General features: G+C 44.1%; 1 long non-coding RNA gene across 1 annotated transcript; it reads left to right on the forward strand.

Moving 5' to 3' along the window:
- Positions 1–33,778: 33,778 nt before the first annotated feature.
- On the forward strand, positions 33,779–41,236 carry LOC116973686. The gene is made up of 3 exons (XR_004412111.1): positions 33,779–33,801; positions 33,876–33,880; positions 41,224–41,236. It is a non-coding gene; the product is annotated as an uncharacterized LOC116973686 (long non-coding RNA).
- The last annotated feature ends 30,853 nt before the right edge of the window (positions 41,237–72,089 follow it).

Genomic DNA, 72,089 nt, shown 5'->3' on the forward strand with positions numbered 1-72,089 from the left:
CGTAAACACATGGTCATGGCATATTTAGACTCATTGTGGGCAAAACTTTGGAATTGGCCAAACAAACTGTAACAGCCACAAAACAGTTATTTGAAAAATTGGGATTTATTATCCATCCAGTTAAATCTAAACTAACGCCTTCCACTACTATGGACTATTTGGGGGTTTCACCATTGACTCAGTTCACATGTCGGTGACTCTGCCTAAGGGAAAGGCTAGAGATTTAATAGAGGCTTGCATAACCTCATTGACATCAGCAAACCATCCATCAGATTGGTAGCAAAAGTAATTGGCAAATGATGGCTGCCTTTCCAGCCACACAATTTAGACCTCTACATTACCAAAACTTACAGAGAGCAAAAATACAAGCACTCTAAATTAATGCAGGTCACTTTGACAGACCTATGAAACTACCAATCAAGCTAAAATGGAATTAAAAGGTGGATAGGTAACATCTGGCTTTGTTCCAATCCAATCATTGTCAGTAACCTTTCCATGGTACTACAAACTGATGCCAGTGCACTTGGGTGGGGAGCCACCAATACCATCACCAGCTGTGGAGGTAGATGGACTGCTCAGGAGGCATCATTATTACTCACACTGGGCATAAACTACCTGGAAATGTTGGGTGCATTCCATGGCCTAAAGTCATATTGTACTGGATCATATCACCAGCATGTTAGACTACAGATAGACAATACCACCGTGGTAGCATACATTAACCACATGGGTGGAAACAAATCGACATCATGTGACAATCTGGCTAATACAATTTGGCAATGGTGTATCCAGAGAGATATTTGGATATCAGCCACTTACCTACCAGGAAGACTAAATTTAGTGGCAGACACCAGGTCATGCAAATTTAATGAAAACACCGAATGGATGTTGAATAAAAAAGTATTTGCTGATATTACAGCAAAATATGGAACACCAGATATCGATCTAATCGCATCCAGACTTAACCACCAGTTATCAAATTATGTTTCATGGGAACCAGACCCTGGGGCAGCGGTGACAGATGCATTTTCGCTGCATTGGGGGGGAAATTGTTCATTTACGCATTCCCTCCTTCCTGCCTCATCAGTCGGGTATTAAGGAAAATACAACAAGACTCTGCGTCTGGTATTGGTAGTACCCGATTGGCCTACTCAACCATGGTTCCCAGTGGTATTAAACATGGTATTAGAACCATGTATCACCATCCCACATAGACCAGATTTATTGCTACATCCCGTAACAAGGTATAGCCACCCATGCCATAAACATTTGAACTTATTAATTTGTAGAGTTTTAAAAACACCTCTACTACAACTGGGACTGATGGACCGAACAGTGAACATGATCTCGGCGGCCCAAAGACAGTCAACCAAAAAACAGTATCTGGTCTATATCAGGAAGTGGGCGATGCACTGCCATAAAAACAACATCACCTACAGAGACATGAACATCCCGTCTGTTCTGGAATATCTGGCAGGCCTCCACTATGATGAGGGGCTCAGTTACAGTGCCATCAACTGCGCCAGAAGTGCCCTATTGACTTACCTATGGCAGGGGACAGAGCGTTAATCTGTTTTCTGACTCACCCACTGGTAACAAAACTTATGAGGGGAATTTTTAATACTAATCCCCCAAGAACCAGGTACTCCCAAATATGGGATGTAAGTTTTATCCTGAAGATGCTCAGGAATTTGTCTCCAGCAACAGCTCTGTCCCTACACAGACTGACATTAAAAACAGTCATGCTAATGGCATTGGTCACGGCACAGAGGGTACAGTCACTGCATAAACTAAGACTGGACAACATGACTTCCTCAACAGAAAATATTACGTTTCATATCTATGAGTTAGTAAGCTGAACAGACAGGGATCAGCAGGCCTCAATATACAATTTAGGTCATACCCAAACAGATGACCGTCTGTGTATAATAAGACATCTGTCATTATACATTGAGAAAACGAAAATCCTAAGAGGCAATGAGAAGGCACTTTTTGGTCAGCCACTAGCAACCACACAAAAGAGTGACGGTCCAGACCATCTCAAGATGGCTGAAACAGGTGCTAACACAGGATGGGGTGGATACTAATATTTTTAAATCTCATTTCACCAGGGCTGCAGCTACATCGGCAGCGATACAGTTGGATGTACCAATGGACCAAATCCTCAAGGCAGCAGGATGGTCTGGGGGAAAAAACATTCCAATTATTTTACAATAAACCAGTAATGAAACCTGGAACGTTTGCAGAAACAAATTTAAATTCTGTAAATTAATTTAAACCCATAAAACGGGGTTATAAATTTGTGTTAATAAATTTTATGATTTCAATGTCGAATTCATGTCCAAATTATGTTAACACAATTCCTCCTACAGTCATCAAGACAGACGTGATGCATGGACTCGTTTCCACGGCATGAAATCACAGAGCTTTAAAATCTTCATGTAGTGACTCCGAAGTAATATAGTAAGATTAAACGAGAACTTACCAGTTTGAAGTTTGATCTGTATTTTATGAGGAGTTACGATGAGGGAATACGTGCCCTCCGCTCCCACCCTTGATCATATACTTAACTGGTATCTCTTCTCTAATCTTACTATGTTTAGTCATTACAGTTATCTGTGATTTCACACCACTGCTTTGAAGAATGACACGCATGCGTCGTGGCGGGGTTCTTCACGTAATCCCTCATCGTAACTCCTCATAAAATACAGATCAAACTTCAAACTGGTAAGTTCTCGTTTAATCTTACTATTGAATGGCACAGTATATTTGATGGGCCGAATGGCCTAATTCTACTCCTGTTCCTTATGACCTTATGAACTCCAACTGAACATCTGCAGATTCACTTCCATTTGGCACACCAACCAGACTTGGAAATACATTGCCATTGCATCTACATGTTTTATTTCCTCCCTAACACCACTGCAGGTCAACTTTCACCAGAAGGGCTTCAATGTTTCAAGATGATGGCTCACCATCAGGCTTCACAAGGTGAATTAGAGATGGGCAATAAATGCCAATAATGCCCAGAAACCAAACAAAGGAACAAATAGAAAAACAATTAAAGCAATTTGAAGGTTGTTGCACTATCAACAGCCCACCCTCACTGAGAGAAAAATAAATCCCAGTGTTTCTTGCATGCAGAGCAGTGAAAAGAAGCATTATGATAAATTACACTTTTGCATAAACTCTTTGTGTTTCACCACAAAAATCAGCATGTGGAGGAAAACCAGGTTTAATTTTTTTTGGTACCTTTTGTCCATGAATATGTGAAGCTCAAAGCTCGAAATTGAGTTGAGAAAAAAAATCAATTGGGAGGCAAAAAATAAAAGATAAAATTGAAATACTAGTGTAGCAAGAAATATATACTCTAGATGAAAACTATGGGAATATGTCATGAACTGAGTGGCTAAACAACCAGTTGAAAATGACTCTATGGTCAAGCTAAATTGTTTTTAAAAGCACAAGCAAACCGAGAATAATGAGAACTGACAACCACACAGAAAGTAGCTGTACATAATCAAAATAAGTAATTGAAGAGATATAAGGTCAAAAGAAGATGGCTGAAGTGAGTCAACATTTTTATTTATCGAAATGCAAGAATTGGATTCAATGTTAAAAACACAAATCAGTCAAAGGAACATCAGAAAATCATTGTGACCTTTAGTTCCAACAACACTGTTCCTTCCACAGCCCTTGAGGCAATAGTCATTGAGAGATATAGGTGGGAAACATGTATTTCCGCCCACTAAATGTGCACCAACTACCAACCACCCATTTTATATTAAACCCATATTAATTCCACTTTCTCTTCATGTCCTCCCAGATTCTGGAATTTACATACACCCAAGGGGCAATGTGCAGACTCTAATAACTTCCCAGCCTGCATGTCTGTGTATACAAACTTCATGGAGATAGGCAAGGCAAGGCAAGGCAAGGCAAGGCAAGGCAAGGCAAGGCAAGGCAAGGCAAGGCAAGGCAAGGCAAGGCAAGGCAAGGCAAGGCAAGGCAAGGCAAGGCAAGGCAAAGCAAGGCAAGGCAAGGCAAGGCAAGGCAAGGCAAGGCAAGTTTATTTGTATAGCACCTTTCAACAACAAGGTAATTCAAAGTGCTTTACATAAAACACTAAAAGCATTAAAAGATAGCACCAAAGGTCAGAATTGAAGTTGGGTTTCTGGCACTTGGAGGAAGCTTTTCTGACAGCTTCGAAGCTATCAATTCATTCCCACTTCCTTCTTCTCTCATTAGTCAAATTGACAATTCAATGGTGGAAAGGAAGGGAAAAATATCCTCCACAGAAGATTCATTCTCTGGACACAGAAATGTGTTAAAAAATGAAACCACAAATGTCCAGGCCTATTTTTAACCCCCACAGCGTATCACTGTCTATAAACTGAAACAAATTTACAACCGTGCTCAGAAGGTCCACAGGAAAACTTGCTTGGAAAATAAAAAATGACAGTCACAATAAAGAATGTATTTTTGAGATTAAAACTGAAAAATATAAGTGACAAAATAGGGCCAGCTTTATACTACATGTGATAATTCTGAATTTGAGTGGAAGAGTTTGATACCATCACTGAGTTCTTGAAATCTGAAGGTTTCTGAAGGTTTCTATTCTACAACATTAAAATCTCTCACTTTATTTAACATGAGGTGATCATTCAATGAACACGAGAACATCCTCTATGAATCCAGATTGTGGAACTCCCTCCCCAACCACACTGGGAAGTGCCGCCAACTGTTGTAGTTCAAGATGCTGGCTCACTATCACCTTCTCAAAAATATTCAGGATTGGCAACATGTTTATGTTCCAAAAAGGAATAAAACAAACAATTGGAACCAAGACAAAACAAAATATTTTTTTTCTAGTTACTTGATATATGACCCCATAAAGTGGCTTTGCATTCATGCAAGGAACAACTATTCAATGTTTTATTGGTGGTTTTATTGGCACATGTCCCCTCAGTAAAGTGACATTCTTTTTTTTTGCATACAGTTCAGTGACAATCTTACTGTACATTAGGCACAATCATACATAAGAGTGTAGGATAGTAGATTACTTTGAGGCAGCTTACAAGAGTCAGCGTGTTTCCAGCATCTACTTCCACCATTCAAGTTCAATGTTGTTAAAAATGCTAGGGTCTTAACTTGGCCATAAAGGTCCAATGTCTAGATGGCAGCTCTGGGTTGAAGTTACAAGGGTTGGTCTGGCCAGGCTATTTGTCAATGTCCTCTACCTCTCTGTGTCGCTGCAGGCTTAGTCTGATCCACGCATGCTCGGCCATTTCGAGCTGCGTCCAATCTAATCAAGCCACCGGCTGCTGCAAGGCTTCCAGCAGTCAACTCCATCAACACATTGATCTGGACACATTTACTCATAAAAATGCTATTCCTCACCTCACATGGCCACCGCTCAGCTACCTGTGCTCCAGTGCACTCTCTCAGCCAATCTTAGAACACCCAGTGTGTGTCTCCAAGGGGCTGGGAGGTTCAACCCCAGCCCGCTCACTGGCACCATTGTTTTCCAGAGTAGTATTTATGGATCACAGGGCCTGCTGAGGACACTGTTCATTATTCCAGAAGAAATAATGTTTTCTCTGCCACACCTGTAGCTCACCAGATCTGCATCAACCAGACATCAGTTTTTGAGAGCCTTTAAAAACCATCGCACTACAAGCTCATTCTTTCACTGCTCTTATTGAAGATGCTGTGGTCTTCATCCTTAGGTAATGACTCTTTGCAAGAAGGCTTTTTGTGCCTTCTGACGATGGAAATAGGTTTGAACTTTCAATATTGGACAACGTTAGGTCTTACTATCCTGGGCAGGCCTGGTACTTGTGGCACTTCTCCAACTCTGACTCCAACATGTCCAAGCTGTGCATTCCCAAATTCCCATCGCTATGTGTTTTCAGCAGCAAATGTTTTCAAATAATAATTTCATTGTTTCAGACCGATTGAAATAATTGTTTTTAGAACACGTACTGTAAAATCACATCAATCGTAAGACGGAGAAAGGAACTCAATCATTAATTGACATCATCAAGGACTAACATACCTTGCCGCAGAGTTCCTTGCCCAGGGATGGGGAATCAAGAACCAGCGGACATAGATTTGGACATCAAGCTAGGAAGCGGCCGTTCCAGGTAGCCCAGCCACCGAGAGGACTCTCCCGACGCCGGGGCAAGACCACCCGGTGAGAACGGCCAGGAACATCGGGCCTCCGTAGAGGCAACTGCGGTGGCCTCAATAGGCCTGACTTTGGGGTGAACTGGGGATGGGGACTGGACATTGTGCCTTCCCCCACAGTGGTATCCACTGTGGGGGGATGATTTTTTAGTCTAATGTAATCCTGTAAGTCTGTGTCCAAGATGGCTGCCGTGAAGAGAGAGTGGACGCTGGCGCGCTTTGGTTGCCGCTGCTCCCTCTTCACACTGTGTTTTTGATTTTCTGTTTTTGGATTGAATTCTGTTTTTAATTTGTGTCTCTGTGATGTCTTTATTACTTATTTTATTCTGATTATATGTTTAAAATGTAAGGTGTCCTTGAGATTTTGTATGAAAGGCGCCCATTAAATATAAAATTTATTATTATTATTATAGATTTAAGGTGAAGGGGAAATATTTAATAGGGGCAACAAAAGGTGGTGCATATATGGAACAAGCTGCCAGAGGAGGTAGTTAAACAGGTACTTGGATAGGGCAGGTTTAGAGGGATATGTGCCAAATGCAGTAGGTGGAACGAGTGCAGGTGGGACACGTAGGTCGATGTGGGCAAGTTGGGCCAAAAGGCCTGTGTCTAGGCTGTAAGACTCTATGCCTCTCTATGTAGCAATGTTACAAAATTTTGAGATTTTAAAAATCAAGTCTGTAATTTATCCCATCAGATAAAGCATAAAAATAAGTTTAATTTGACACCTAATTCACTTTCATATCTCAAGTATTTAAAAGGTTATGGCCATTTTCATACTGGGAAATTAGCATCTTGTTCCCTATTGATTTTCTATGGACATAACAAAAAAGCTGTGATCGTGAACAGTCAAAAGCCCATAACTTTCTTAAAAATTAAGAGAACTGAATGAAATTTTTAGTTATCATAGATTGAAGCATTCTGAAACAAATATAAAATAATCTTACTTGGATGACCTGAAATTAAAGCATATAATTAGTTAGTTACCTAATTGTAGCTAATTTCAGACTTCAATTACTAGATCTAAACATCTATCCATTTCTTAATAAATGATTAACATTTTTAAATAGCCTAAATGTCCAAATAATATTCACAAATAATTCACAATAAAACATGATTTTTAAATCTCATTTACATTAATTTATAGGCCAAATGGAAGGAATTTAGTGTTTAATTGCTGTAAATAAATGCCCATTTAAATCAGCTTTCCAGTGGGTCCCCGTGGAACGCGCTGGTTTAGAACGTTCACATTGCGGTAGATTTGTGCCCCCAAATGCCGAGAAAAATACTGCGGGATATAATGGGCCCAAATTGAGCTACTCGCAATATTAAACTTTGTATAAAGGGATCTTTAGAAGCCCTTTTTAATGTAAAAATATACAACCTAACTTCTGCTATTTGCTTTATGAGACCCTGCGGTTGCTGGCGGTCGCGGGTTTAGAGATTGATTTTTAAACTACTATAACTATTATTCAAGGCCTTTAAACCTAATAATAGCTTTTGCGACGGGGTCTTCCAGCGATTTTTCGTTAATAATTAACTAGGCTGAACATTTTCGATTGGAACAGCTTAGAGAAAATCGCGTTTTAAACCCGCCCCCTCTAAACGGCGCCAGAATCGCGCACACCCGCAGCGACAGATTTTCAAGGACGCTTCAGGTAGGCTTTGCAACATACCTACTCTATGACAGAAGCAATTGCAAACACCCAAGACAGAAAAAAGATATTGCTGTAAAGTAACACTACAAGTCGGAAAACTAAATCTTGAGCATACTGACACTACAGCAGTGCTAGATTGAGAACCTCTGTTGATTTTTATCCAATGGACATTTTGAAGTTGCATCTATATTGACTTAAGTTATTCATGGTCTGCCAAATTGGATAAAATGTTTACTTTATAACCTATTGCCGGAATTACAACAGGTCATTCAGCCCCTTGTCTCCGTTCCAACTTTCTGTTAGATTTTGAATGATATGCAGCTCAACTCCATTTTCAGCGTTGATAATTGCAATACATTATAAGCCTTCTACGTATTTCAGGTGTATATTAAGTCTATGTAACGATTTATTTCTGGCATTTTTCCAAGATAATGTTGCAGTTTGCATTTACAAATCACCACATAGTAACTAAAACCATTTTTATGAGGAGGGTCAATGTTTCAGGGGTGATCTGTGGATCACTACTAAAATGCAATATCTTTAACATTATGATTCTTTGATAGAAAGATGTTGATAAAATTAAAGTTGTGCTGCAGCATCTCTTAGTGAAATCCAGTCTGCTAGGAATTGAAGCATGGGATCTTTTGAATCCACATCAAGTAATCCACATGGCCCAATTATTTACATTAGATCATGATGGCCATTTCATGATATGTCTACTTAACAAGATTGATTATAAAATACCTGAATCAATTGACTGTTGGAAACTCCTTCATAAATGCACAGCTACATTACTTGTATAGTCCTTTTGCACCCATCTGAAAATTAATTCCATCACTATTCAGTTATTCCTAAGGCCTCTAACCTCTAAGCTAATTTCTAATGGTCCTGTTCCACTCATGCAATTTTTCAGCGGACTGCCAGCGACCATCACATTGCCGGCAGTCGCCTGAAAAACCAGCAACTGGAACAGCGACTGTCAGAATGGAACACACACACAAACACATCGTTTCCTTCACCAGCCTGTTATGCAGGTGGGGAACAGGGCAAGTGGGGGGAACGCTGTCAAAAAATGTACATGGTGCAAAGCCAAGGTGATACAGACACACACCACGATGAACAGGAAGGTTGGCGCTGTAATTAAGATGGCTAGCTCAGTGTACAGTAAGTCCTTTAAAAGAGGGGAGGAAGAGGGGGAGAGGGGGGCAAGAAGGGGGGAGAAGGAGTGGAGACAACTTTAAATAAGCCAGAGATACACGGCTGTGAAGCTCGGCGGACATTTAACATTATTGGTTGGTTTTCCTTGGTTCTGAAAATTACTTCTTCCCTTTATTTTCCCAATGAGCTAATGAAATTTACTGATCACCACCGGCTACGACCTATAAGAACCAATGAGAACCATCAACCTCCTGGCAACCCACTAGGACCTCCTGGTGACCCACTTACGGCACAAGAATTCTCGCTACTCTCCATCGCAGCTTCATTCTAGTCGCCGGTAATTTTTCAACATGTTGAAAAATGTGCGCCGACAGTAATGAGGCCACGACTAGTTCCCAGAATGTGGGAACTCCTCACGACCATGAAGGCAACTCCCCGGCAACCACTGGCGAACATGTGGTGACCATGTGGCGACTGCATAGTCTCCTGCAGTCGCCTAAAAAGTTGCTTAAGTGGGACAGGCCCATTAATCTTCAAGAAGTATGATAGAAAAGAGAGTAACAACATCAAGTAAGGACCCCATGGGGCACAGACAGAAATTGACTGATTAATTGATTGAAAGGTACAGCATGGAAACAGACTCAATGGCCCACTGAGTCCACACTGACTATTGGCCACCCATTCACATCATTTCCATGTTATTCCATGTTTGCCGCCAAACACTAGGTACAATTTGCAGAGGCTAATTAACCAACATACTTGTATGACTTTGGGATGTGGAAAGAAACTGGAGCATCTGGAAGAAATCCACACAGGAAGCACTCAAAGTCAGGATCGAACCCGGGACTCTGGTACTGTAAGGTAGCATCTCTACCAGCTACACCACTGTGCCTCCCAGAAGTAGAAATAATAATGTTAAACAAATATAATGTAATTACCTTCACAGCAAAATACACAATAAGTATATCAATGGAGGAATTCATAAACATAACAAAAGTAGTGGGCAATCAGGAGTCTAGTAGAAGGGAAGAACTTAAATAAATAAATGTACCCAAGATGTTGTGGAAGTCATACTCACTACATATCAGCAAATCCCATGACTGCATGATCTATACCCAAGAGTTTTGAAAGAGGTGATTAGTGGTTGTGCTAATGATAATCTATCAAATTCCCTGGACTCTGGAACATTGCAAGTGGATAACAAGATAATAAATTGTAAGTAGTCTCTCTGCACCTGTTTTGAGATTGTCCAGATGGGGAAAACTCGGCAAAGCTTAAGAAATAACACATCCCAGAACACTTTTAAAAAGTTAATTACAGATAACCCAAATAGAACAAAAAAACAATGTAAATACAGACATTACAATTTACATAACATACGTTGTTGCTTGGGCAGTGGGCAGGTGCTATAGACCTGCATGGGAAGGTAGACGCTCCTGCCCCCACGAGTCTAGGGCAGATGGGGCTCATCCGCCTGGGAAGGCAGTCCATCGAGGAGAGGGAAAACTCTGATTTTAAACCTCCACTGCCTTGTGGCAATATCCTGTCATGAAAAAGGCTCCAGGAGTAAACCTCAAGAAAAGCCGGAGCCCCTACGGCAGTTTGTCGTTGTCTACAACCTCGCTCTGGCAGCTCCTGCCATGGCACTGGTGCCAAATTGTAACGGCCCTGCTGTTCCTTTGGTTCGATCAGCGACGTGGAGAGGGGGGACGTGCTGCATGGGCAACAGCCTGTCCCCCATAGGACATCGCCCAGGCTTGCATCCGACCAGGATGCATTACCTATGGCCAGTCATGACCGAGAGGGGCCTACGACTACTAAGTTGTTGCTTGAAATTACTGAAGATATATTGTAAAATCTAACTTATTATTATTGTGATATATCAGTTCTATATTACACAGCTTTAACCAAGAACTCTACCTATGGCATATACATTCACAGATTCCCCCTCTCTCCAGGTGGCCAATTCTGTCTGCAGTTTTCTGATACATTATTCCTTAACTTTATAAATACCTCACTTTTTAACTCTCAATGATTTTAAACAAAACTTACCCGAGTGATCACTCAGAATGTAGAACAGTTATATCCACAGCTCCTTGGAAGATTCACAAGTTTTTTCATGAGCTCTGCTTACTTAATAATTTAAAATTATATCCACAACAATTTCATTGATACTAACTTCCATTTTGAAGATACAATTTTAATCCAATTTGCCTGCTACAAGACCATGAACTGTCCAGCATAGGATTATTTGATGTGCAATCATTGGCAAAGATGTACTGATGAAGGAAAATGTTTGTGTTCATCAGTAATCTAAAACAAATTGTTCATGGGTACTTTCCCATGATATTTGCCTTCAGACATGTTTTTGGCTCCAAGTTGGACATCCGGAAGTTATACTGGTACTTGTGCATCACACATAACTTTTAATGTAATTCCCACAAAATCTTATGTTGGTATCAGCAAATTCCACAGGATGTTCTTTCCAGTTTCTAGCCTATTTGAAACATTTACTGGGGTCCCACAACATTTTGTGATAGGAATTATGATCAATGAGGGGAAAATAGGTGTGTTGCCTCTATTACATCCATGATTAAACTCGATTCGATTGGGAGATTCTGCTCCTATTCAGCTCCTTTGTCTTATGGTCTTATGGTGTGAAGTAAAAAATGTAACATGACTGCAGGAGGACAGAAAGGAATGGGCATGCCTGGCAAATTGGCCTGACTTCAATATATTGGGAAAACACTGGCATCCATTATGAAGGACATGAGGAGATATCTTACTATGAATGGGAAGAGTCAAAAGATTTTGTTAATGTGTATTCTGTTTATCAAATGGAATGTTCATCAAATTTGGAGCATTGTGGTTAAGTGGCACAGTGATGTTCAGAAGACAAGATTCAATGATAAGAATTTGAATGGTAATGTAGTTAATACATCAGGAACATTAAGGCAAGGAAATATGTACTATCAATATAGATGGCCATGCAACTACGTGATTGTCATAAAAATCCTACCTTCATTAAATCTGCCTCTATTACAGAACAGCCTAAATCTGCCTCTATGGACAATATGTTACCTGGCATTATAGTTGATTCTTAAATTACCTCTGAATAGGGTTGCAAGACATTCAATTACAAATGGCTAATATGGAAACACAAAGCAATGGAGATGCTGGAATCTTGAGCAAAACACAGTACTGGAGCAACTCAGCAGATCAGGCTGCATCTATGGAGTGAATAGATAAGCAACCTTTCAGGTTGGGACCTTTCTACAGACTGAATCTGTGGGTACGAGAAAGTTGGAAAAGAGGTTGGGGAAGGATTGGGGGCTGTATGAAGCCTGGCACATTGTGGGTGGACACAGGTGAGGGGGGGTTGATTGCCAGATGGGTAATATAAGTGACAAAGACTAGAGATGGAAAGGAGGCAAAAGGGTGTCAGGTAAGGAGAGAATGGGAGTGAAATCTAAAGCCAGATGGAGGGTTATAAGTGGAAGAGGACATATTGTAGGGGAGGGCGATAGAGGGCTGGGATTGTGAGAGAAATGCATTGGGCAGGGGTGGGGAGCAGAGGAAAGAGAGAGGAGGTGGGATGGATATTACATAAAATTGAAGAATTCATTATTCAAACTGCTGGGTTGTAAGCTACCAAAATGGAATATGAAGTGCTGTTCCTCCAATTTGCATGTGGCCTTACTCTGGCAATGGAGCAAAACTAAATGGGCAAAACTGGGTTAGTCAGCAACTCTCTCTTGCCTTAAACAAGTAAGTGGTGAAGTGAACAATGATGAGAATGCAATAGATCAGGAAAGGGACACAGACAGAGAAAATGAGCAGGAAAATAGATGGTAAATGGACAATAAAGTGAGAACATGTGAACTTGGTAAATCTGAGAATATGCCAATATATTAGACTGCACATATTTGTAATGAATATTTTTGACATTTGGGTGTAGCTGACAAGGCCAGCCTTCATTATACATGATAAATGTCCTGGAATGAATGACTTGGGTTAGTTTAGTTTAGTTTAGAGATACTGCGCGGAAACAGGCTCTTCGGCTCACTGAGTCCACGCCAACCAACGATGCCCGTACACTTACACTATCCCCCACACTAAGGACAATTTACAATTATACCAAGCCAATTAACCTACATCCTGTACGTCTTTGGAATGTGGAGGAAACCAGAGCTCCCGGGGAAAACCCACACAGTTCACGGGGAGAACTTACAAACCCCGTACAGACAAGCAACCGTAGTCAGGATCGAACCAGGGTCTCTGGCGCTGTTAGGCAGCAACTTTACTGCTGCGCCACCGTGACACCCTCTTGTGGTGCATAATAAGGCCAGGAGATTATTAATTTAAAAAAAAATCAGTCACCCTTTTGGTTTGATATCAAGGTATTAAGTTTGGTTTGATATTAGGACGCTACAGTGTATTGTTTCTACTTTGGGGATAATAGAAACATTATACATGAATGATACTCCCAAAATTATTATTGTTAGACTTTAGTTCCAGTCTCTGATAAATAATCATTTACATAATCATAATGATAGAATCAAGCATGCACTCAGGCAAATAGGTGATATAGTGGGATGCAATTGTTTATTTTTCCATTCTAATGATATATTTAAGATATCCAGCCTTATAAATGCAGCTGAAATTGGATTAATTACAAAGTTAACCACTTTAAACAAAAGTGCCAGTAGTAGAGCTAGAAATATTGAGTTAAAACAAATAAAAATGGTTTAACATGTCATAATGCACCATTATGACATGTTATAATGTCTCTCTCCATCTCCTCTCCATCCACAAGTCCAACCGCTGCAGTTTTGGGGACAGAGCCTTCTCCAGGGCAGCTCCCAGGCTCTGGAACTCCCTCCCCCAACTGATCCGCAATTCCGTGTCCCTCACCATCTTCCAATCCCGCTTCAAGACCCATCTCTTCACCTCTGCCTAACCTTAGCCCCACGTCCCCTCCCTTTTCATCTGTGCTTGAATTGCCTCATATTGTGTTTTGAACTGCATTCTGTCTTTAATTTGTGTACTAGTCATGTCTACTATTTATTTCATTCCGCTTACATGTTTTTCCTCTACTTGCTAAATTTTTGTAAGGTGTCCTTGAGACTCTTGAAAGGCGCCCATAAATAAAATGTATTATTATTATTATTATTATTATTATTATTATTATTATTATTATTATTATTATTATTATTATTATTATTATTATTATTATTATTATTATTATTATTATTATTATTATTATTATTTGCTGTGTCTTTTTCATTCTGCAGAAGAGTTTGCAATATACAATATAATTCTTGCTCAGATTTTTTCTTTCTCAGCTGGTTTTTTTCATCTTATCAAACTATTCCATCGAAGAAAAAGACAAATATATGTTTTGTTTGTAGTCTTACATAACTTACGTCACCGGTCTTAATAAAAAATGTTGTGAAACTTGTAACGTTTAATACAGTCCCAAAGGCAGCTAGTCCAGCCTAGTGGAAATCTAATGCACAAAATGGGAATTGCTTTTATCATGTTGGTCATCCACTATTGCCATAACATGTGGAATGGATTCTATGAAACAAGTCCTTTAAATTGATTCACAAATTAAACTGCCGCCAACTACTCTTTTTTCATAGTGGTCTGACACAATAGTGGATACATCAACCAGTCGTATAACACGTTTAACATCTCCAATTTTATCTTTGGCTTTTCCTAGTTTCTGGAGAGTATCAGAGTGCCAGTTTTAGATGATGTATGAATGAGTACTTGAGCTTCTTAACCCGTTCTCACTTTCTCTCTTTTCTCTCTCCCTCTTGTATTTCCACAGATCCTGCACCTTGGAGCACCTGCTTCATTCACCGCTATCAATATATGAAGCAAATTTGTCTGCTGAATCCTGATGTGAGCTGCTCACCATTTCATTAAAAGCCTAGCTACAGTGCAAAGCATCCACTGTCTGCTAAAAATTTGACTCTCACCCTTACTACTGCAATGCTGCGCATGCTACAAAGCAAGAGTTTATTTTTGTCTATCCTGAGTGTATTAGGTAAAACCTGCATCGAATCAAACCAAACATCTGTTGTACGGCAACACCTCACAATTTATCCAGAAGATGGTCTACAGATTGACTAGTTAATATCATGGTCCTATTAACATGGGCAGACAACAGAGGCTAGCAAGAATAATGATGTCAATGAATGCAAGTAAAAAGTTGCATGTAGTGAAATCATTACTTGCTAAGCCAATTTCCTGATTCATGCAATGGATTTGTTTTCTCCTGTAAGTTCTTTAAAGTAGCTTAAGCTCACTAATATCTTGTGGCTTATTGGCATTTTCACATATTATTTTGAAGCACAAGAATAAGAAATTAAATAACCAAAAATCAGCCAACTAAATGACAAATCATTTTGAGAATAATATTAAACTTTATATCTATATATTTAGATTTACTAGAATGTTGCCTGGGTTTCAACGACTAAGTTACAGAGATAGGTTGAATAAGTTAGGTCTTTATTCTCTGGAGCGCAGAAGGTTAAGGGGGGACTTGATAGAGGTCTTTAAAATGATGAGAGGGATAAACAGAGTTGATGTGGACAAGCTTTTCCCTTTGAGAATAGGGAAGATTCAAACAAGAGGACATGACTTCAGAATTAAGGGACAGAAGTTTAGGGGTAACATGAGGGGGAACTTCTTTACTCAGAGAGTGGTAGCGGTGTGGAATGAGCTTCCAGTGGAAGTGGTGGCGGCAGGTTCGTTGGTATCATTTAAAAATAAATTGGATAGGCATATGGATGAGAAGGGAATGGAGGGTTATGGTATGTGTGCAGGCAGGTGGGACTAAGGGAAAAAAGTTGTTCGGCACGGACTTGTAGAGCCGAGATGGCCTGTTTCCGTGCTGTAATTGTTATATGGTTATATGGTTATATCTGCATGTGTTGACTAAACACTAAAAATTACTCTTGGTTGTCAGCACTGGTGTGGAATGTGGCAGTGGATGTGCTTTGTTCTCCACTCCTAAAACTCAAATTCTACTTGAAGTAAGTGAGACTGAATTTCTGAACCATTACCCCACAGATGCCCATGAATTTTATGTCACTCTTGAAGCAGTCTGATACCACAGTGGTAATGTCATTGTTGCCTTTGGAAATTTGTGGGGCTTTTGGTTTGTCATTATTCAAGAATTCAATAATATTTATTTATCAGGGGGATAGGCAGCATCGCTGGAGAGAAGGAATGGATAATGTTTCGGGTCAAGTCCCTTTTTCAGGGGTCATCCTGAAGAAGGGTCTCGACCCGAAACATCACCCATGCCTTCTCTCCAGAGATGCTGCCTGTCCTGCTGAATTACTCCAGCTTTATGTGTCTATCTTCAGTTTAAACCAGCATCTGCAGTTCCTTCCTAATTTGTATTTGTCAAACGCACTGGGTGTCAGGGGTAATGGGGAGAAGGCAGGAGAATGGGGTTAAGAGCGAGAGATAGATCAGCCATGATTGAATGGCAGATTAGACTTGATGGGCTGAATGGCCTAATTTTGCTCCTTTCACTTATGACCTTATGACAGGAACAGGAACAATGAAAGTCCACTTGCTTGCACTTTACAGGCACATTAGGGCCTGTTTCTGTACTGTGCGATTCTATAACATTTTCTGCAATTTTCTGCAGTTTCTTTTTTGCTGAGATGTAAATCAAAAGGGTAACTCTATAACATTTATTGCATGGTACTAGCCCACAATTAATGAAGGGGGGCTGCCTGGTGGACCTCCAACTGGGATTCAGTATTTCAAGTGGAACCTATTCTTATCCCTTTTGCCCCCATTGTCAATCAAGAGATTTCAAGCAGAGAGGTTATATGAGCTCTATGCAGCAGTCATCACCAGGACCGCACAGCTGGGAATTTACAAGCGTGGCAATACATTTGACATTTGTGTGGTGGCAAAGTGGACCACCTGTCTTTAGCTGTGGCTTCAAATTCCATTATGAACAAACTGTGAAATTGAATCCAGTGAACAGGTAATGTCTTGACTGGCACCAAGAAAACAGATTGGATCATAACAGAAATCCAACTGAATCATTTAAGCCCCTCAGGGAAAGAAAGCTTGTTGCCCTTTAACAGCCTGACCCACGTATCACTTCAGTGACTTGGTTTTTAGAGCCTCCACAGTAAATGAGGCCTTAACATTAGAACTCAGATTCTGTGAAGCTGGGCAGAACTCTGACCTTGCCCTTACTGCTCTCATTTTCTTGGCAGATGGAACGAGGTATCATGTTAAGGAAAGCCATGGTGTATGACAGGCTCATGTGGTTAGTTTAGTTCTGGGATTCAGAGTAACTATGAAATGTCAGCGTCTTCTGGTTAGTTGCAATGTTAATTAATATACTGCAGTGTTTTTGTTTCCAATTCACAAACACAGATGCTACAATGTTTTATCCAATTATATAATGGTTCAAAAACTTGAAATGTAATCTTTGTGATTTTAAATAAAATCTTTCATCTGCTATCAATATTCACCATTGGGTCATAAAAAGAGTGCAAGGTCCCTCTGGGCTCTGAATGACTTCTTGGTTTAGGAAATGTGGACTTCAAACAAATGTTCCTGTATATTTAAAAAATATTTTTAAGCTGGTATTCATAATAATAATACATTCTGGACAGCGCATTTTCCGTTAGTTTAATTTGTGTTGTGCCAGGGTGATTATGCAGTGAAATTAAAGAATATAGCAAGTCTAGATAGAGCATACAGATAAATTGGTTTATGGACAGTTCTTCGGAATGTAAAGGCAAAGATGAGTGTCCCCCCCCCCCCCCCCCCCCCCCCCATGATTCTATGATTGATTCATGATTAGAGCTAAGTCATCACGTCAAAGATCAAATTCTCCTGAGACAATTTCTTCAACAGTTTGTGAAGTATGAATGGTGATGTTTTCCCAATCCATTTCCACTCTTCTTTCCTGATCTGGCATCCTTTTGGTTCGTTTTCACCTCCAGCACTTGTCAATTATTCTACTCGCCTGCCATTCAAACTCCCCCTCACCTGAATCCACCTATAATTTGCTAGGCGTTGTCCTGCCACCACCTCTCTTTTGCAACTTTCTCCCCACTTCCACTACCACAATCAGTCTGAAGAAAGGTCATAATCAGAAATGTCACCTATCTAATCTGTTCCTTCAACATACCTGAATGCTGCCTGGCCTGCCGAGTTACTTCAACACTTTGTGTTTGCTCAATATCCTTACTGACTGTCAGTAACAACCTTACACCCTCCCTTCCCACTGGTCTCACTCTCCTGATGCACTCAGACCCTAATAACTTTTATAACTATTTCTGGTCCAGAGCTAATGGACAAATATTGTAAGGTCAAACCATTCAACTTGTTTCTGTGGAAAACCTTAGAGAGAATTGCACCATGGAGGAGCTAGGTATCTTCCAAATCTCCACATTCTTACTGCACCTTTGTAGAAGTTGCTGTCCCTTTTATGCTGCTGTAACCTGGGGTGCTGTTAGCCTCACCATTAATGTTATTGCAGAATGCAGCCATTGTTGTAAATATTGGACAGATACATTACGTATTCAAATGGCATTTTTCTATTTTCTCTGGGGCAGCTCAGTTGTTAAAACTAAATGATCTAAGTCCTGCATTAAAATAACAGAACACCATGTTCAAGTGCAGCTGACCTGAGTATACATCATGTTGTCACGGCTTAAAGCAATAGAAAATTACTCCAGCCATGACATCATAGAGATACAAATGAAGATACAGCACAGACATTGGCCCATCAGCCCACAATGTTCATGCTGAGCATGCACCAGTCCATGCACGGTAGCGCAGTGGTAGATTTGATGCCTTGCAGTGCCAGAGAGCAGGGTTTGATCCTGACTATGGGTGCCGCCTTTATGGAGTTTGTACATTCTCCCCGTCACCACGTGGGTTTTCTCCAGGTGCTCCAGTTTCCTCCCACACTCCAAAGACATACAGGTTTGTAGGTTAATAGGCTTCGGTAAAATGGGAAATTGTCCCTAGTGCGTAGGATAGTGCGATGGGATCGCTGGTTGGCACGGACTTGGTGTGCTGAAGGGTCTGTTTCCCGCACTGTATCACACTAAACTAAACTGAAAAAATCATCATGCACCTATTAATGCAATGTACATCAGCCAATTAACTTGTAAAGCCAATCGTCTTTGGGATGGGGATAAAAACAAGACCGCATGGAGGAAAATCACCTGATCACAGAGAGAATGGACAGGAGTCCACACAAACAGCACCTCAGCTTAAACTTTCCTCAAGTTGAAAATTCATCGGAATACTATAAACGGATAAGATATTGGTAATGCAGCAGACAGATGTGTACAATAAAGAACCTGAAGAAGCAATGAGAAAGGTCAAGCTCATTATTCTCTATTTGCTGTTACTCAATCACATTGGTAAATACATTTACAACCATGGTAAATAAAGGATGTAACTTTTCAGATTTAAAATAACAGTTCTTTGTATCTCCAACAAAAAAATTTTCAGGAACAAAAATATACAGGAGGTTTCTCAAACAAGTTGAAATTGAATGCCCACAGAGAGAAAGGATCAAAACAACATTGGAATTTAATATGTGTTATATAATAGGAAAAAAAAGATTCTCTATCTTTACCAAGAGAGATCAGAATATTTTTATTTTACAAAATATTTTCTTTGAAGCTCATTAATTTATTTTGGTAACTGTGAAATAAAATTGTCATGTAAGCCATCCACTTCCAAAATCCCCCCAAAAAGAGTTATGAATTTGTGTTGACTAATTATATATTTTTGTCTGAATTTCCTGACCATTCATTATAAATTATGAGGCTGACAAAATGCTTTCCGATCCTAAATTACATGCTACATTTCGTTGTCTCTGTACTGTACACTGACAATGACAATTAAAATTGAATCTGAATCTGAATCTGAATATATATATATATTTTTTTTTTATTTTATTTTTTTTTTTTTATTAGAAGTACAGTAAATTACAATAATACACATCAGATATATCTTATTACATTTGTTGTACCACTTCGTTTTTCGAGCTTTAAAAAAGATAGAAATAAAAGAAGTAAGGAAAGTGAGCAAGAATCGTTATTTTATATTTCTGAATAGTTAATTAAGAAACTAAAGTCAGAATTGATATATGAGAAATGCCTGGATGTATGGCATCTGACCTTTGAGGTTAATTAGTTCAAGATATTTTCTTGGAGCTTCACATTTTAGTCACAGATTCCATTTAAAGAGTCTCAAGTTACACATTGCATATGCTTTAAGTATTTAATATAAAATACAGAACTACATGAACTGTGTTCTTTGACCTATCCTCTGCAATGCGATCATACTGGGGCCCTGCTCCCAAAGTATATGTTAATATAGGAACACATGCAGTCAAAGTGGAAGTGACCACATTCGAAGTATTGCAGCTCTCCCGGTGGTTTGAGGAGTAAATGCAGTGTGTTAGTGGGCTGAACATATCAAAGTCCAGTGATCCTTGCACAAACACCAGGTGGCTCCCACTGTACAAAAGCTGACTAATGCTTATTATTCATGTTCAAATGGGTGCAGCGGCAATTTAGCAGGACTGGGTCGCAGGCGTCAATGTTGGCTTCAATGCAGGTCAGTGTTTTCATGAGAGGTAAAACAACAAACTATTTGAACCGAAGATAGACACGAAAAGCTGGAGAAACTTAGTGGGTTAGGCAGCATCTCTGGCGAAAAGGAATTGGTGATGTTTCGGGTCGAGACCCTTCTTCAGGCTGACCCGAAATGTTACCTATTCCTTTTCTCCAGAGATGCTACCTGACCCATTGAGTTACTCCAGCATTTTGAGTCTATCTTCAATGTAAACCACCATCTGCAGTTCCTTCCTGTGCAAACTACTGTATTCGAACCACATTTTAACATAATTTTCTGGTACAATGTTTGTAAATCTGCTCTATTTATATGTTAACCAATACTAACACACAAATGCTACACATCACTATTATCTATAATCCAGTCTGGGTTTTTATCATACCAGCACCATTCATACTAACGATTCCTGACACAAGCTGCCAGTCGTGATGCAGACACAGTGACGCCAATACGCTGTGTAACTTTATTATATGCCAATAAACCTGTTGGATCTTTACTTTGAGTATTTGTCATTCGTTCCACATGGTGTCAGAATTTCCAGACCCATTCTATGCCTGGTTCATCAGGTTTTCTTTTGTTTTACTTCCCCAATATTTTTTCTCCCACTTTTGTTATGGCTCATATGTTTAAGAAGCCTGACCCCCTGGTTTTCGACCTTAGTGAGCATTGGCGAATGTTTGAAAGAAATTTGAATGTCTACATTCAGGCTGCACATCGTGGAGCGCCTCCCAATCATATAGCTGCTGTATTTCTCAACGTCGCGGGCTCAGAAGCTATTCAATGAGCTGAACCTTTTGACTATGTCCCGGCTGTACTGGATGATAACAAGTTCAAGTTCAAGTTCAAGTGAGTTTATTGTCATGTGTCCCTGTATAGGACAATGAAATTCTTGCTTTGCTTAAGCACACAGAAAATAGTAGGCATTTACTACAAAACAGATAAATGTGTCCATATACCATGATATAAATATATACGCACATGAATAAATAAACTGGTAGTGCAAATAACAGAAAGTGGTTGCTAATAATCAGAGTTTTGTCCGAGCCAGGTTTAATAGCCTGATGGCTGAGGGGAAGTAGCTATTCCTGAACCTGGTTGTTGCAGTCTTCAGGCTCCTGTACCTTCTACCTGAAGGTAGCAGGGAGATGAGTGTGTGGCCAGGATGGTGTGGGTCCTTGATGATACTGCCAGCCTTTTTGAGGCAGCGACTGCGATAAATCCCCTCGATGGAAGGAAGGTCAGAGCCGATGATGGACTGGGCAGTGTTTACTACTTTTTGTGGTCTTTTCCTCTCCAGGGCGCTCAAATTGCCGAACCAAGCCACGATGCAACCGGTCAGCATGCTCTCGACTGTGCACCTGTAGAAGTTAGAGAGAGTCTTCCTTGACAATCCGACTCTCCGTAATCTTCTCAGGAAGTAGAGGCGCTGATGAGCTTTTTTGATAATTGCGTTAGTGTTCTCGGACCAGGAAAGATCTTCAGAGATGTGCACCCCCAGGAATTTGAAGTCCTTTCAACCATCGACCCGTTGATATAAATGGGGCTGTGGGTCCCCCTCCTACTCCTTCCAAAGTCCACAATCAGTTCCTTGGTTTTGCTGGTGTTCAGGGCCAGGTTATTGCGCTGGCACCATATGGACAGTTGCTCGATCTCTCTTCTGTACTCTGACTCATCCCCATCAGTGATACGCCCCACAATAGTGGTGTCGTCAGCGAACTTGATGATGGAGTTCGCACTGTGGTTCGCTACGCAGTCATGGGTATAGAGTGAGTACAGCAGGGGGCTGAGCACGCAGCCTTGAGGTGCTCCCGTGCTGATTGTTATTGAGGCTGACACATTTCCACCAATACGAACAGACTGTGGTCTGTGGACGAGGAAGTCGAGGATCCAGTTGCAGAGGGATGCGCAGAGACCCAGTTCTGCGAGTTTGGTAACCAGTTTGGAGGGGATGATTGTGTTAAATGCCGAGCTGTAATCAATGAATAACAGCCTGACATATGAGTTTTTGTTGTCCAAGTGGTCCAGTGCGGAGTGGAGGGCCAGCGAGATCGCATCCACCGTTGATCTGTTGTGGCGGTACGCGAACTGCAGTGGGTCCAGGTTTTTGTCGATGTAGGAGTTGATTTGCTCCATGATCAACCTCTCAAAGCACTTCATCACCACCGGCGTTAGTGCCACTGGTCAATAGTCATTGAGGCACGTCACCTTACTCTTCTTGGGCACCGGTATAATTGATGCCCTTTTAAAGCAGGTGGGGACCTCAGACCTCAGAAGTGAGAGGTTGAAAATGTCCGTAAAAACTCCAGCCAGTTGGTCCGCACAGGTTTTTAGATCACGGCCGGGTATACCATCAGGACCAGGTGCTTTTCTAGGGTTCACCCCTCTGAAGGATTTCCTGACATCGGCCTCTGTGACTGAGACTGAAATGCCATCACAGCGAATGGGGGATCGGGAAGGCACAACAATGTGGAGATCACCCCTGCAGAGCCTATGGATGATCCGGTTTGTTTAATGAACAGGTTCAGACAACTGTGTAAACTTTTGGAACGCAACACGTTTTTTCAAAGAAACCAGCTCCCTGGCGAGCCAGGTTTAAAGAAGTACCATAAAACACATTGCTAGTCGGTGCCATTTCGGGATCTGTACGACGAGCTTGTCCGCGACAGATTTGTGAGTGGCATCCTGAACTAGAAAGTGAGAAGTGAACTACTACGGGATGCTGATCTATCTCCCATTGGGGCAGAGAATGTTTACCGCATTGCTGAAGTTTCTGACTCGCATACCCGCCTCGCAGGGCCGGGTCCGCATTCCTCATACCATGTGAATGCTGCCAACCCATTCTACCATGCTCAACACCTGCCACCAGAAGTGAAGCAGTCTGGCAGGTTTCTCAATAAAGTAATAATTGTGGGACTCACACTACACTGTCCACGAGCAGTGTCCTGCCTACGGGAAAGTTTGCCACTACTGTAAACAAAGATATCACTTTATTCGGTGCTGTCGTGCCCGCAAAGATCGTACAGAACCCAAGCAGTTAGTGCACCTGCTCCAGCAAGATGGTTCCCACAGCAGCATAACCGATCGAGACCAAGCTGCACCGTCTCCCTTTGGGAATCCTTCTGAACCTGACATTTCCAGTCTAAACATACATTCTCTGTCTGAAACTTCATGTAAACTTCATGATCCCGAGGTCACTGTTCGGATCAACAACACTACTGCTGTGGCAAAAATCAACACTGGAGTTCATTGTAATGTCATGTCCTTATCTGAGTTCTCCAGGGTCAGAGATGCATAAGCTATTGTAAACACCAAAGCTTTGTTAATTTCCTTCGGAGGGGGAGAGGTTCACCCAGTTAGAAGGGTTGATCTGCAGTGCCACCTAGCGACATGTGTGCACAAGCTGAACCTTTTCATTGTCCCAGGAAAGGTGAAAAACTTTACTTGGCATCGATGCCTGCCAGGACATGGGATTGGTAAGCTTTGATGAAGAGGTGCACCCGCTTTCCCCTGCCCAAGATACTACCGAACAGTTTCTCTCTCAGTACAAGGAACTTTATGACAATAAACTCGGCAAACTACCCCACAAGTAATCTATTGTAACTGACCCGAACGTATTGCCCATTGTTCGAGCCCCTCATAGAATTTTGCATGCCATGTCCGACCACATACAGAACAAATTTCAAGGAATGGAATCCCTGGGCTTCATCACTGCAGTTACTTACCCGTCGGACAGGGTCTCAACCATGGTAGTGGCTACCAAGAAAAACAAAGACAAACTACAAATCTGTATTAACCCCAGAGATTTGAATACTGCAATCAAGTGTCCACATTATCCGATGCGCGCAGTAGAAGAGGTTGCAGCACACTTGGGCAAAGCGACTGTGTTCTCCATTTTAGATGCCAAATGCTCATTCTGGCAAATCCAGTTAGACCACAAATCATCTGAACTGACCACTTTTGGCACACCTTTCGGCCGCTATATGTTTCTGCGAATGCCCTTCGGCATCAACTCCGCTAGTGAAATTTTCCAGCGCACAATGGAACAGCTGTTTGCAGGTTACCCTTGTGCCATTATTGTCGATGATATCCTCATTGCTGGCTGTGATGTCAGACAACAACGCCAATTTAAAGAAAGTACTGGATCCTGCCAAGGACATTAATCTCAAGCTCAAGCCCCTAAAGTGCAGATTTCGTGTTAAGGAAGGGAAGTGTGTGGGACACGTTTCACTAGTAATGGACTCAAATCAGATCCTTCCAAGACCATTAACGAACTGCTGGTTCCCACAGACGTAACCAGTCTTCAGATATTCCTGGGCATGATGAACTACCTGGGCAAGTTCATTACGAACTTCAGCGAATTGTCAGCCCCACTGTGGCAGCTAACACATAAGAACACAATCTGGTCCTGGTAGACACAACTCCAAAGAGCATTTGACACCCTAAAACTGCATATGTCCTGGGCCCAGACTATGGTTTACTTTGATGTGAAACTGCCTGTAACACTAACCTGTGATGTCTCCCAGTATGGATTGGGTGCTGCCTGTCTTCAGATTACCAGTGAGGGTGACGGCAGACCTGTTGCATCTGCCTCTCGCACAATGTCTGAGACTGAGCAATGCTATGCTCAAATCGAGAAGGAACTACAGGCAATGGTAACCATCGAGGTAACCATTCTTTGAGCTAAGAGCTTGTTTTTCTTGCCCGGTATGACCGAATTCAAACAGGAGAAGGTGGAATCTTGCGCGATCTGCAACAGCCTGGTGCCTCATCAACCCAAGCAGCTGCTTCCTTCCCACCCAGTTCCTGCTTTGCCATGGTTCACTTTGGCAACAGACATTTTCGAATGGCATGGTAAGCAATACCTGGTTACTGGTGACTCATACTCGGGTTAGTTTTCACCGGTGAAGGATGGAGATGCGAGCTTATACCGTATGCGTGCAGGTTGTATTTGTAAACCTACCCTTAGATATGGGGACTATGTTTAACCTGCTCCAGCACTGAAGTAACTGTGTTTTTTTTTTACACACTTGATTAGTTGTACTTACATATATATTCATAGTTATGTTATTTTCTTAAGAGGAAAGATGTAGATCTGCTCTACTTATATGTTAATCAATACTAACACTCAAATGCTACACACCACTATTATTTATATTCCATTCCTGGTTTTTATAATACCGGCACCATCGTACTAATGGCTCCTGACGCAAGCTGCCAGTCGTGATGCAGACACATTGATGCCAACATGCTGTGTAACTTTATAATATGCCAATAAACCTGTTGGATCTTTACTTTGAGTATGTGTCAGTTGCTCTACAATGTTGTTAACCCACGCAGTCTTAAATCAAATGAAGCAGTCCTCCAGGTAGAAAAAATGAAAATTAAAATGTTTGATAGTTATTCTCAATTGCAATGAGAGAGGAAGTTGAGAAGTAACTTCATTGTATTTGTTCATTCATATACATATCATAGTCAAAGGCATTATTTATTGACCACACCTGAACAGAGCAGACTGTCATGGGATCGTTGTTATTTTTTGAATATTTTTCATTCATTTGTTCTGTCTCTCTCTATCACCACCCAAATCTCTAATTTCCCTTTCCACTGACTCTCAATCTGAAGAAGGGTCTCGACCTGAAACATCATCTATTCCTTTTCCCCAGAGATGCTGCCTGGCCTGCTGAGTTACTCCAGCTTTTTGTGTCTATCTAGGGTTCACCCTATTGATGGGCATGGAGCTATAAACCATAAAATGGATAACAACATAGAGTGCTGGAGGAACTTAGTGGGCCAGGCAGCATCTGGGGAGGGAATGGACAGGGGACATTGGAACCCTTCTTCAGTCTGCCTGACCTGCTGAGGTAATGGCCTGTCCCACGAGCATGCGACCTGCATGCGGCAAGCGTGACCAAACCGGAAGCGGGGGCCGCGCGGAGGTCGAGTGAGTGACGTGAGGTTCGAGCGAAGTTCGACGGGCGTGCGCAGCGTCAAGACGCTGCGTACGGCGTCAAGACGCTGCGTATGCCTGTTTCGAGGCAGCGCGTACGCCGTCGAGGCGGCTGCGGGCCAGCAGGCCATTGCCGTGTGGAATTTTTGAACACAGTCAGTTTTTCAGAGCCCCGCGCGATGTCAGAACCAGCTCCGCACAACTCCATACGGCTCCGGCGTTCGAAGTGGGACCGGCCCCGCGAGGCCGTACGGCTCAAGCGACCACGTTAGGTCGCGCTTGCCGCATGGAGTCGCATGCTCGTGGGACAGGCCCTTTAGGTCGCGCTTGCCGCATGGAGCCGCATGGTCATGGGACAGGCCCTTTACACTAGCTCTTGGTGTTTTGGTCAATATTCCACCATCTGCAGTCTCTTGTGTCGCCATAAAATTGATACTGTGTCAATGACTGTGTATGATGATGTAAGCCTAAAGTCTCATCAGAACTGGTTCTTTCAGTCATGTGTTCAAATTCATCATGCTGCAGACAAAAAATTAGATGTCCTTAAACATCTTGTTGTGTTTTGCCTCTTTAATTTAGGCTACTGTTTATAAGGGTTGGCATACATGCAGAATCCATTGATGAATTTGGATAAAAAGAGGAAAAGCAATTCCATAGGAGCAAGTTGGTTAATAGCCTCTTGTACAAAAGAACAAAGCAACAATAGGTTTTCTGTCTTTCTGAAAGTTGTGCCACTGAAGTTTCAGAATAACCAAACCGAGAATATTGCATCAAGACCCTTAATCTGTGTTAAGTCCCCATTTGGCACTTTCAAGACAATGTATCATTTAGAAACAGTGGTGTGTTGAATATCTCTCAATTGAAGAGATTAACCATGTCAAAATAGATCTATCCAATATCCATTTTTCATATGGAGAATGAGCATAGTTACAGTATGTTCAACATCTGCCTCAAATGCCATATTCAGAATGCTGAACGGTGTGAAGAACTTCATGGTGTTTAAGATTAATTTGTCTTCTCTTATTGAACTTAAGCAATGCTATTCCTATCTCCAATTAAGCTTCCATAAAAGAATAACGTGCAGGAATATGCCTTTTAACATTTAATGCCTTTAAGCCTTTAATGCACGAGAAAGTATTGATCTCTGACGAGCTCAACAAATAAGCAGACAAATGTCTGGTGTTGAGAATTCCAACAATTCACAATCCTCAATTTCAGTCCTATAGTAGATAGTTAATTTCTTTGTCTGAGGTATGTGATTGTTAGATTGAGAATCATCAGTCAGAAGAAACATACTGCCAGCATTTACTTTATCAAGCCTCTTAATATTCGTGTATATTTCCTATTTTTGAGCCATAAGCTCTGTGAACTGGTGAGGATGCATAAACTTCAGAGTTCTGTAGAATGTTCGTTCGTTTTTAGATCAAAGAAAATGTTACGTGTTTTGAATCCAGAGTGTAGATATATATATATACTAGACCAAGTGCAGACCCGTTGGATCTGTTCCCCCAACGTGCAGTTGTGGGGGGGGAGGTGGCATGCAGCGTCACACACACTAACTATCCCCCCTCCCCCCGCACTCACGCTAATTACCCCCTTGATTTTATATTAATATTATTAATTTGTTCCTTTTACCCCATAACCACCCTATCTACTGACGCATAGCCCCCAACTTGCAGTCACATCTAGAGAGAGGGGGGGGTGGGGGGACGGGGGTAGAGAGTGAGGGCAGAGAGAGAAGGGGCAGAGACACAGAGAGAGTGACACACACAGAGAGAGGGGCAAGAGGGATAGGGGGGTGGAGAGGAGGAGAAGAGGGAGGATGGATGAGGGGGGAGGAGAGAGAGAGGGTGAGAGTGAGGGGGAGAGAGAGGGGGTGCTGAGAGGGGGTGAGGGGGAGAGGTGGGAGCAGGGAGGGGGAGGAGGGGGGAGGGGGGAGGGAAATGGTAGGGGGTGTGGAGGGGAGGGGGGTTTAGGGGAGGGATGGTGGGGGAGGGGATGGAGGGGAGGTGGGGAGAAAAAGAGGGGAGAGAGAGAGAGAGAGAGAGAGGGGGGGAGGTTGAGAGGAGAGGAGAGGGGGAGAGGAGAGGGGGGAGGAGAGGGGAGTGGAGAGGGGTGGAGAGGAGGGGGGAGAGAGGGGGGAGAGGAGAGGGGGGGAGAGGAGAGGGGTGGAGAAGAGGAGAGGGGTGAAATACAGTGGAGAGGGGGAGAGGAGACGGGGTATGAGGAAGAGGGGGAGAGAGTAGAGGGGGGAGAGGTGGGAGAGGAGAGGGGGGAGAGGAGAGGGGGGGGAGGGGGAGAGGAGAGGGGGAGAGGAGGGGGGGGAGAGGAGAGGGGGAGGAGCAGGGGGGGAGAGGATGAGGGGGGGGAGGACGAGGGGGGGGGAGAGGAGTGGAGGGGAGGAGAGGGGAGAGGAGGGGGAGAGGAGAGGGGGGAGGAGAGGGGGGGGGGGGGAGGAGAGGGGGGGAGAGGAGAGGGGGCAGAGGAGAGGGGGGGAGAGGAGAGGGGGAGGAAGAGAGGAGAGGGAGTGGGAGAGAGTTGGAGGGGTGGGAGAGAGGAGGGGGGAGATGAGAGTGGGGAGAGAGGAGAGGGGGAAGAGGAGAGGGGGAGAGGAGAGGGGGGAGAGGAGAGGAGGGGGAGAAGAAAGGGGGGAGAGTAGAGGGGGGGAGAGGTGGGAGGGGAGAGGGTGAGAGGAGAGGGGGGGAGGAGGAGGAGAGGGGGGAGAGGAGAGGGGGGAGAGAGGAGAGGGGGAGGAAGAGAGGAGAGGGGTGGGAGAGAGGTGGGGGTGGGAGAGAGGAGGGGGGAGAGGAGAGGGGGGAGAGAGGAGAGGGGGAAGAGGAGGTGGAGAGGAGGGGGGGAGAGGAGAGGCGGGGGAGAAGATGAGAGGGGGAGAAAGGGAGAGGGGGAGAGGAGAGGGGGGGAGAGGAGAGGGTGGGAGAGAGAAGGGGTGGGTAGAGAGGGGAGGGGGAGAGGAGAGAGGGGGAGAGGAAAGGGGAGGAGAGGAGAGGGGGGAGAGGAGAGGGGGGGAGAGGTGGGAGTGGAGAGGGGGGGAGAGGATAGGGGGGAGAGGAGAAGGGGGAGAGGTGGGAGTGGAGAGGGGGGAGAGGAGAGGGGGGAGTGGAGAGGGGGGAGTGGAGAGGGGGGAAGTGGAGAGGGGAGAGGAGGGGGGGAAACATAGAAACATAGAAACATAGAAAGTAGGTGCGAGAGTAGACCACAGGTCCGTCGAGCCCGCACCGCCATTCGCTCATGGCTGAACACTAAACAGACACACTTACCCACAAACAGTAGACACAAGACACAGAACACCAGACACTACCCTCCCCTTTATACCGCTATCACCCCTCTCCACCCCAAGAACCTCGTGATCTCCTGGGGGAGGCAAAAAAACGGATAAAAACCCAGGTCCAATTCGGGAAAAAAATCCGGGAAATTCCTCTCCGACCCCAATCCAGGCGATCGACACTTGTCCAGGAGATCACTCAGGTCTTACTATACTAACCAGACCTAGGTCCATATCCCTGCCCTCTCCCCGTAGCCCCTATCCCCTTGGCAGCTAAAAACCATCTATTTTAGTCTTAAATATATTTAAAGTTTCTGCTTCCACTGCTCCCTGGGGCAGTGAATTCCATAAATAACCACCCTCTGGGTGAAGAAGTTCTTCCTCATCTCAGTTTTAAAAGAGCCCCCCCTTATTCTGCAACTATGTCCCCTAGTTCTAGTTTCCCCGATCATTGGGAACATCCTCGGTGCATCCACCCGATCAAGGCCCCTCACGATCTTATATGTTTCAATGAGATCGCCTCTCATTCTTCTAAACTCCAAAGAGTAGGGTTCCAGCCTACTTAACCTTTCCTCATATGTCAATCCCCTCATTGCAGGAATTAATCTTGTAAACCTTCGCAGCACTGCCTCCAGGGCTAGTACATCCTTTCTTAAGTATGGACCCCAGAACTGTACACAGTATTCCAAATGTGGTCTCACTAATACTGTGTACAGCTGCAGCAAGACCTCCGTGTTTTTATACTCAATCCCCCTAGCAATAAAGGCCAAAACTCCATTGGCCTTCCTGATTGCTTGCTGCACCGCATACTAACTTTTAGTGATTCATGTACTAATACCCCTAGATCCCTTTGCGTTGCATTACAACGCAGCTCCTCCTCATTTAGAAAATAACTTGCCCTATCATTTTTTTTCCCAAAGTGAATGACTTCACATTTATTAGTATTAAATTTCATCTGCCAAGTTGTTGCCCACTCACCTAGCTTATCTATATCCTTTTGCAGACTCTTCCTATCCTCCTCATCCCCTACTTTTCCTCCCATTTTTGTATCGTCCGCAAATTTTGATATATTACACTTGGTTCCCTCCTCCAAATCATTATATAAATTGTGAACAACTGGGGTCCAGCACCGACCCTTGCGGAACCCCGCTAGTTACCGGTTGCCATCCCGAGTATGAACCATTTATCCCCACTCTCTGCTTCCTATTTGTTAGCCAATCCTCTACCCATGCTAATATATTACCCCCAATCCCATAATTTTTTATTTTTAACAATAGTCTCTTATGTGGCACCTTGTCAAAAGCCTTTTGGAAGTCCAAGTATACCACATCCACCGGTTCCCCTTTATCCACCCGGGTTGTTACTTCCTCAAAGAATTCGAGCAGATCGTTAAACAGGACTTCCCCTTCACAAAACCATGCTGGTTCTGTCCGATGAAGTCATGTTTATCCAAGTGCCCCGTTAGTGTTTCTTTAATAATTGTCTCTAACATTTTACCCACCACCGATGTTAGACTAACCGGTCTATAGTTACCCGCCTTCTGTTTACTTCCTTTTTTAAATATAGGTGTTACATTGGCCATTTTCCAATCCACTGGGACCGTTCCTGCCTCCAGGGAGTTTTGGAAAATTATCACCAATGCATCCACAATCTCCACCGCTATCTCCCTCAAGACCCTTGGATGTAATCCATCAGGCCCAGGGGATTTATCCTCCTTCAGTCTCATTAATTTCCCTAATACCACCTCCTTGGTGATCTTAATAGTATTTAGCTCCTCCATTCCTACCGCCCCCTGTTTATCCAGCATTGGAATATTTTTTGTGTCTTCTATGGTGAGGGGAGAGAGAGGAGAGGGGGAGGAAGAGAGGAGAGGGGGTGGGAGAGAGGTGGGGATGGGAGAGAGGAGGGGGGAGAGGAGAGGGGGGAGAGAGGAGAGGGGGAAGAGGAGGGGTGAGAGGACGAGGGGGGAGAGGATGAGAGGCAGGGGGAGAGAGCAAGATGAGAGGGGAGAAAGGGACGAGGGGGTGAGAGGAGACGAGGGGGAGAGGAGAGCGGGAGGACCCGAGGGAGATGAGAATGAGAGAGAAGTGGTGGCGAGAGATGGAGGAGGGGGAGATGGAGAGGTGGGGGAGAGGAAAGGGTGGGAGGAGAGGCAGCGGTGGGAGAGGACTGAGGGGCGTGGGTTGGAGGGGAGAGGTGGAGCTGGAAGAGGGTGGGAGAGGATAGGGGGGAGAGGAGAAGGGGGGAGAGGTGGGAGTTGGAGAGGGGGGAGAGGATGAGGGGGGAGTGGAGAGGGGCGAGTGGAGAGGGGGGGAAGTGGAGAGGGGAGAGGAGGGGGGAGAGGAGAGGGGAGAGAGAGGAGAGGAGAAGGAAGAGAGGAGAGGGGGTGGGAGAGAGGAGGGGGGAAGAGGAGAGGGGGAAGAGAGGAGAGGGAAGAGAGGAGAGGAGGGGGAGGAGATGAGGGGAGAGGAGAGGGGGGGAGAAGATGAGAGGGGGTGAAAAGGAGAGGGGGGGAGAGGAGAGGGGGGAGAAGATGAGAGGGGGAGAAGAGGCGAGGGGGGAGAGGAGAGGGGGAGAGTAGAGGAGAGGGGGGTAGAGGGAGGAAGAGGGGGAGAGGAGTGGGGGGAGAGGAGAGGGGGGGAGAATAGGAGAGGGGGGAGAAGAGGAGAGGGGGAGGAGAGGAGGGGGGGAGAGGAGAGGAGAAGGGGGTAGGAGAGGGGGGAAGGAGAAGGGGGGTAGAGGAGAGGGGGGAGGAGGCAGTCATTTTTGGCCACCTCGCTCAGAGCCCCCCTCCGCTGGACTGGACTGCAGGATTTTTCCTATCAATGAAATATCAGAGAATTATTAATGTTTTTAAAAAATTGCCATTCTCTCTGCTGCCCCCGCTGGTGGCAGGGGGGAGGGACTATAAATCCCGGAAATGTTGTGGCTCACTCAGTCTCTGCCAGATGGAGGAAGCGCGAGCATCACGGCTCTCTGAGCTGCGAATAACACTGAGCGCACGTCTACTCCACCGTGATTCCCCGGGATGTGGTTTTCAGCAAATGTGTTTGTTGTTTGCATGGTCTTTGCCCGATTGGGTTAGCTTTTTAAAGGGCTTTCAGCAAATGTGTGTTGTTGGCTTGCAAAGTGTTTTTGCCCAATTGGGTTGGCTTTTAAAGGGCTTGCTTACAACAGTTTTCGGATAGATAAAGCGTGAATAAACATTTTATTAGATCAGGACTGTGTTTAATTTCAAAATTGGCGCTCATTCTGTGATTTTCGCTTAGTTGCAAGATGGCGCCGATTACATCATTTCCAGTTAGCGCCATGCTGGCGCTGAGTGCGTCATTCCGCTTCGTGGCAATAAGCGAGAGGGTGACGTCAAGATGGTACTGAGTGCAGGCGCCATTGAATAATTCCAGGAGCCACAGTTTCAGAATAATGGCTAAGCCATTTAGAACGGAGAAGAGGAAACACTTTTTCTCACAGAGAGTTGCGAGTCTGTGGAATTCTCTGCCTCAGAGGACGGTGGAGGCCGGTTTTCTGGATACTTTCCAGAGAGCTAGAAAGGGCTCTTAAAGATAGCAGATTCAGGGGATATGGGGAGAAGACAGGAATGGGGTACTGATTGGGGAAGATCAGTCATGATCACATTAAATGGCGGTGCTGGCCGAATGGCCTACTTCTGCACTTATTGTCTTTGTCTATTGTCTATTGTCTATTGTCTATTGTTTATTGTTTATTGGTCCGCTGAGTTACTCCAGCACTTTGTGTCTATCTATATATATATGTATATATGTGTGTGTATATATATATATATATATATATATATATATATATATACAAATATATTGTGGTGTCATACAAACAGTTAATTTTGTGAAAGTGCAGTGAGTAGAAAGAACGCATTGTTAATAAAAAGCTAGTTGGTATTGGATCTCCAACTATTTTGAGGGAAGTAAAATTTGCAGTACCTTAATGCAGATAATTACACATAATAAAGTGTTTGTCAAAGTTAGTCTCTGAATAATTGTTATTGCATGTTGTTATCATAGCTTATATGTGAGACCTGATAGGTGCGTAGCAATAGAGGTAGTTTGAAATGATAGATAATGAATATTCTGTGAAGGTACAGTGTGCTGATGAGGCACACCAAATGTATGCTGCATTGATGAATCTTAAGATTCACCTCCTTACCTAAATTTTTCTCACTTGACTTTTTCCTTAAAAAGCTTGATAAATAATTAGATAATGATGAGTGAAGTCACCAAGCTGTTTATAAAAATAACTGTTAGTAAAGGGTTAATCAAAAAGCATCTTTTTTGAACATAATACAATTCCTGATTCTTCAAGCGAAAAGGGTAAGTTTAAAGATGGACTGTGCTCTGGTTATTGCACAAGACGAATTCCATCCATTTCCAGCAGGAAGAAATGCAACATCATTATGTTTAAAGTTCCGAAAAGGGAGGGTAAATGAGATAAAGGTGATGGCTGCATTCAGCTTTTATACCAGCAACACTTTTAGATCGCTTTCATGTAACTAATGGCATCAAGTAGCATTTATCCACATGCTTGCAACTTGTCTCTAACTGATACCATTTGAAACCCATTTCACAAATTCCCTAAGGCACAGAGAATAAAACAAATGCTCTTTGTCAATGCTGGGTTTATTAATGTATTGGAAATTGCCTGTGGTCACCTACCATTCTGAGCACCTGTTAAGTCTGCTCATGACTACATTAAGAGGAAAGCTACCACTTGATGAATGAGCTGGTCTTGTAAGATGTCAAGAATATCACAGATAAGCATGCCAGTTATGTTGGCAGTCCTCGTGATTCATTTGTCCCAGCCAATTCTGATCTAGGCTGATTTCTGCAAGGAAATTGACTGGTAGGTAATGTACTATCTCAGGATTACCGGTCAATGAAGTTTATATTGAAGCAGCAAATGGAAAAATGTAAGAATGTTTTTCATAAGCTCAATGCCAAGGCTGACGTATGCCTGCTTTGTTGGGAATGACTTTCAAATGACGAAGATGACAAAACATACCAAAGAATAGATAATCATTTAACTAAAGTAGATTTCAAATGACTCCTACAGAATCTACTCAGCCAGATACTTACACTCAAATACATTCAATATGCTCAAATTCCATTTCTTCGTTACTTCCCTCAACTGAGTTAATATTTCAACAAATGTCTATCTGGTTCTCAATAAACCTTATAAACTCCATTATTCATTAACTACTTTCATAAGTTCATGTTTTCGGAGCACAATTAGGCCATTTTGCCCATCAAGTCTACTCTGCCATTCAATCATGACTGATCTATCTTTCCCTCTCAAGCCTATACCCATGCCTTAACCCCATAACCCCTGACACCCTTACTAATTAAGTTCTATTTTTATATTTGTTATTTAACAATATATAAATGTTATATTTCTCATATGTTTCAAAAAGTTTCGGGATCTGGATGTCTCTGGCCTTGATAACATTCAATGTTCATCCCCAGCTGCTCATGAGCACATGCTGGTGAGCCGCCTTCTTGAAGTGCTGCAGTCCTTTCTGGATAAATGAACCCCCACAGTGCTCTCATGCAAGGATTTCTTGGACCTATGCTCAGTGACTAAGAAAGAGCAATGATATATTTCCTATCGGTGCTATATGATTTGTAGCATGGAGGAGAAACTTCAGGCAGTGGAGTTCTTGGTGGCAGAAGTCACAGATTGGGAGAAATTGTCAAAGGCGCCCCGGTGAGTGACTGCAACACATTTTGTAGATGGTTCATTTTGCAGCCACTGTGCACAGTTAGCAGAGAAAATGAATGTTTAGGGTGGTTGACAAGTTGCCACTCAAACAAATAGTATTGTTTTGGATGGTGTTGAGCTACTTTAGATTGTTTGACACTGCACATATCCAGGCAAGTGGGAAATATTCAATTATATTCCTGACTTACGACTTGTAGATGATGGAAAGGTCTTGGTGCAGTGAAACACTTGGCACAGGTTACCCAGCCTCTGGCTTGCTCTTGCAACCACAGTATTTGTAGGGCTGATCCAGCTGAGTTGCTGGTCAATGGTGACCCCCAAGAATATTGATGATGCAAGACTGTTTTATTTTTGTTTAGAGATACAGCATGGAAAAAGGCCCTTACATTCATAACCAAGCCAATTAAACTACAAACCTGTACGTCTTTGGAGTGTGGGAGGAAACCAAAGATCTCAGAGAAAACCCAAGCAGATCACGGAGAGAACATACAAACTCCTTACAGACAAGCATCCGTAGTCAGGATCGAACTCGGGTCTCTGGTGCTGTACGGGATCAACTCTACCACCGTGCCACCATGACTGAGGGACAGTAATGTAACTGAATATCAAGGGTCAGTGGTTATATTCTCCCTTGCTGGATATTGCTATTGCCTTGTATTTTGGTGACACAAATATTACTTGCCCATTGTTTGGCCCATGTTTGGATCAATGTTACTGTAAAGTCCAGATCTGAATGGTTCCAGCTAATCAATGCTATTTGATTGTCAGTGACCCTTGCATCAATTTGTTAATAACTGAAAGGGTGGTAGGAGGGCACATTGGATTTGTAACCAACACATTTCAGGACAGTAAATGTACTCTATAAGTTGACAAGAGGCATACTGGTTTGGAGCACCAATCTTCATCACTGCAGATAAATATTTTTAGGGCCTTCATCAATTGTAGCTTCCAGCTCAGTCAGCCATGTTTCCTGTCTTCATACATGTACTTTTAGATACTAAGTATGTAGGAGGACATAGGGTGGATGGTGGAAATGGGTTGTATGGAAAGGAATGTCAAATGTATTGCAGAGAGTGGTACTATAGATTAGAATAGAATAGAATGTCTTTTATTGTCATTCAAACAGACAAGGTTTGAATGAAATTTCATTCCTACAGTCATGACATTACAGAAAAAAACCAAGACCCACACTTAACACAATTTACACAAACATCCATCACAGTGAATCTCCAACACTGTGATGGAAGGCAAAAGTCTTATCTCTTCCCTTTGTTCTTCTCCTGCGCTCCAGCAGTCCAACTGCAACGTCAAGGCGACTGGGGCTCACGATGCTAAAGCCCCCGGCGGGCGATGGTAAGTCCCGTGGCCGTTTAAGCCGCGCCGGGCGATGTTAGGCCCCGCTCCGAGTCGTTTAAACCCCACGATTCCAGCGGGAGAAGTCGCCTTTGCGGGAGCTCCGAAAAGCGGTTTCCCACCAGGGACCTGTGAGCTCCCGATGTTACCGTCCACCGGGCCTGGGGCCGGAGCCTCCGAAGCTCCGAAGTCGGGTCGCAGCCACGCACCACCACAGCTCTCCCCGCTCCGAAGTTGTCCAGCTCCGTCATGTCGAGTCCGCATGCTCCGCGACTGGAGCCCTCAGGTTGGTTCCGGTTGTAGGCCACCGCTGGCTCCACGATGTTAGGCCCTATGACACCGGAGACCTGACAGGGAAAAGTCGGGTCCCTGTACAGGGAAGAGATTAAATGGTTTACCCCCACCCCCCACATCTACACAGCTAAAAAATAATAAAAACTCGAATCAAAAACATACATTTAACGGTATAAAAATAAAAATAAAAAAGACAAACGGACTGCAGTCGAGCTGCTGCCGTTAGGCGCCGCCACACACCAGGTTGGATGTGATCAGGTGTAATTGAAGTAAACAGCGTAAAATAAATAAGGAATAATTATGACAAAGTCACCAAGTATTACAGATGGTATAAAATAAGCATGATTATAGTTTGGTGGGGTCCTTCAAAGCTGTCAAACTCTTCACTACCTGAAGTGCCTGGGAAGTCCCTCCTTTCCATGCAAACTTTATTAGTATACAGTAAACCTTCCTTCTTACGGACCTCTTTATAACGGATTTTGGTCATAGCGGACGTCACTCCCGGCCGCATCCTCGCCAACGCCTGCCAACACCAGCACCGGTTGTAGCCTCAGCCACGCTTGCCGACACTGGCCCCAGTCCACACTGCTTCCTCAACCACGTCTGCCGCGCCCACCACCACAACTGCCACTGTCTGTACTGCTGGCTAGTCTGAAGAAGGGTTTCGGCCCGAAACGTTGCCTATTTCCTTCGCTCCATAAATGCTGCTGCACCCGCTGAGTTTCTCCAGCACTTCTGTCTACCTAAGGCTTTGGCTTAATGTTTCAGCTGAAAAAAAGCCATCTTTGTCAGTGCAGTGGTTGCTCAGCCTAAATTTTATTGTTTGCCTCTACACATGAAATGCCATGTTGCACTCAGTTATCGCAGACAATCGGCACATAACAGATACCATCCTCCCCATTATGGTTCATAATAACAGGTGTTTAATGCACTGCAAAAACAGGGTGAGGGAGGTAGGAGCAGAATTTGGGAGAGGGCATCATATTGTTGCTGTGAGTTTCACAGGTAGGGTTTGTAAATATTGTTCTTACATGAGTTGACTCATCCTGAGTGGAGTAAGCAGACTAATCACGGGCCGGTACCTCCAAGTGAATCTCACAGACAGAGAAGCAAAGAATTTATTGTCTTCTTCAGCAGCTGTCAATTTGTTGGATCAGTACCTTTCAGATCCTCATTGAGCATCCTTAGTGTTGTTAGGTATTGGTATTTGAAATTAGGGTGGATATGTTTCTTTGGCTGGAATATGGTAAACATGAGGCCTGATTTCTATTCCTATTCTTCAAATTGAATATGGCAATTATGATGTCTTATTCTGTTTAGAAGCAGAGGAATAAAATGTCTGTTTTGTACTCAGGCATATTTTGAACTTTAAAAAAATTGAATATTGGAATAGCAATGTACATACCATGGGATTTGCTTATGATATTTACAAGAAAGAACAGTCAAATATGTCAAATGCTTCCATTTAAACTTAACTCTCATGACGATGGAGAGAGTCAGATCAATCAATAAGGTTTTTTTTAAAAACACTCACACACACACACATACATACAAACTTACACTCACACACACACATTCACTCACACACACATTCACTCACTCACACACACATACACTCACTCACTCACACACACATACACTCACTCACTCACACACACATACACTCACACACACACTCACACACACACACACTCACACACATACACTCACACACACATTAATCACTCACACACACATTCACTCACTCACACACACACACTCACTCACACACACACACTCACTCACACACACATGCACTCACTCACTCACTCACACACACACATACACTCACTCAGTCACACATACACTCACTCACACACATATACACACAGAATCGCACTCTCACACACACATACACTCACAAACACACACACACACAGACTCACAGACACTGACACACAATCACACACACTAACACACTCAGACACACTCACACACAAACACTCACACACACACACACTCACATACACACACATAAACTCACACATAGACTCACACACACATAGACACACATATACACTCACACACGCATGCACACTCTCCCACACTCACACACACATACACTCACTCACACACATACACTCACACTCACTCACACATGCACACAGACACACACACAGACACTCTCACACACACACTCACACACATTTACACACACACTCACACATGCACGCACACTCACACACTCACACACGCACACACACATACACATACACACACACACACTCATATACACTCACACATACACTTGCACACACATACTCTCACACACACAGGCTCACACACACAAACAGACTCACACACACACATACACTCACATACACTCGAGAGGAGGAGGAGCCATCTTGGTGAACGGCTGCTAGCAGCAGCCGTCCGTCTTAATTCGTTTTTTTTTAGTTTTTAGTGAGTCCTGTTTTTTTGTTTGTAGGGGATATGGTCTTTTAATGTGGGGGGGTAGGTGTTACTTTATTTATAGGTCCCTACCTGGTCGGTGTGGCAGCCTTTTTTCCGGGCTGCCCGTCGACCCGTCGTCGTGGCCTACCAGCGGGCTTGGAGCGCCGTTTCTTGGCGGGAACCACCCAGCACCTCGGCCTGCGTGGCGGCACTGCATTGGAGCGCTGGAGCGCTGGAGCGGAGCGGAGCGGAGCGGGCGATGCCTTGCCTGGGTCGCCGCGCTGGAGCTCTGGCGAGCTGGACCGCCGTGAGCAACATCTCCGGGCTGCGGGTTTGCGGAGCGGAGAGACGGCGTGCGTAGAGGCGGCAAGGCAGAGAGCGGGCGCCGACTTTTTCATCTGGAGCCTAGGAGCGCCAAACCGGCGCGGCCTTGTCGGCTTCGGCAGCCGCGGGCTCCAACCAAGAAGCGGCCGTTCCAGGTGGCCCAGCCGCCGAAAGGACTCTCCCGACGCCGGGGCAAGACCACCCGGTGAGAACGGCCAGGGACATCGGGCCTCCGTAGAGGCAATTGCGGTGGCCCCAATAGGCCTGACTTTGGGGTGAACATGGGGTGGGGACTGGACATTGTGCCTTCCTCCACAGTGCTATCCACTGTGGGGGGATGATTTTTTTTTGTCTAACTGTAGTCTTGTAGGTCTGTGTCCAAGATGGCTGCCGTGAAGAGAGAGTGAACGCTGGCACGAATTGGTTGCCGCTGCTCTCTCTTCACACTGTGTTTTTGATTTTCTGTTTTTGGATTGAATTCTGTTTTTAATTTGTGTCATTGTGATGTCTTTAATTACTTGTTTAACTCCGATTATATGTTTTTATTCCGATTACTATGTAAGGTGTCCTTGAGATTTTGTATGAAAGGCGCCCATTAAATATAAAATTTATTATTATTATTATATACACAAACACTCACTCACACACATACACTCACACACACACTGACACTACACACACTCACACACACACACTCACACACACACACTCATACACATGCACCTACACACACACTCACACACAAACACACACACACATACACTCACACACACACTCACACACATACACACAAACACACTCACACACACACATACACACCCACACACACACCTACTCACTTACACACATACATTCACTCACATACACATACACGCACTCACTCACACACACACACACACACACACACACACACACACACACACACAGACACTACACACAGTCACACACACACACTCACACACACACACACACACACACTCATACACATGCACTCACACACACACTCACACACACACACACACATACACTCACACACACACTCACACACATGGCCCCTCCCTCGCCATCTTGCAGAGAGACTGAGTCACATCCAGGCATCTGGGGGTTCATAGTCCTGTCACCCCCCACCCCCCACCCCAGGAAGGGGCATTACCTTCATTTTGGTGATTGACCAGCGAGAGGATCTCAAGGTTTTTAAACACTCATAACTCTTTTGTTTTTCATCGATGGGAAAAATCCGCAGGGCCTGATCAGCGGAGGAGGACTGTGAATAAGATGGCCAAAAACCATAGCAATATATGGTAGCGTTTTTTCTAAAATCAATATACAGCACAGACAGGAAGTGGTCAAGATGAGACTTTTAATTATATAGATATGGAATAGATGCACACAAATTAAACAACTTGCAAAATGTTAGCATAATTTTGCACTCAAGAGTAAAGCACTGTGTTTATGCAGCTGGAACGTTGTTTCAGAATGTTATTCTCTACCTTACCAGCATCAACATTAATTTTGAGTGAATTATCTTCTCAGTTAAATATAAAGGAATATATTAGTTCAGATAAATGTTTTAAGTGTTTATATGCTAATTTTAGCATAGCCAAACTTAAAGTTTAATGTGCCCGTAGGGGAGATTTCAATTTGAATAGTCATGTGCCTTCTATTGTGAGTATGAACATGATGTCCTGGAGAGCAGATCTGTGGGAAGCTGTTTAAATGCAACAAGGGTCAGTGAGGGAAAACCCTTTGAGACCACAAATGTTTTTAAGCTTTTAGTATTCTAATCAAGCATTGTTAATGTTCTAATTTATCATGTGCCAAGTCAATTCTATACAATTACAGAAATATTGAACATTCAAGGAAAATTATTAATCCACTTTGAGATGCTTTGTCAACATAATCAGAAATCCTAAAGAAGATTGAGGCGATTCACTATGTTGACAAATCCCTCGAACTTCGACAGATGTATGGTAAAGAGCATATTGACAGATTGTACCACGGTCTGGTTTGGCAGCTCGAACACCCACCAATGAAGGAGATTACTAAAAATGATGGACTGGCAGCTGAGTCACTCAGGGCTGGTGGGCTGGAAGCTCAGTCACTCAGGCCTGATGGGCTGGCAGCTCAGTCACTCAGGCCTGGTGGGCTGGCAGCTCAGAATACTAGACATTCTGCCTAAAAAGGTGAGAGACTGTGAGAGAGAAGGGGGAGAGGGTGGAGAATCAATTTTAGACATTTTTCATATTTTTCTACAGATCACAACAATGAAGGAGGAAAGTCTATCCTGGCCTGGATATCACATGGAGCCAATGAAGGGAGGGAGAAAAATACTGGGGTGAGGTTTAATAGTTACAAGGGGAATACATACTGATGGGCAGAAGGGACTCCTCCTGGGCTAGTACAGGCTTGATGGGCCGAAGGGACAAATAAAAAAGTGAAATTTCAGTGAAATTCAGCCAAAGGGCCAAACTTCTCCTTTTGGGGGTGAAAGTGAAATTTCAGTGAAAGACACGTTTTCTGTACTTTTCCTGGCCTAATAAGGGCATTTGCGGGCAAAAGGGACTGGTTTCTGGGCTAATAGGGACCTTGTGGGCCGAAATTAATGGTTTCAGGTAGCCCAAACAACTCATTTCATTTCCATTGCAAGCACAGTGCGAGGCCGACAACTCATTTCATTTCCATTTCAAGCAGAGTGCAAGGCCGACAACTCATTTCATTTCCATTTCAAGCAGAGTGCAAGGCCGACAACTCATTTCATTTCCATTTCAAGCACAGTGCAAGGCCAACGACTCATTTCATTTCCATTTCAAGCACAGTGCAAGTCCAATGACTCATTTCAGTTCCATTTCAAGCACTGTGCAAGGTCAACAACTAATTTCATTTCCATTTCAAGCACAGTGCAAGGCCAACAACTCATTTCAAGCACAGTGCATACTCACAGTTCCGTTCACTCATGGCATAGACTCACAGTTCTGAACTCAACTGTCACACATGTTCTTCAAAAGTGAATGACTCACGTCCGGCCTCCGGGGCTTTATTCTCCTGGGCCGCCGGAAGGGGCATGACCTTCATCATTGTTACTGACAGGCGAGAAGACCAATCAGCAGATCTCACCATTTATTCAACATGCATTACTTTTTTATTATTTCACCTATTGGAAAAAACCTTGGTGCGGTTGGAGGAGAGGAGGACGGTGAGTAAGATGGTGAAAAAAATCATTGCGATATAGGATAGCGGTTTTTCTGAGGAGAGGACAGGAAGTGGTCAAGATGAGACTTTTAGTAATAGTATAGATGCTTACTATACATTATCGTGTATTATGTTCACAGGTCTGTTATGCTGCACTAAGTAAGAATTTCATTGTTGTGTCGGTGTATATGACCATTGTAGATTAACCCTTATTAATTCATGCCATTTATAATCTCCAATACACGTATGTGCATGCCACCCTTTACATGGTATTACGGTACTACACTGCTTTACACTAGCAAGGTCAGCCAGCTCGCTCTCTCTCTCTCACAAGCCAGCGGAGCTAGATGAGAATGGCTGGCTGTTGCAATGTTCCTTTTTTCCTGTGGAATAAAGATTGATCTTCACTATGTGTGTTGCTGTGGATCATTCATAAACATGGTGTCAGAAGTGGGATTCGAACACACACTTAGAAACATAGAAACATAGACATTAGGTGCAGGAGTAGGCCATTCGGCCCTTCGAGCCTGCACCGCCATTCAATATGATCATGGCTGATCATCCAACTCAGTATCCCGTACCTGCCTTCTCTCCATACCCTCTGATCCCCTTAGCCACAAGGGCCACATCTAACTCCCTCTTAAATATAGCTAATGAACTGGCCGCGACTACCCTCTGTGGCAGGGAGTTCCAGAGATTCACCACTCTCTGTGTGAAAAAAGTTCTTCTCATCTCGGTTTTAAAGGATTTCCCCCTTATCCTTAAGCTGTGACCCCTTGTCCTGGACTTCCCCAACATCGGGAGCAATCTTCCTGCATCTAGCCTGTCCAACCCCTTAAGAATTTTGTAAGTTTCTATAAGATCCCCTCTCAATCTCCTAAATTCTAGAGAGTATAATCCAAGTCTATCCAGTCTTTCTTCATAAGACAGTCCTGACATCCCAGGAATCAGCCTGGTGAACCTTCTCTGCACTCCCTCTATGGCAATAATGTCCTTCCTCAGATTTGGGGACCAAAACTGTACGCAATACTCCAGGTGTGGTCTCACCAAGACCCTGTACAACTGCAGTAGAACCTCCCTGCTCCTATACTCAAATCCTTTTGCTATGAAAGCTAACATACCATTCGCTTTCTTCACTGCCTGCTGCACCTGCATGCCCACTTTCAATGACTGGTGTACCATGACACCCAGGTCTCGCTGCATCTCCCCTTTTCCTAGTCGGCCACCATTTAGATAATAGTCTGCTTTCCTGTTTTTGCCACCAAAATGGATAACCTCACATTTATCCACATTATACTGCATCTGCCAAACATTTGCCCACTCACCCAGCCTATCCAAGTCACCTTGCAGTTGGAGATTGCGAGTAGCTCCTTCTTGATTTGAGCATAGCGCTGTTCAGTGTCGGTCATGGTGCGGGAGGCATAGGCAACTGGTCTGGGGCCCTTCCCGTCATCTTGTATGCAAGCAGCACCTAGTCCATATTGGGAGACATCACAGGTGAGGATGGCGGGTGAAGGGCCTGTCCCACTTGGGCATCATTTGCACGTCATTTACGCAACATCCTAAAAATTGGTTGTCGCATCGTGATGCACGGTAACGCGTGGCACCCCAGCATTTTCTAATACTCAAAATCATCGAGCGCCACCTGCGTGACGTATCCCTTGCGTATGCTGATGTACTGATGGCGTATGCTGATGTACTGACAGTGTATGTGTAGTGCGTGGTGACGCATAGGTAAGCACGGTGACGCACGAACATTGCCTATGCTAATTTATTATGCATCACTGTGCAGCAACGCCCGTATACATGCGCCGCCCGTACGTCGTCGGTGTGCCATTTGCACGTCATTTGGGTGCTGCAGCACGTGACCACCCGAGTATAAAGCGCATGTAGTTTTGAAATTTTTTCACTGGGAAAATCCTTGCCACAGAGACCGGACTAAGTACGAACGACATCGCAAATGGCTCCCAAAAGAAGAAGGGCCCTCAAGAGCACTTGGCGCCCGACTGTCGTACTGCATGACGAATTTTGCATGACAGTCACATGACTGTCGCGTGTCAGCCACGTGCCAGTCGCGTAAATGACGCGCAAATGACGCCCAAGTGGGACAGGCCCTTGACTTGGCATCAAAGTATATGAGAGTTGGAATGCAAGACATTAGTTGTTAGAGGGTTTCAAATGCCCTCTGCTGGTGTTGGTGCCAGGACCAGTTTGTATCTTTGTGGTCAGTTGTTGCAGCGGGGCTGAGAGCTCGCTGAAGTTTGGGATGAATTTTCCCAGGTAGTTTACCATGCCTAGAAATTGTTGTAGAACTGTCACGTCCATAGGAGCTGGCATTTCGTTAATGACAATGGTTTTAGATGGGTCTGGCCTGAGTCCATTGTTGGTGAACATGTGGCCCACATAAGTCACTTCGTCGACCCGAAACCTGCACTTGAGAGGGTTGAGTTTGAGATTTACCTCCCTGGCACGATCCAGGACTTGCTTCAGGTTTGAGTCGTGTTCTTGTGCATCGCGCCCGGCGATCATGATATCGTCCAAGACTATGTCGCATGGGTAGCCAGTAAAGAGTTGTTCCATAGTGGAGACCCAGGAGGAAGGGTCATTGACAGGGGCTATTACACCCATTGTTTCTATTCTGTCTAGTTCAGCTTTGACGTGGTCCTTCATTGCGTGCAGGATTCGGTGAGGAGAACAAATGACAGGTATGACTGCCTTGTCGGTTACAATGCTGTATTGTGTGGGAAGTTTGCCCAGCTGGTTATCAAAAAGGTATTTGTATTGTTCGAGTAGTTGTCGGGTGGGACTTTGAGAGGTCAACAGCTGGTACACAGTTTTGCCGAAGAAGACTAGGTTCATATCGCGGCATGCATCAATGCCCAGAAGGAGGGGAACTTCCCCTCTAACGATGAAAAATTCCAGATTGTAAATTTTAGATGCTGGATGGCATTGTAATGTGACTGCACCAACTGGTTGCAACTCCCCCCCCCCCCCCCCCCCCCCCCCCCCCCCCCCCCCCCCCCCCCCACCACCAAATGGATGCAACTTTAAGTTTGTTTTCATGACAGTTTCGTTATTGTGAATTCATTGGAAGTCTGATAGAGAGACGATTTTACATCTCTATCTTACGGTATCTTTACGGAATCTATCTTTGCAGCAACTTTGGTATTGTTGATACTGAGCGTTGTCATGGGATCACTGTTTGTAGACGGTGAATCGGGTATGCAAGAATGTATGTTTTGGCTGTCTTCTTGCAGGTGCTGCGGTCGTGGTTCTGCTGGAAATGCTGATTCTGTCAGTGCCTCATGGGAAAGTGTGGGCTCAAGTGCATAGAGAGATTGTTGTGGCTGGCCCCAGTTGGCACGAGTGTGGCAGCACCATATAAAATGGCCTTTCTTTTTACAATAGTGACAAATTTCACCATAAGTGAGGCATTGCTCACAAAATTTTGGTTGTGAGCCACCGCAATTACCACAGTTATGGACCAGAGGATTGGTTACCCTCCCTGTGGCTGTAGGCAGTTGTCGAGGGGTTGCTAATGTTTGTTGCGGGGACCTAAAGACGGCATGGACATCGTAGGCAGAGTGTGGTCCCAGTCCCAGGGCTTTAGTATGGGTGTTAGTGTATTCTGCAACCTGGCAGGCACGTTCAACCATACCTAGGTTAAGCTCTTCATCCCGGAGTAATTCATTTCTCACCTTGTCATTCAGGATGTCATATACGAGTCTGCCGCGGATGAGTACATCGCGGTCTTGGAAGTGGCATCGGGTCGCAATGCTCTTGAGGGCGCCAATGTAGGATTTGACTGCCCGCCCTCTTGTTGGCTGCGGGAATAAAACTTGTGGTGTTCCATGATAACGTTATTGCGAAGTTAGCACAGATCTCTGAACTTTCAGAGAATGTAGGCGGGGTCTCTGATGGATAACAACATTTGATGGGTCACAACATTTGTTACCGCATCAGTATGTTGTGGGGTGTAGTAGAAATCCTGTGCCAGCAGGCCAGCCTCGGTGCCCGCCACGTTGAGGAGAATTGATGCAACTGTGTGGGGGGCAGCTCCCGGGTGGGCAGCATCTATGAAAATTCCGAATTGCACTTCAAAGATGCACCAACGTTCGTCAAGTTCACTGTCGAACACCAAAGGATCTGGTTTACGGAAAGAACCTGCCTTGGTTCGATGTTAAAAAAATAAACTAAAATAAATTCAGGCAAAAGAGTTGGAGCAGTGGCTCAAGACTCTGACACCATGTTTACGTAAGAATTTCATTGTTGTGTCGGTCTATATGACCTTTAAATACTCTTGACGGTGGGATTTCACCCTATTATGATGGATTAGCAGAACATGCTAGTGACAATTGAATCCCCACAAAATATTTTTAAATTGGCCTGGAATTAATTAAGGTTTACACCAAGAATCATGTACTAAAATGAATACATGTAAACTCACAATGGATATGTTATATAATGCACCTGCCTTTGATCACTGGGAAGGACATGAGAGTATAAGGAGCATTTCTATCGCACTGCAGATCAGTTGCATTGATGCATTGAAATGTCACATCATAGCTCAGATGTGGGAGTTTAGTTTTAGTTTAGTTTAGAGACGCAAAATGGAAACAGGCCCTTCGGTCCACCGAGTCCGCGCCGACCAGCGATCACCTGTCCACTAAGGATAGACACAAAATGCTGGAGTATCTCAGCGGAACAGGCAGCATCTCTGAATAGAAGGAATGTGGAATTCTCTGCCTCAGAGGGCGGTGGAGGCAGGTTCTCTGGATGCTTTCAAGAGAGAGCTAGATAGGGCTCTTAAAAATAGCAGAGTCAGGGGATATGGGGAGAAGGCAGGAACGGGGGGTACTGATTGGGTATGATCAGCCAAGATAGCATTGAATGGCAGTGCTGGCTCAAAGGACCAAATGGCCTGCTCCTGCATCTATTTTCTATTGTCTATTGTCTATTGAATGGGTGATTTTGGGTCGAGACCTTTCTGCAGACAGCATCTGCTGTTCCTTTCAACACATCGCCCATACACTAGTTCTATCCTACACACTAGGGATCATTTTACGTAAGCCAATTAATATACAAACCTGCAGATCTTTGGAATGTGGGAGGAAACCGGAGCACCCAGAGAAAACCCATGTGGTCACAGGGAGAACATACAAACTCCGTAAAGATAGAACTTGTAGTCAAGACCGTAGTGCAGGTCTCTGGTGCAGTAAGGCAGATACTCTACCATTGCGCCACTGTGGTAATTTTCTGTTTGTCCGATACCTCGCAATCGATTTTCTGTCCTGATTGAACCACATGCCATGAGTAACCGCCCACCTCCACGAGGTGTTGGATGGGCAATGAGGCAGAGAAGGCAGCATAACACTCAGATGTGCTCGGTGAAAAATGTCTGTAATCAGCAAAGTAACAACATGCGATGTGGTTTGAAATTTCCTGAGCTTCAGCAACAGAGGCTGGTAGATACAGAGTGAGAAATATGGCATGCTTTAATTGATTACCCTTTCCCAATCTCAGCATGATGTAGTCCCCATTATTTTGCATGAGCATTAGATTGGGTTATGGGCTGCACTATAAGTTCCAATTCATCTCAGGATGCAGCTTGATATCTCAGTGAATGTGCACTGAGGCCAGGGAAACCTCTGCTGTGCCAAGGAGAATTGGCCATAGAATTACCGATGGTTTCATCGAGAAATGATCGCTAGCACAATCTCACAATTTCATGTCACTTCTGTGCACGTCTTGCACATTAAAAAAAACAAGCGCTAATGGAACCAGTCTCAAACACTTAATGTTTTCACACCTGCGTATCAGTGGTTGATCTGAGACCAGTGTTATTACAGTTCATTTTTAAAGATCACGCATATATTAGATTGCAGCCCATCGAGATGAGATCTGCCAGTGTTGAGAATAAAGTGCTTATTTCATCCAAGTTCGGGTGCAATGCACTGCTGTTTCTGTTGCCTCAGGAGTACACCTTGCATAAACCTCAAAAGAAATTCTCCTGCTGCGCTAGTGAAATTTTAATTTCCCACATCATCTGTTCTGATAGCTTCCTTAAGTGAGGTCGCCCAATTAGTGCCTGTTGTAATTAGTGCAAAATTATACATAGCTTCACACTGTAGCCTAGTGCACATTGGGAATTGGATAGATGCTAGCCATCTTCTTCCATTATCTTAACTTCAGAGAAAATAGATTTGTATCCTATTTGGATTTGATTTGAATATATTGTTACAAGAATCAATTAAAAACGTACTCAGTTTCCCTCTTTGGTTTGTCTGTTTTAGCTACTTTTTACAATGTACTATAGGTGCAGGAGTAGGCAATTTGGCCCTTCGAGCCAGCACCGCCATTCACTGCGATCATGGCTGATCATCCACATTCAATACCCCGTTCCTGCCTTCTCACCATATCCCCTGACTTCACTATCTTTAAGAGCTCTATCTAACTTCCTCTTGAAAGCATCCAGAGAATTGGCCTCCACAGCCTTCTGACGCAGGGAATTCCACAGATTCACAAATCTCTGGGTGAAAACATTTTTCCTCCTCTGTTCTAATTGGACTACCCCTCATTCTTAAACTGTGGCCCTTGGTTCTGGACTCCCCCAACATTGGGAACATGTTTCCTGTCTCTAGCATGTCCAATCCCTTAATAATCTTATATGTTTCAATAAGATACCCTCTCATCCTTCTAAATTCCAGAGTATACAAGCCCAGCCACTCCATTCTATCAACATATGACAGTTTGCCATCCTGGTAATTAACCTTGTGACCCAACGCTCCACTCCCTCAATAGCAAGAATGTCCTTCCTCAAATTTGGAGACCAAAACTGCACACACTACTCCAGGTGTGGTCTCACTAGGGCCCTGTACAACTGCAGAAGGACCTCTTTGCTCCTATACTCAACTCCTCTTGTTATGAAGGCCGACATGCCATTAACTTTCTTCACTGCCTGCTGTACCTGCATGCTTACTTTCAGTGACTGATGAACAAGGACCTCCAGATCTCTTTGTACTTCACTTTTTCCCAGCATGACACAATTCAGATAATAATCTGTCTTCCTGTTTTTGCCACCAAAGTGGATAACCTCACATTTATCCACATTAAACTGCATCTGCTATGCATTCGCCCACTCACCCAACCTGTCCAAGTCACCGTGCATTCTCATGGCATCCTCCTCACAGTTCACAAAGCCACCCAAATATGCTAATGTTACCTTGAATCCCTTCATCTAAATCATTGATGTATATTGTAAATAGTTGTGTTCCCAGCACCGAACCTTGCAGTACCCCACTAGTCACTGCCTGCCATTCTGAAAGGGACCCGTTAATCCCTACATTTTTTTTCCTGTCTGCCAACTAATTTTCTATCCATGTCAGTACCCAAGCCCCAACACCATGTTCTCTAATTTTGCCCACTAATCTCCTATGTGGGACCTTATCAAATGCTTTCTGAAAGTTCAGTACATTACATCCACTGGCTTCCGCGTGTCCATTTTCCTAGTTCCATCCAGAAAATTCCAGATAATCTTGCTTCCCTTCAGTTCATTACAAAAAAACGTAGTGCCAAAAGGAAAGACTTTACATTTAATTTCCCCCAGAATACAGAACACAAATCTTGCAAGTCCATTGGGCAGCACCTCCCGGAAAAGCCGCGAAGAAGCCGGAGCCCGGACCCTGCGGGTCGATGCGCGTGCCTCGCGAGTCGACATAGCCTGGGTCAATGGAATCCCGTGGCTGGGGCATGGGTCGGTGCCACAGAGACTTCGGGAGGTGACCCGTTGGCGATAGTGGAGATGTCGGTACATCGGTCAATGAGGGCACTGACCGACGGACAAGGATGGACCATGTGGGAGTGTGGACGCCACCGCCATGTGGTTCATCCTTGTCCATTGGTCGGTGCATTTATTTATTCATTCATTCATTCATTCATTCAGAATATCAGCTCAAAATGACATCTTAACACCCTTAAATTACACCGGGTAATTTTTACACTCAAAACGCTGGAATGGACCTCAATCTCACCTTCTCCTGACTCAGATAAAATTGTACTATCCACTGAGATGCTGCACATGGCCATAGAGCTCTAATTTGTACAACTAATGGGCCTGTCCTACTTAGGTGACTTTACATGCGACTACAGTCGCCACATGTTCGCCACATGTTTGTGGGTGGTTGCCAGCGAGTCGACATCATGGTCTTGAGGAGTTCCCGCATTCTGGGAACTAGTCGTGGCCTAATTATGGCAACTAAAATGAAGCTGCCATGGAGAGTAGCGAGAATTCCCGTAACCATAGGTGGGTCGCCAGGAGGTCCTAAAGGGTTGTCTGCAAGTCGAAGGTTCTTGGAGATTCTCGTGGGTTTTAGCCTGTGTTGACCAGTGAATTTCATTGGCTCAATGGGAAAAAAAAGGTAACCAGTAGTTTTCAGAACCAAGGATATCCGACCGGTAATGTTAAATGTCCACCAAGCTTCACAGCTGTGTATCTCTGGCTTCTTAAAGTTTGTCTCCACTCCTTCTCCCCCCTTCTCCCCCCTTCTCTCCCCTTCTCCCCGCTTCTCCCCCCTATCCCCCCCTCACCCCCCCCCCCCACCTCTTTTAAATGATTTACCATACCCTGTGCTTTAGCCGTCGTTTTATAGCGCCAACCTTCCTGTTAATTGCGGTGTGTGTCTGTTTCCCCTTGGCTTTGCACAGTGTGATTTTTTTAGACAGCGCTCCCCCCATTGGCCCTGTCCCCCGCCTGCATAACGGGCTGGTGAAGGAAGCGATATGTTTATGTGTGTGTGTGTTCCACTCTGACAGCCGCTGTTCCAGTTGCCGGTTTTTCAGGCGACTGCTGGCAACTTGACAATCGCTGGCAGTCCGCTGAAAAATCACCTAAGTGGGACAGGCTCATAAATATTACATGTGGGAATGCTCAGTCAAGCACACAATGCAAGCCCTATAGCCCCAAATTTTACTTCTACTGTGAGGTCAAGCTGAATCACCATCAGTGTAATTTACTCTATACACAGAAGGAAAATGGCTTGGCCTTCAATAGACATTCCTATCAAACTCGAGTTGAAAACTAAAAAACTTTCACATTATCTTTATCTATCTACTTATCCCAGATGTATTTGTCCACAAGATGCCAAGATAATTTCAACTGCCTGCACGCGATCCCTCCATTCCCTGCAAATCCATATGCCTATCAAAAATCCTCTTACGTGCCACTAACATATCTGCCTTCACCACCATGTCCAGCAGTGCATTCCAGGCACGCATCATTCTCTGCAAAAAAACATCCTGCTCTACACTTCTTCTTTAAACTTTGCTCGATTCATCTTAAAGCTATGAGGATAGAAGGATTCCTTCCCTAACACTTCATGTCTCTGAATGTGGAGTGAAATGGGAAAGAATCTCAAATATTTAGCAACTCATCACTAAATAACCAGGAGGTGCCCTGGGCCATGAACAGCAGTATGGACATTTATTCCCCCACAAGCTGCTAACACATGATTTGACACATTGCTCTGTCTGCCACTTCACAAAACTAAAAGACCCAACTCGTGTTGAATGACGTGCTTAGAATGGCATGTCATATATATCAATGCACTGCAATGTTGTATTTATCTCGAGAGGGCCAGTGACTATGTATTGTGTAGCAGTTTTGGGCCTTATATCTGAGGAAGGATGTGTTGGTGTTGGAGACTGTCCAGAGGAGGTTTACAAGAATGATCCCAGGGATGATTGGGTTATCATATGATGAGCATTTGACATCACTGGGGCTGTACTCGTGGAATTTAGGATCACGGGTGACTTCATTAAAACGTACCAAATCGTGAAAGACCTGGATAGAGTGGATGTGCGGAGGATGTTTTCACTAGTCAGAGTGTCTGGGATCATAGGGCACACCCTCAAGATAAAAGGCCGTACCTTTATAAAAATGGGGAGGAATTTCTTTAGTCAGAAGGTGGTGAATCTGTGGAGGTTTTTGCCTCAGACATTTGGGGAGGCCAAGTCATTGGGTATCCAGGCCGGAGCTGGGGCGGCGGCCTGGAGCGGAGACTGCGGGACCCGGAGCTGGGGCAGAGGCCCGGAGCGGAGACTGCGGGACCCGGAGCTGGGGCGGCGGCCTGGAGCTGGGGCGGCTGCCCGGAGCTGATGCTGTGGCGGGCCGTCTCGGAGCGGAGACGGCGTTCCGGCTTTCGGCGGCGGCGACATCACCACGGAGGTCCGCTGGACTGGAGGGTGGCAAAACAAAAATTCCTGGCTAAAACATACTACATATTATAGGTACACAAAAATGCTGGAGAAACTCAGCAGGTGTAGCAGCATCTATGGAGCGAAGGAAATAGGCAAAGTTTCAGGCCGAAACCCTTCTTCAGACTGAAGAGGGGTGGCGAGGAGAAGAAAGGAAAAAGGAGGAGGAGGAGGCCGAGGGCTGAGGGATGGAAGGATAACAGCTCGAGGGCTGAGGAAGGGGAGGAGACAGCAAGGGCTAACAAAATTGGGAGAATTCAATGTTCATGCCTGCAGGATGCAGACTCCCTTGTCAATTCTTCCCTTCCCTCCCGTACCACCCCTTCCCCGGGCACTTTCCGTTGCAACCGCAAGAGATGCAACACCTGTCCGTTTACCTCCTCCCTCGACTCCATTCAAGGACCCAAGAAGTCGTTCCAGGTGTGACAGAGGTTCACCTGTATCTCCTCCAACCTCATCTATTGCATCCGCTGCTCTAGATGTCAGCTGATCTACATCGCTAAGCGGAGACTGGGCGATCGTTTCGCCGAACACCTCCGCTCGGTCCGCAAGAACCTACCTGACCTCCCGGTGGCTCAGCAATTCAACTCCCCCTCCCATTCACCCGTCCGACCTCTTTGTCCTGGGTCTCCTCCATGGCCAGATACAATACAATACAATTCAATTTATTGTCATTTGGACCCCTTGAGGTCCAAACGAAATGACGTTTCTGCAGCCATACATTACAAACAAATAGACCCAAGACACAACATAATTTACATAAACATCCATCACATTGCTGTGATGGAAGGCCAAAAAAACTTATCTCTCCACTGCACTCTCCCCCCCGATGTCAGAGTCAAAGTCAAAGCCCCCGGCGGGCGATGGCGAATTGTCCCGAGGCCATTACATCCACGCCGGGTGATGCAGGGTCGCACACCGGGTCTTGATGTTAGAGCCCCCGGCGTGCGCTCGCAGTCCCGCGGCCATTCCAAGCCGCGCGGGGCGGTGCTGTAAGGCCCCGCTCCAGGAGCTCTTCAACCCCGCAACTCGGGCGGGAGAAGTCGCCGCTGCGGAAGCCCCGAAAAGCGGTCTCCCTCCAGGGACCCGCGGGCTCCCGGTGCCGCCGTCCGCCAAACCCGCAGTTGCAGCCACCGAATCTCCGGAGGTCGGGCCGCAGCAGCGTCCACCACCGCTCCACCCGCTCTGGACTCGGCCAGCTCCGGGACGGTGAGGTGAGTAGTCGGCACCACAGCCCCCGGTCTTCCTATTGGAGGCCGCTCCTCGTTGCAGCCCCAACGACAACGGAGACCCGACAAAGAAAAGGTCGGGTCTCCCGTGCAGGGAGAGATTTAAAAGTTACCTGCTCCCCCCCCACACCACCCCCACCCCCCCACACACATACCCCAACAAAAAATAACAAAAACTACATAAAAACATAGACATAAAATAATAAAAACGCAGACGGACTGCAGAGGCCGCTGCTGACGAAAGTCGCGCCGCCCACCGAAAGAGCGAGCAACACCGGAAATTGGAGGAACAGCACCTCATATTCCACTTGGGGAGACTGCATCCTGCGGGCATGAACATTGAATTCTCCCAATTTTGTTAGCCCTTGCTGTCTCCTCCCCTTCCTCAGCCCTCGGGCTGTCTCCTCCCATCCCTCAGCCCTCGGGCTCCTCCTCCTCCTTTTTCCTTTCTTATCCTCGCCACCCCCTATCAGTCTGAAGAAGGGGTTTGGCCCGAAATGTTGCCTATTTCCTTCGCTCCATAGATGCTGCTGCACCCGCTGAGTTTCTCCAGCATTTTTGTGTACCTTCGATTTTCCAGCATCTGCAGTTCCTTCTTAAATACTACATATTATATTTCTGCATCAAAATTCTGTAACTTCTTTGCACTAGCAGTGGCATAATGGCAATACAGCAAGGACAGCAGCAGCTCAAGAGTACTGTTCTTCACCACCATCACGAGGACAATTTAGAGTGGGCAGTTAGCGCTGACTCTACAAGCCACAGTCACTTCACTTGAAGCTTAATAAGTCCATGATAGTTCTCGCTATTCATTGCTCGCAGCCACTCCTATAGGAATATGTAGAATATAGACCTTTCACAAAATCTAAATAGATTTGGAATTCCAAATAACCCCTGCCCAAAACTTAGTTTAATAAATCTGTTTTGTATTTAACTTGATCTATTATAGCAATTTGTGGCATATTTCTTTACATGCATTGCATTTAAGTTTGTGTTTATTAGTGTCGTATTTACAGAGTTATAGTGAGAAGCTTTGTTTTGCATGTTATCTAGTCAGATCAAATAATACCATATATAAGTACAATTGTCAAACTCAAGCACAATGGTAGAGCAAAGGGGAAGATACAGAATGCAGAATATAGATCTCAGCAGCATAGCGTACCAGTTCAATAAACAAAGTCCAATGTCCATAGTAGAGTAGAGGTGAATCGAACAGTATCCTGGCTTATGGAAGGAATGACTTCTGAGTCTACAGTTATCTTGATAAATACAAGGATTATTTTATACAACGTATGGTTCACCAAACAGCAATGACCTGGAAAGCCAGAGGATCTGCACAAATGTTCACAAATGTTAAGGAGGACCTGTTTCATATTTTCAAATAAGATTTATATATTTTTAATCCCTGAAATTATAGCATAGAAATTTACATGTCATTCCATTGCATTGGGTCTTGCTTATAGCCGGGGCTATGACAGAAATATTTCAAATGTCATTAGAAACAGGAATAGTCCCCGAGGATTGGCGTACTGCGCATGTTGTTCCATTGTTTAAAAAGGGTTCTAAGAGTAAACCTAGCAATTATAGGCCTGTTAGTTTGACTTCAGTGGTGGGCAAATTAATGGAAAAGATACTTAGAGATAATATATATAAGCATCTGGATAAACAGGGTCTGATTAGGAACAGTCAGCATGGATTTGTGCCTGGAAGGTCATGTTTGACTAATCTTCTTGAATTTTTTGAAGAGGTTACTAGGGAAATTGACGAGGGTAAAGCAGTGGATGTTGTCTATATGGACTTTAGTAGGGCCTTTGACAAGGTTCCTCATGGAAGGTTGGTTAAGAAGGTTCAACTGTTGGGTATAAATGCAGGAGTAGCAAGATGGATTCAACAGTGGCTGAATGGGAGAAGCCAGAGGGTAATGGTGGATGGTTGTTTGTCGTGTTGGAGGCAGGTGACTAGTGGGGTGCCTCAGGGATCGGTGTTGGGTCCTTTGTTGTTTGTCATGTACATCAATGATCTGGATGAAGGTGTGGTAAATTGGATTAGTAAGTATGCAGATGATACCAAGATAGGGGGTGTTGTGGATAATGAAGAGGATTTCCAAAGTCTACAGAGTGATTTAGGCCATTTGGAAGAATGGGCTGAAAGATGGCAGATGGAGTTTAATGCTGATAAATGTGAGGTGCTACACCTTGGCAGGACAAATCAAAATAGGACGTACATGGTAAATGGTAGGGAATTGAAGAATACAGTTGAACAGAGGGATCTGGGAATAACCGTGCATAGTTATTTGAAGGTAGAATCTCATATAGATAGGGTGGTAAAGAAAGCTTTTGGTATGCTAGCCTTTATAAATCAGAGCATTGAGTATAGAAGCTGGGATGTAATGTTAAAATTGTACAAGGCATTGGTGAGACCAAATCTGGAGTATGGTGTACAATTTTGGTCACCCAATTATCGGAAGGTTGTCAACAAAATAGAGAGAGTACATAGGCGATTTACTAGAATGTTGCCTGGGTTTCAACAACTAAGTTACAGAGAAAGGTTGAATAAGTTAGGTCTTCATTCTCTGGAGCGCAGAAGGTTAAGGGGGGAATTGATAGAGGTCTTTAAAATGATGAGAGGGATAAACAGAGTTGATGTGGACAAGCTTTTCCCTTTGAGAATAGGGAATGAGCTTCCAGTGGAAGTGGTGGAGGCAGGTTCGTTGGTATCATTTAAAAATAAATTGGATAGGCATATGGATGAGAAGGGAATGGAGGGTAATGGTATGAGTGCAGGCAGGTGGGACTAAGGGTAAAAAGTTGTTCGGCACGGACTTGTAGGGCCGAGATGGCCTGTTTCCGTGCTGTAATTGTTATATGGTTATATGGTTATATGGTTAATATAGGTAATAAAAACACATACAGCAGGCGAATGTTTGTAGTTTTAGCAATTCCAGACTCTCATGGGACTTAATGCGATATATTAGCTGTTACAGTGTAATGTACCTTCTTATAATATAACTGGGAGATCTCCCCATAGCCTAGTCTCCTGAGAGAAACAAATATCTACAGGTAAAATTCAGCAGAGCCACAATTGTCACTTCAAATGTTATTTCAGGTAAAATGTATACACACTGCTGCAAATACTGCGAGCAAATTTGCACCAGAGGACCATCAACATTTAAGTATGTTTTTGAGCAAGTGCGATCCCAGCTATTGAGTCCACCCAAAATAATTAATGTTCCTGTCGCAGGAATGTGACTCTTTTAAAGATTATTGCTTGTACTTTGGGAATTTAAGCTAATAAATAGAAAACAGGGCATATCGCACAGGTTATAATATAACCTGACATTTTTTCGATGTATGGATTCTGACTGCACAGCACAGAGGTAATGAAGTGTTATCCGCAGTCTCTGTAGATCTGAATGCACCTAAGCCTTTGATGCTATAGCTAATTAATTTTAGAAACTGTAACAAATGATAAATTAATAAAATTCTGAAAATAACTCTGATGCAGAGTTGAGATGACAGATCATTCTTACGTGTAATGAGTTTACAGTTTGGTACCTTACAACAAGCAGGGCTCTTATCCAGATAAAGTTCACTAACTCGATTCTGAAAATCAAGTGGCCTAGCAAGCAAATCAGTTCAAACAAAAAGAGTAAATTTTGTGACATTACAAGAGAGCAGTTGAGAGGATTGAGTACAGAGGTCAACATTGCCAATTCACCAGTGATCCTGGCTCCTTTCATTAAAATTAAAGACCAGAAAATTGATGAAGCTGAAAAGCATACATGACCTGCACAGCCATGTAAGGTCCACGCAGGGGTCACATTCTTCACTACTTCCTTATTCAGGAGATTACATTTTTTGAACAGCTCAACTTATTACATTTTCTGAGGGAAAATTCTCAGTTGTTATTCCCACTGAATGTTTCTCTTTTGACCTTGGTATGCTGGTGTTAGAGAAGTCTTCAGTCCATTTTGTACCTTAGCAGTTTTATTCCTCCTTTCTATCGCACAACAGCTCAATAGAATTGGAGTTGTATCAAGAGAATTGCGAGTGGTTTCAGCTCTTCCGTCGACGCTGCTGCTCCTGAGGTTTAATCCCAATGAACAACAAACATGATGCTGCTGATTACTCACTTGTGACGGTTCTAATGAGTTAATGCAGTGAGAGCTTGCCTGCGCACTGCACCATCTCAACGGCAGCTTGGGCACTTTAGCACCAATCAGACAATTGTTAATAAGCGGATTCAGCCAGGCTCTCATGAAGAGACGTATAAACACGGCATGCATTTCTCCTGTGGCAACTCTGCTATCTCATGAGGCTACATCCCACGCTGCCACTGCATTATTTAAAAATAAAGAATGAAGCTACTTTGAATTAATTTACTTTGCTGTCTTTAACGCTTCGGATGCTAAAAGAGTTTGGAGCTCAAACAACTGTGGTTTAAGTTACCACCAAAACTGTCAGAATTCTCACTGCAGGATCCATAACTGGGGTTCTCTGCAGAGTTGATGATAAGTTGTCATGGTCGACTATATTGATTCAGTCTCTTGCGTTATGATCCCGCAAGGTGTAAATAGTGGGGGAAGGAACTGCAGATGATGGTTCACACCGAAGATAGACACAAAATGCTGGAGTAACTCAGCAGGTCAGGCAGCATCTCTGGAGAAAAAGAATACGTGATCTGCGAAGGATTCTGACTGAAGGGCTTTTGCATAGAACATAGAAAATGGGTGCAGGAGTAGGCCATTTGGCCCTTCGAGCCAGCACTGCCATTCAATAAGATCATGGCTGATCATCGCAATTCAGCTCCCCGTCCCTGCTTTCTCCCCATATGCAATGTCCCCATATGGGCTTTGTCCCCATATCCCTATACCCAACAGGTATCTCCAGAGATGCTGCCTGACCTGCTGAGTTACTCCAGCATTTTGTGTCTACTTTAGGTGTAAATAGACCCTTTGAATAGCCTGGTGTTGTGGGATCCTGGCAGCGTTGTAATTTTATTGAATACTCTGTTGCATAAGGCCCTTGGTATGCAATCAATACATCAAGGTGGTGTGTCTGTAAGATTTGTTTTTGGAGATCTTCACCTGTGGTAGTTACAATTGGGCAAATATAAGAGCACACCACACCCCCTGAGCTGGTGTCTGCATCATCTAATAACCACCAGTATCCCAGTTTAGATGAATTCAGCATGCTATCTTCTGGCCTGTTGTTTGCTAGAGAAAGGTTGACTGCCATTTTCCACTACTGATCCAACTGGGTCAATAGACAATAGACAATAGACAATAGACAATAGGTGCAGGAGTTGGCCATTTGGCCCTTCGAGCCAGCACCGCCATTCAATGTGATCATGGCTGATCATCCCCAGTCAGTACCCCGTTCCTGCCTTCTCCCCATATCCCCTGACTCCGCTAATTTTAAGAGCCCGATCTAGCTCTCTCTTGAAAGCATCCAGAAAACCTGCCTCCACCGCAGATGTCCACAAATTTTGATTACAACAATATAGTAGGACAAATTATTATGATTTTTTGGAAACAGATAAATAGTTTTGAATATACACTTAGCCTTATTGCCCCTTTTCATGCATTCTCGCAAATTTATTTGATGTGATCAAGGAGTCTCACGGTTGACTAGCAGCTTTAATGGCCAGTCAGAAAGTCATGTGATGAAGTCCCTTTGCAGAGACTCCAGCATGGCCAAGCTGAAAAATATCACTGCTGGACCCTATGCAGTTTGCATATTGGGCTAATAGATCTGTGGATGATGCAGTCAACCTGGGCCTGCAGTTCATCCTACAGCACCTAGACCACCAGGGGACCTATGCGAGAATCCTGTTTGTGATTTTAGCTCTGCATTCAACACCATTGTGCCAGAGCTACTACACTCCAAACTTTCCGAGTTGACTGTGCCTGAACCCCCCTGTCGGTGGATCACCAGCTTCCTGACAGACAGGAAGCAGCATGTGAGGCTGGGAAAGCACATCACAAACCTGCAAACGTTCAGCATAGGAGCAGCACAAGGTTGCGTACTCTCTCCTCTCTACTCTCTCTGCACCTACAAATGCACCTCTGTCAAGCCTCTCATGCTTGCGGATGACACAACCCTGATTGGACTGATCCAGGATGGGGAGGAATCTGCTTACAGACACATAAAGTGTCACAGCTGTCGTCCTGGTGCAATCGCAACAACCTGGAGCTCAATGCTCTTAAGACAGTGGATTTGATTGTAGACTTTAGGCGATCTCCACCTCCCCTCACCCCACTCACCATCAACAACAACACAGTCACATCTGTGGAGTCTTTTAAGTTCCTGGGAACCATCATCTCCAAGGACCTTAAGTGGGGGTCTACCATTGACCCCACAGTCAAAAAGGCACAACAGAGGATGTACTTCCTAGAGCAGCTGAGGAAGCACAATCTGCCACAGGCAATGATGGTCCAATTCTACACGGCCATCGTAGAGTCTGTCATCACCTTCTCCATCATGGTCTGGTTTGGCTCAGCCACCAAGCACGACACCTGGAGGCTGCAGCGAATCATCCGATCAACTGAGAAGGTTATTGGCAGCAACCTTCCCTCCATTGATGAACTGTACACTGCAAGGGCCAGGAAGCGAGCGGGCAAGATCATCTCTGACCCCTCTCACCCTGGCCACAAACTCTTTGAATGACTTCCCTCTGGAAGGCACTCCGGACTGTCAAAGTTGCCACAGCCAGAAATAAAAACAGTTTTTATCCACGAGTAGATGCTCTACTCAACAGCCAAAAATCTGTAGCCTCCCTTTGATCTGGTATTTTGTTGGTTCACATGCTTGATCAATGGTGTTTTATCATTAATGTTTTATTATTATTAATGTTTAGTGTTTTCTGAGTCATTCGTAACTGTCACTGTATGTCATGTTGTTACTTGTGGGCTGAGCACCGTAAAATTCCTTGTATGTGAATAAACTTACTTACTTACTTACTTACTTATATAATTTTGTCTAACACTCCAGTGCATTATCATTGCCTCATTGGAGTATATCAGAAGGGATATTAAATGAAGACTCATCAACTCACACAGATGACATCAAAGTTCCTGTGGATGGAGGAAGATTTATTGAATTAATTTGGCGCAGAGATGAGAGTTGAAGTCCCATAGAGGAAACATCTAATATTATGTATTTTGGAAAATGAAGCAGAATAATCTTTAAAGGAGAAAAGACCAATAAATGGTATGTGAGGTTTTGAATATCTGCATACATGAATTATGTTTACGGTTGATGGCGCGACTCAGCCTGTCTGTCTTTTTTTATTTTTTTTGTCCAGTTGAATGTGGTTTGTTGTGTTATTTTATATTGTTTTGAACTGTGTATATGTGGGGGGGGGGGGGGGGGGCAGGGGTGGGGAAACGTTTAAATCTCTTCCCTGTACGGGAGACCCAATCTTTTTCCTGTCGAGTCTCCGTTGTCATTGGGGCCTAGCACCGTGGAGCGGCCTCCAACCGGAACGACCTGGGTGCTCCAGTCGCGGAGCCTGCGGACTACTCACCATCGTGGGGCTGGCCGGCCTTGGAACGTGGGGAGTGGTGGTGGCTCGCTGCTGCGGCCCGACTCCGGAGCTCGGAGGCTCCAGCCGCAGGCCTGGTGGACGGGACATCGGGAGCTCGTGGGTCCCTGGTGGGAGACCGCTTTATGGAGCTCCGCAACACAACTTCTCCCGCCCATGTCGCGGGGTTGGAATGACCTGGAGCGGGGCCGTACATCGCCCGGCGTGGCGTTAACGGCCGCGGGACATCCAATGCCTGCCGGGGGCTCCCTGTTAAGACATTAAGACCTGGAGCGGGGCCGTACATCGCCCGGCGCGGCCCCAAGGACGTGGGACTTACCATCGCCCGCCTGGGGGCTTTAACATTGGGAGAAAAATGGAAGACAGGGGAGAGAAGAGACTTTGCCTTCCATCACAGTGAGGAGGAGATTCACTGTGATGGATGTTTGTGTGAATTGAATTGTTTGTGTGTCTTGTAGAAATTGTTTATTTTTGTATGGCTGTAGAAACAGAGTTTCATTTGAGCCTCATTGAGGTTCAAATGACAATGAATAAATATTGTTGTATTGTATTGTATAAAGTTATTCTGCTGTTACAACAAGCATTTGGGAAATCCAGTGTACGTTTGCAAATCATTTGGAACATAAATGAAACACAGGTTTATAAAATGTATTCCTGGTATGAACAGGTTGGCAAATAATAATTCCACTCAACCATTGATAAACAAATTAATGGACTGTTGTGATGACAATAGACAATAGGTGCAGGAGTAGGCCAATCAGTACAATCAGCTCAGGAGGGTTCTTTGCAAAATGGTATCCAAAGATCTGATGCTTCCAATGCAATACCTAGCCTATTGGAAAGTTTATGTTTCATTATGAGCTATGATTAGCCAAATAAATGTTGTAGCATGGTAGATTGCAGTTGTTATGATGGAAGTGACTGTACCACAGGTGATACAAAGATGGACAGAAAGCAAGCTGGAAATTATGGGCTCCAGAATATGTATAAATCCAGGTCAAGTTAGCAGTGAATAGCTGTGTTCCTTGACCTTAAATGGGTGGCACAGTGGTACAGCAGTAGAGTTGCTGCTTACAGTGCTAGAGACCTGGGTTTGATTCTGATTACAGGTGCTGTCTGTATGGAATTTGTATGTTTGCCTTGAGACCACATGGTTTTGCTCTGGGTGCTCTGGTTTTCTCCCACAGATTTGTAGGTGAATTGGCTTCTGTAAATTGTAAATTGGCCCTAGTGTTTTGGATAGCACTCGTGTATTAAAGTGATCGCTGGTCATAAGGTCATAAGGTCGTAAGTGATAGGAGTAGAATTAGGCCATTTGGCCCATCAAGTCTACTCCGCCATTCAATCATGGCTGATCTATCTCTCCCTCCTAACCCCATTCTCCTGCCTTCTCCACCTCTGACACCTGTACTAATCTATAATCTATCAATCTCTGCCTTAAAAATATCCACTGACGGCCTCCACAGCCTACTGTGGCAAAACAAATCCACAGATTCTCCATCCTCTGACTAAATACATTTCTCCTCATCTCCTTCTTAAAAAAAAGTCCTTTAATTTTGAGGCTATGACCTCTAGTCCTAGACTCTCCCACTAGTGGAAACATCCTCTCCACATCCAAACTATCCAAGCCTTTCGCTGTTCTGTATGCTCTAATGAGATCCCCCCTCATTCTTCTAAACTCCAACGAGGACAGGCCCAGTGCCGACAAACGCTGATCAGATTCCTGGGATCATTCTTGTTAACCTCCTCTGGACCATCTCGAGAGCCAGCACACCCTTCCTCAGATATAGTGCCCAAAATTGCTCACAATATTCCAAATGCGATTGATCTCATTGAGTTGAGGCTGTGTGATTTTTGTCCTCTGAAAAGTTGTCACCATTTCCTGCCTTGACACATCCCCTTGTGCCCAATGTTTAATCTGCAAAATTTCTCCCATCTTATCCAATAATACATGAGAAAGTAAGAAAAAGAAGCAGGAGAAGGCTATTCATTCCCTTACGCCTGATGTTCTATTCAACAATATCATAGCTCATCTTCCATCTCTGCTGCACTTTCCTGCACAAACCCCACATCCCTCAATGTACTTCATTTCCACGAATCAATTGACCTTTGTATCAAAATCATTCTGCCACTGATTCTGCAGTGCTTTCTTGTAGATTATTCTGAAGATTCACCAGTCGTTAAATTAAGACATTATTGTTCAGTCTTAAATGGGCAGGTCCTTATTCAGACATACGTAATTACCCCTGGCCAGGAGAAACAACAGCAAAATCCCAAAATAATTTTGAAAAACTCAGCAGTTCAATGAGCTAATCTCTCATTCTTCTATACTAAAGACTGTCAGGCTCATTCTGCTCGATTATTCTTGATCGGACAACTCCCATCCCAACCCCTCCGCATCCTATATCTCCATCTCTCCAAACTTCCAGAAGTCAATCTAGTAAACATTTCACTGCATTCCTTCAATGAACAAGTGTATCGGAAAGGAGATCAGAATGTATAAAATTGTCCAAATATTGCCTCACCAGGACCTTATGTAATTACATTAAGATATCTTTATTTCTGCATTCAAATCCTCTCACAGTATAGACCAACAATCTATTTCAGTGATTCATGTGCAATACAGACATGTTCCATTGTACACCACCATTTTTCAACCTCCAACAATATAAAAAATTGCCCAATTTTTCTTTTTTTTTCTGCTGAGATGGATGACCTCGCATTTTTGTACATTATATTGCAATTCCTCCCCATTATTAAGCCCATCCATTTGCTCCTAAAACCCTTGAATCATTCTTGCAATTCAGACGGCCTCACAGGATATGTGACGGTCTTCTCAATAAAATGATGAATATAGATTTTAAATGATTGTTGCCCATGCATTTTGTAATCTAACTTGTATTTCTAACTTTGTAAGTGCCCTTTATGGGCGACTATTTGCATACTTCAGCACGCTATGCAAGCAAAGAATTTCACTGTGACTTGTCACATGTGATAATAAAGTATTTAATTCAATTAATTCATATCGGTGGCATCCTGCTTTTCCAGTCTCCCAAACCAAAAATGACCTATTCAAACCTACTTTTTGTTTTCTGATCATTAATCAATAATAAACTCAAAGCAATATAATACTACCAAACTTGTTATGCTCTTATTTTTTTTTAAATAATAATATAATAAACTTTATTATGGACTCGAGGTCCAGACAAGGGGCAACATTACATAAAAATGCATTGCATATTTAAAAAATATCATAAACTACATATAAAATCTTAATATATCACATAAAAGCATCATAAATTATATTTTCAAAAACACAATACATGAGTTAAAAATCCAGATTAAAAGAATGATCAATGTCCTACAACAAGACAACGATACCAGTGCCACCACAGCTGGGATTCGTAATGTTCTTTTATTGTTATTTTTGCACATATAATGCCAATTTTGCTGTTATTAAATTCCAAAGTCCAATGTACGTATGTGTGGTCATTCCTATGAATAGCAGAAGTAGTTTTCCATCTTTCCTCTTTGGACAAAATCGACTTCTGGATGTCGGTAAGAATGGAACCTGCCTGATGCCCGAGGATGCCCTGGATCAGTTTTAATGTTCATCAATCTCTCTCGTACTTTTGTTTAAAGCAGTAATTCCTTCACTTTATCATCCTCCCTTGACGTTTGGTGGTCTAGTATATCTGCTAGTTTTTTTGTATCTTCTTCATTCATAGGTTTAACGAGAGGGGAAAGATTTAATCGGAATATGATCACCCAGACAGGGGAGCTTCGTTTCACCGAACACTTGCACTTGGTCAGCCAAGGTGTACTGGATCTCTCGGCTGCTGACAATTTTTACTTCCTTTCCTATTAACTTCCTGAACTTTCTATCCTGGGGCTCCTCCATTGCCAGAGTGAGGTCATATACAAACTGAGGGAATAACACTTCATATTCTGCTGGGGAGGTATACAACCCAATGGTACGAACAATGAATTTCCCAATTTTAGATAACTAATCTACAAATACCGGCCCCTTCTTCCCCATTTTCCCGCTCTTCTCCTCCCTGTGCCCCACCTGTACACTCCGTTCCCCTCACTTGCACCTGTATTCCTTTTTCTGGCTTCACAATTTACACTTCTTCTATCCTTATCTCACACTTTTTGTCTTTTCATCTTTGCCCTTTGTCCAACCATCTGCCTATAAATAACTCCTTCACCTGTATCCACCTATCACTCACCAGCTGTGTCCTGTCCCGTCACCCTTCCAGCTTTCACCCCAACCCCCTCCAGCACAATCAGTCTGAAGAAAAGTTCAGAGGTTCAAAGGTTCAAAGGTATGTTGATTGTTACGTGTCCCAATTAAAGTACAGTGAAACTTAATTACCAAACAGCCATACTAAAAAAAACAGCAAGACACACAACTACATAAAAGTTAACATAAACATCCACCACTGCGGATTCCCCACATTCCTCACTGTGATGTAAGGCAATAAAGTCTAATCTTCTTCTCTCTTTATTCTCCCGCGGTCGGGGCAGTCGAACCTTCCGCAGTCGGGGCGATCGAAGCTCCTGCAATTGGAGCTCCTGAAGTCGGTCCCTAACCAGGGAATGCGAGCTCCACAATGTTAAAGTCCGCAGGCCCCTGTGGTTGGAGCCCCGTGGTCGATCCTCGACAGGGACCGCCAGCTCCTCGATGTTACATCCACAGGCACCTGCGGATGGAGCACCAGAAGTCGATCCTCAGCATGAGGTCGCCAGCTCCTCGATGTTAAGTCGCAGTGCGGACGGAGATACGATACGGAGAAAAATTGCATCGAAGTAAGAGATTTAAAAAAGTTTCCCCCAACCCACCACCCCCCACATAAAACAAAGCTAAAGAACAATAAAACATACATTTAACACATAGTAAAAAAACAAGGAAAGGATGAGACAGACTGTTGCCAAGGCAGCCATTGCAGCGCCACCCAGTGGATTAGACAATAGACAATAGACAATACGTGCAGGAGTAGGCCATTTGGCCCTTCGAGCCAGCACCGCCATTCACTGTGATCATGGCTGATCATCCACATTCAGTACCCCGTTCCTGCCTTCTCCCCATATTCCCTGATTCCGCTATCTTTAAAAGCTCTATCTAAACCCGACCCAAAACTTTACTTATCCATGTTCTCCAGAGATCCTGCCTGACCTGCTGAGTTACTCTTGCACATTGTGTCAGTTTGTAAATTACCCTACGATTATTGTATTCCACCAGTTTGAAGCATCTTTAATGTCTTGATTCATATTGTGCCTCATATGCAAACATAATTTGATAACCAATAAATAATTCCATGCAATGTTTTCTGGTCTTCACTCATTCTTAGCTCCACTCAAACTGATTCTAAATCTACATGATGACTGCCAAGTGAAGAACATTTCTTGCTCATAGATAGATGCAAAATGCTGGAGTATCTCAGCGAAACAGGCAGCATCTCTGGAGAGAAGGAACGGGTGACGTTTCGGCTCCAGACCCTTCTTCAGGATGACCCCTGAAGAAGGGTCTCAACCCAAAACGTCACCCATTCCTCTGTCCAGCGATGCTTCCTGTCCCGCTGATTACTCCAGCATGTCTATCTTTGGTTTAAACCAGCATCTGCAGTTCCTTCCTGCACATTTCTTGCTCCAATATTGATCTCATATCAAATTAATAGACTACTCAACTGCTTACTTCCCTTAATGTTGATTACTTTTGAACATTCAACACCCTGCTTTGCATCGTCCTGCAGGCATGTTAATGACAATTAGATTACGCTTGGTTAATTCTATGGTACTATTAATTCACCTCCCTTGTTGTAAATTATGCATGCACTTAGATATAGTAGCTTTTGTCCTTTTAACACATTGTCTATACCTGGATAAAGAGGCAAGAATAAATCCTTAGAGCCAAAGTAAGTCTGGAGTTTACATAAACTACACTTTCACTGGTTTCACTACAGGTTGTCAGGGCTTTCTCTATTTTTTTTATAACTGACAGATTCAAAATAATTGGCTGTCATGTATTGAAGAGAACAAATCAGTATTTCCTTCCCTTAAGCTTACCACTTGAGAGCCAGTTAGATGTGACCTTGTAACATATCTAAATAAGCTTGGTACAGGGATATGAATGCCGATCATTTTATTTATCGAGTTTTGTACAATAAATTGATTGAAAGTGCGCTGCTAAAATAGGACAATTATTTTTTCACTTCGTTACATGGTGAATGTGACTGTATTTGCAACTTATAGAACAAGGACACGACCTTATCAAGTTTCAGTTATTTTACTGTAATCACATAGTGCATATTTTCATAATTTTGTATTATTTAACACAATTGCATTGCTCCATCAGAGGAAAGCAAAACTATCTCTATAATTATAAAACTTTGATCTTGGATGGAGATGTATTAATTTGTGTATTTGTATGTGTGTGTATTTGTTCATTTGTTATTCACATCTCCTCGATAACTTGACGCACTAACGGTGACATTTTTCAATATTCTGATAGAGATTTAGGCCATGATGTCAAAAATCACCTCATCTGAAAATTTGATGCATTATTTCCCGAGTTATTTATGAAAATGTTCAAAAATTTCAAATAACTTGGTAAATAAACAAGATGGTCTCGCTGATGATGTCACAAAGGCTTTGCCTGCCTGCCTCTGCTCGCGCTGTCACAATGGATCTGCCTGCCTGCCTCTGCTCGTGCTGCGAGTGATGTCACCGCTGTTCTGTCTTCTGTACTTCTTGGCTTCTAAACTTTCACTTCTTTAAATTGGTCACTTACCATTTTTAAACTGTTGTTCAGGTCATGTTACACGCTCCGCTGGGCTCCTTGAAATTCTAGAACATTGCGGCGGCAGCTGTTATCTCCGTGCGGGCGCGGGTGAGGGTGCAAGACAGCGCGATGCGAAGTTGATTGTGGTGGACATTACTCCCTCTGTCGATCGCCGGGACTCGGGGAATTGTGACGCCTTTCGCTCGCTGGTGATCCCGATCACACCTGGGGTAGACCTCCTCTCCGCCTGCCCCTCTGTCACGCGGGTGGGTGGGCTTCCCCTTGCGGAAGCCATGGTCGGCCGGCTCTCCGCTGCTTTTGACCGTACTCAGATCGCTCCGGGCCTCACTCGGGTCCACGCCGGCCGCAGCCTAGCTCGGGCCCGGCGCCTGGTGGGGAGTCTACTGCTCTACAATCTGGGTAGGTGCTACCTCTACCCCCTCCCCCTCCCTCTCTGCCCCCTCCCTGGGGCAGAGAAAGAGAGAGAGGGAGGGGGGGAGATGGGGGAAAGAGGGGGGGGGGGGTGGTGGGAGGGTTGGAGAGGGGGTGGAGATGAAGGGTTGGAAGGGGGGATGAAGAGGGGAGGAGGAGATGGGGGGAGAGTGGGAGGAGAGGGGGGAGGAGAGGGAGGGAGGGGGGAGAGGTGGAAGGGGGGAGATGGGGAGGAGAGGAGGGGGAGGAGAGGAGAGGGGGGGAGGAGAGGAGAGGAGAGGGGGGAGGAGAGGGGGGGAGGGGGGCCTCGCTTGGTTACACGCCCACCCGCAGCTTCGCTCTGGCCCGGCGCCTGGTGGGGAAGCTGCTGCTCTACGACCTGGGTAGGTGCTGTATCTACCCCCTCCCTCTGTGTCCCCTCCCTTTCTGCACCCGCCTCCCTCTCTGCTCCCCCCTCCCTCTCTGCCCCCCCCCCCTTTCTCTCTGCCCCTCCCTCCCTCTCTGCTACCCTTCCTCTCTAGGGAGTGGTGAATATTGGGACCTATGGGTGAGTGGTGGATTATTGCGTTCAGGAACCAGCCCTTCCCTGTGACGCTGCGTGCCCCCCCGCCCCTCATTCTCTACCCCCCTCCCTCTCCCTCTCCACCCCCCCTCTCTAGCCACGCCTGCGCAGTTGGGGGTTATGCGTGATTGGAAAGGCGGGGGATTGGGTAAAAGGAGCTAATTAATAATATTTATATAATATCGGGGGGGGGGTTAGTGTGTGTGTGTGCGGGGGGGGGTGGTTAGCGAGTGTGGGGGTGGTTAGTGTATGTGCATGATGCTGCAGGCCACCACCCCCCCCCCCCCAACCGCAACAGCGCGTTGAGGGGACGGGACCCAATGGGTCCCCCTTGGTCTAGTTACATTTAAAGTTTAAAAAAAACATGTTCTGAAATGCCGGATAAAATATGTGTACAGTCACTTATCAGAACTTTAAATGGCTGAAATATTAACCTCAAGCATTAATTATTATAGTAAAGATGTGAATATAAAACAATTGTCCACACGGTTCTGAAGGAGAAATTACACTATTGCAATTAAAATTAGCTATTAAGACAATTCAGAGCAATAATCTAAATTCTAATTTATTTGTTGTTCAAAAGCTGTTGAATCCTAAATTGTGGCCTGAGGTGGAATTTGTGAACTGGGATTTTTTCCATTATTCTATTCTAGTCGGAACCTACGAGTTTGCAGAATAAAAGGGACACAGATCATTTACTGCCTCCTTGACATGGTTTTCACTGTTCTACCGCACTTGGATCATCCGTAGCAGCTACTTTACCCCTTGGATTTTCTGGATGAGATAAATATGGTGGGAGGGGGCAGAAATGTATATGTTTGGTGGAAAAAAACTGTGACATTCAAGAAAACAATTATATCTTTTGTTCTGATGAAATGTCATTGACCTGATATATTAATTCTTTATCTCTACACAGACGCTGCCTCAAATGATGAGTATTCACAGCACACTCTGCTTTTTTTTCAGATTCTCTGAATCTGTCATGTTTTATTACACCACTGCCACTCCCTCTTCTACCCTCTCCCATCGGGCACAAGGTATAGAAGTGCAAAAGCATATACCTTCAGATCCAGGGACAATTTCTTCCCAACTGTTAGCAGGCAACTAAACCATCCTACCAACAACTAGAAAGCAGTCCTGAGCTACTATCTACCTCATTGGAGACCCTCAGACTATCTTTGATGGGAGTTTACTGGACTTTATCTTGCACTAAGTGCTATTCATGTTATTCCATGTTTCTTTATCATGTACATTGTGGATGGCTTGATTGTAATCATGTATTGTCTTTTCGCTGACTGGTTAGCACACAACAAAAACTTTTCAATGTACCTTGGTACACATGACAACAAACTAAACTAAAGTAAACTGATAATTGGCAAACGTAGTGGAATGGATCCATGCCCACCAGGATCTGGAACAGGAATGCAAGCTGGAATACCGACTGGAAGCTACCGACTCGATGAGATTTTGGACCCAGATTCTAGAGATCTGGCTCATTTTCTCATTAAATTCTGGCCTTTGTAGTATGATTGCAATATACAATAAAATTAATTATTTGAATGTTCAGAAATCCTGATGGCCTCTGGCTTGCTGAGTGCTGATCCCTGAACTTCTGCCACACACCATTTCCCATGCTCCCTCTAAATGCACGGGTCTGTTTCCCACGCTCACTTTAAACACATGGAGTCCCAGTTCCTGGCCTCATTTGAAGCTTATTCATTCTGTTTCCTCTGCTTCCCTTAACTTTACCAGGTTTATTATACCACTGTGTAACATTAAAAAACCCAAATTAAAAGCATTTTGTATTATTAATCAGAATAACATTCAATAATCTGGAAAATATGCCTGTCCAGCATTACCAGTTTGCCATCTGTTCTAGATTAACAGCTCTACCGTACTGTCATTGGTAATAAATAATTTTAGAACATGGGATGGGCTATATAGTGGAAGGAAATCTTCCATTTGAAGAGGTTTTTAAATAGCGAACATGTCTCTGCGTGTAACGATCTAGGAAAACATTTTTATTTTTACAGAGAAGAATTGCAATTGTGAAAT

The sequence above is a fragment of the Amblyraja radiata genome, chromosome 1 (assembly GCF_010909765.2).
Source record: "Amblyraja radiata isolate CabotCenter1 chromosome 1, sAmbRad1.1.pri, whole genome shotgun sequence".
NCBI classification, from domain to species: domain Eukaryota; kingdom Metazoa; phylum Chordata; class Chondrichthyes; order Rajiformes; family Rajidae; genus Amblyraja; species Amblyraja radiata.